The sequence below is a fragment of the Kogia breviceps genome, chromosome 4, assembly GCF_026419965.1.
Source record: "Kogia breviceps isolate mKogBre1 chromosome 4, mKogBre1 haplotype 1, whole genome shotgun sequence".
NCBI classification, from domain to species: Eukaryota; Metazoa; Chordata; class Mammalia; order Artiodactyla; family Physeteridae; genus Kogia; species Kogia breviceps.
This window is the reverse complement of record NC_081313.1, coordinates 68,327,714-68,399,802: the sequence shown is the minus strand read 5'-3', so window position 1 is coordinate 68,399,802 and position 72,089 is coordinate 68,327,714. Positions and strand designations below refer to the sequence as shown.

Genomic DNA, 72,089 nt, shown 5'->3' with positions numbered 1-72,089 from the left:
CCCCACAAAATGATTGTATTCTCTCCAATTCAAACTTTTATTTTGTTATCCACCAAAACAAAACCATTATTACAACTTCACGAATTTCTCTTCACAGCACGCTTCTTGCTAAAGTTTACCTTCTTGTCTTTGCTCAGGGAAGTTTCTTAGTCTGAATAAACTGTGCTCCCATCCCTTCTCCATGCACATACACACCTATTTAATCACATATACTGTTTGAAGCAAGCTGAGTTCTTAATTTTCTATGATATCTTTATTATTTACTGTAATGCCTGAAGAGATTTTATCTCTTAAGTATTATAATCTGTGACATACAGATTTCAATACTATTCTATGTAGAACAAACTGTGCTGCCTTTGTTGTCTTCTCCCTTCCCTCCTTCATGCCTTCCTTCTCTTCCTCCCTATCAAATGTATATAATGAAATGTATATAATAAAATTATATATGAAAATATATGTATTTATGTATACATTTAATTATATACATAATATGCATATTATATTATAAAATAAAACTGCACTTCCTCTCTCCCCCTCCTGCCTGCTTTTCATTCTTCCTCTTTCCCTCAAATATATTTTAAAGTTTTTGATGATAGAATGAAATATGATTATCGATTTTTCTTATATATTCCCTATAAAATAAACAGCATGAAACTGATAGGTCACTACCAAATTCTAATTAAGGAAAATGTGGCATTTATTTTCATCAGAAAATATAAACATTTTTCAGTAATTCTATGGAATATGTGTGCTCTCTGAGTCTGGGACTTAATATTTTTCAAACACAAATCTAAACTACAGTGAGGTATCACCTCACATCAGAATGGCTGTCATCAAAAGTCTACAAATAATAAATGTTGCAGAGGGTGTGGAGAAAGGGGAATCCTCCTCCACTGTTGGTGGGAATGCAAATTGATACAGCCACTATGGAGAAGAGTATGGAGGTTCCTTAAAAAACTAAAAATAGAGTTACCATGTGATCCAGCAATCCCACTCCTGGGCATATATCCAGAAAAGACAAAAACTCTAATTCGAAAAGGTAATGCACCCTAATGTTCATAGCAGCACTATTTACAATAGCCAGGACATGAAAGTAACGTAAAAGTCCATCAACAGATGAATGGATAAAGAAGATGTGGTGTGTGTGTGTGTGTGTGTGTGTGTGTGTGTGTGTGTGTGTGTGTGTGTATAATAATAATTTAAAAACATTGTAAATCAACTATACTTCAATTAAAAAAAAGAAATTTTAGTAATATTCCTTTGATGAAAGAAGAACATTGAAACTTTTCACAGTACAAAATGGTAGATGTAGATCTTTATTAAATATTGAATGAGTGGAAGAAGGAAGGTAGGCATTAAAAGAAGGGAAGGAAAGGAAATTAAAAAATAGACATGATTGAAAGTGAAGCTCAGAGTCAATGCAGTGTAGTAAGTAATAGCCCAGACTCTGGATCTGAATCTCTTGGCTTGAATCCTGATTTGATATGTGACCATGCACAAATACCCTGGCATTCATAATTTCAACATCTCTGTGAATTCAATGGAGAAAATCATAACACTCTTCCTAAGGTGGATTGAAGGATTAAATGAAATAAAAATGTTAACATTTAGCATAGTACCAGCTATATGTCTAATACTTAAGAACTGACCATAGTATCATTATTATCATTATCAATGAGTCAAGTTCAGCTTTCCTTTAATGTTACTTCCTTTTCTTCCAAAACTTTACTGTTTATTTTATTTTTAGGGTGTGGGGGAAAAAAGAGGGATTCTTTCTGTTTCATTACTATGGACTTAAATATATCTTGATGCTATTTATTGAAAACATAATTCTTTGTGCACTTCATGTAGTTCCTCATTGTACTTGTATAATAAAAACAAATTACTTAAAATTTATTACTATTAATAAACATAAACTATCAGTTAAATAGAAAAAAATTGTGGTAGCTGATATCATCAGAGAAAAGATAGTTTTGTATGTAAATGAACATCAGAAATAAATTTTTCTGTGATATAGTGTGATATTAAAACTCATTGCATTTACCCTAAGCTGATTTTTACTTGATGCTGACTATAAAACCAAACATAAGCAAACAAACACAGAAGCAATACTCAGTGACCCAATAGGAGTAAAGAATTCTGCAGGTTCTACCCTCCTTCTGTCTTTGTCCTCAGAGATGGAAGAAGGAATTAAAAGTGCAAGAACCAAAAGTTGTCACGATGGGCTCTTGGCAAGACCTGCCTTTCTGCTTTCATCCTCAGCATGTCAGAGACCTCTCCTGTCTTTTCTCAGCATCATTCATGATTATGGACTCTTTTCACACCAAAAAAATCCCTCCAGATATCCATTTAGAATCCTTACACTGGTTGGGCATTACTGTTTCCCATAATCTGTCCTGAAAAGCCCTGCTGTCTCAGCTGTCGTTTGGAACCTTCTCCCGGATGGGAAGATGGGCATGGAATATATCCTATTTCTGCTACAGTAAAAGAAATATTTTAGACATCTCTAATTGTGGCATATTTCTCTCAAAAAGAAGTGCTATGAAAATTATCTTTATAACATATTTAAAACCTAAACATTTGCATTATATTAGCTGATTTCAGAACCTATGTACTTTTGACAACATTACATTAATGGAAAATTTTACTCCAATTTCTAAACATCAGATTTGCAAACTCTTCCAGCACAATTCATTCATTAATTGAGAATATTTTGCAATGTAATTGATCAGCCTATATATAAAATTAAAGTGTATGAAAAAGTATGAATTTTAATATTGGGGTAATTAGCAAAATGCTTCATGGAAGAATAAATATTCAGGTTTAAAACACTTTGAGGGTGGAAAATGATGTATGTAAGATGACCAGTTTATTTAAAATCATAAATATCATTCAGGCGTGTAATCCTACTTTTTGTAGAAAAATATAATGCTTTTCTCACATCTATTCAAACTGAGTTGAGGTTTCAAGAATATCAGAATACAAGTTTTGGCTTACTCTGTTATTTTATAATATATAAACTTTGAAGTATCTACTAAGATATAACCAGTTATTAATACTCAAAATTGAACATCTTAACCTAACCTCTCTCTGATATGTCTGTAAGATATGTTAGAAGTGAGATTAAAATACATGCATTTCCGGGTGTCCCTGGTGGTGTAGAGGTTGAGAGTCCGCCTGCCGATGCGGGGAACGCGGGTTTGTGCCCCGTTCCGGGAGGATCCCACGTGCCGCGGAGCGGCTGGGCCTGTGAGCCATGGCCGCTGAGCCTGCGCATCCGGAGCCTGTGCTCCGCAACGGGAGAGGCCACAGCAGTGAGAGGCCCGCGTACCGCAAAAAAAAAAAAAAAAAAAAAAGACATGCATTTCCAAAAATGAGAAACAGAGAGTTACCTTTTAAAGCAGTGCTCATTTATTAGATTTTGTCTCATTAAAATGTTTTCTCATTTTATATCTGTGTTATAGATTAGTCCAGCTTTCATGTGGATTTTAATTGTTAAAAAAAATAAATTTCACAGGACATGATTTTGTGATAGAACATTTTAGTTTCTCACTGCTGTCTCAATAGACATGCAAAACAATAGGGATTAGCATCATTCCCTTTGACTGATGGATTCATGGCTTTCAATTTCCCTGAAAAGCAGCTGTAACATTCAGATGAGCTGATCCAGGAAGCTTGTCATTTCAGTGATCCTCTGGAGACTGTTATGGACAGAAGAATCAATTTACAATTAATGAAGCAAATGTATGTTGTGAAGAAGAACCTGATAAGTTCCTTCAGCAACTGTCATGGACAAAGATTTCATATCAAACTGGTTAGCCTGGCCCTCATTCATCTAGGTGAGGTCTATATAAGTGAGATTGTGAGAGAGTATTTGAAATGCTACTGTCTATAAACAACAGAAGAACTCTACAAGCTCCATTCATTTAAACTAGTCTTTACAGAGTGGGAAGTCACCTTAATGTCATATCTCATTACTTTGATTTAGTCCCCGATTTCATTAGAAAAAAATGATGATAGTACATCATTCAAGGCTTTTTTATCCACAGACTTATATTCTCTAGGCAATTTTTCTACCATTTAGCTATTTGAGAAAATATTTGAAAGAGAAAATTAACATACTCCTTCTGTCACTAACTCAAAGGGGTCTTGAATCAAATTGATCCAATGATAATATCAGTACTTGTTTTCTTTCACCACATGCAAAAGTATAACTAGTAAATATAAACTGAAAATTCTTCCAGGATTAAAGTATCATGTATTAATTTATTTATCAAAATGAAGCAGCCAAAAAGGGGAAATTCCTGGCTATTTGACATGAAAGAATGATTTCATATATTAGTGAATGAATGTTTTTACCCTAATAGTATTTATTCTTTTAATGAAGTAATTATGTGATAAAATAATACTTTTTCTTTGGTCTTTATTCTCCAAAAGCACAGCCAAATTAGATGTGGCTGCATTAATAGTTGTGAAGCAAATTCACACTGACAGACAAAAAGTTAATATATTTTATGTGTCCATGTTTATATATACACACACATATATACATGCACACACACACATATATAGTGAAATTTCTACAGTGTCTGAATTTAAAATCATATTTGTTTCTGAAAAGAAAATGGTTCTTACTCTTTTAGAAGTTGTAAAATCCTATATTTTCCTTTTTTTAAAAAAACAAATCCTCTTCATTTTTCCTCTCTGCAAAGTTGTTTGACATTTAGAGCATCATATTTGTGAATTACAATTATTTTCAATTTCGGAAATGTCATTTTACTTCTTGAAATAAACAGAAGTACTTGATTTCTGGATTATTGCTGTGAACTTCTTTATAATTATAATGTGTCTTTAAAAAATATTTATAAAAAATATTTATTTATTTAGTTTGAGCTGGGTCTTAGTTGTGGCACACGGGATCTTCATTGAGGAGTGCAAGATCTTTTAGTTGTGACATGCAAACATCTTAGTTGTGACATGCGGACTCAGTTGTGGCATGCGGACTTTTTTTTTTTTTTTAATTTTTATTTATTTTTGGCCGCATTGTGTCTTCATTGATGCGCTGGCTTTCTCTAGCTGCGGCGAGCCGGGGCCATTCTTCATTCCTGTGCGCGGGCCTCTCATTGCGGTGGCCTCTCCTGCCTCAGAGCACGGACTCTAGGTGCACGGGCTTGGTAGCTGTGGCAAGTAAGCTCAGTAGTTGTGGCTTGTGGGCTCTAGAGCGCAGGCTCAGTAGTTGTGGCGCACGGGCTTAGCCACCCCGAGGCATGTGAGATCTTCCCGGACCAGGGATAGAACCCATGTCCCCTGCATTGGCAGGCGGACTCCCAACCACTGCGCCACCAGGGAAGCCCCGGACCTCTTAGTTGCAGCATGCAGACTCTCAGTCGCTGCATGCTAAATCTTAGTTGTGGCATGCATGCGAGATCTAGTTCCCTGACCAGGGATGGAACCCGGGACCCCTGCATTGGGAGCACGGAGTCTTACCCACTGGACAACGAGGGAAGTCCCCGTGTCCCCTTTTAATTGGAATATTCTGGCATTATGAAGTCTGATATTCAAGAAACAGAGTAGAGTGGTGAGAAAATCTTGAGGGTTTAAATCAGATAAAACTGAGATTGAATTCTGGCTGTAGTTTTTTTTAAGTTGAATTCTCCATTTGGAAATTGCCTAAACTCTCAGCATCACTGTTCTTATCATCAATCTACCTTTAATTTCAAGGATTAAAACAGATGATATTCAAATTACTTAGAATAGTTCCCATCACATAGTAGCTTCCATCTCAAGTATATAACTCCATAAGAAATTAATCTTTAAAAGAAAAACTTTCAAAAGATGCCTAATTTTTCTTTTCTGTCTAATATCTGGTTTCCGTTATTCCCATGAGTGTGTATTTTTGAGTAAATTATGAATACAAATTTTATTTCTTTTTAATTTTCATTTTATTTTTTTCATTTTATTTTTCAGTATTAATTCATGGTAATAATAAAAATTTACCAGGTCTAGGGCTTCCCTGGTGGCGCAGTGGTTGAGAATCAGCCTGCCGATGCAGGGGACACGGGTTCGTGCCCCGGTCCGGGAAGATCCCACACGCCATGGAGTGGCTGGGCCCGTGAACCATGGCCACTGAGCCTGCCCGTCCGGAGTCTGTGCTCCGCAACGGGAGAAGCCACAACAGTGAGAGGCCCGCGTACCACAAAAAAAAAAAAAAAAAAAAAAAAATTTATCAGGTCTAAATATTCTCTGTTCAAATCTATATGATAATCTCTCATAAAGTCTTCTTTTCCATCTTTTATCAATTTTTATCTCCTATGTGCTATTTATTGTCATTCAGACATTACAGACATAGGTTATTCTAAATGAGGTTTAAAACACTCAGTATAACACATCATTTTATTTCTCCTCATTTTCTGAGTCAGAAATTTTTCTTGGCTTTCTAGTTATTCTAACTAGATGTTGAAACCAGTTAACAACTTTTTCTCAAACAAATGCAAATAGTAGGAACATAGTCTGGGTCCAACCAGACAAATAAGCAGATAGTCTCTTTACCTGGTGAATTTGGCAAAATAAACCCAATTCTATACAAGTAAATCCAAGTGTCAAACACACCTATGTTATATTTAGGTAAGTGTGCTAGGCAACTGTAGAAAACATAACAGGGTTTTAATGAGAATGCAATGGAAAAAGCTAAGAGAACAAAAGCTGCTTAAAGTAGACTTTATGTTCACAAACAGAACTTTTCATTTCATATACAGAACAATTTTAACAACCTCTGCATGTGTCTACCACTGCAGTTGTCTTCATAAAACAACATGCTTCTGGTTATCAAAAGGCTTTCAGTTTACTGAAACATTTAGCCCAGGGTTTATGGACATGGTGTCTGAACCAGACTGCCTAGTTACACATCCTGGCTTCACTTACTACTGGGGACCTTGGGCTAATTACTCAACCTCCCTCCAAGCATTAGTTTAAAAAAAAATCATAGTATGAGCATCTGGAATAGAGTAAATGTTCAGCATATATTATCTTTTATTATATTTTTCAGGAATAATATATCCTCTTGCTTATCATGTCAAATATTAGACTAATTTTAAAATTTCCTGTTTATTGTTCTGACAAATAAACATAACATCAACTTGCTTTTAACTTTGGAATTAAATCTTGGTTTAACATTTCTTAATTTTTATTTGCCAAGTGTCAAATATAATTTTGCCCTTTAAAAACTATTCTCTGAATTTTTGTATTTATGTTAAGGACATCTGTTTCAGCTTTTGATGGAATAGTGATTAGTTTTTTTAGCAAGAGTTTATATATAGTTGCCAAAAAATAAATAACGTATACATTAGAAAATTCAATTTTTCTTGTTGAAAAACTGGACTTGCAGTTGTTTTTTTTTTTTTTTTTTTTTTTTTTTTTTTTTTGCGGTATGCGGGCCTCTCACTGCTGTGGCCTCTCCCGTTGCGGAGCACAGGCTCCGGACGCGCAGGCCTAGCGGCCATGGCTCACGGGCTTAGTTGCTCCCCGGCATGTGGGATCTTCCCGGACCAGGGCACGAACCCGTGTCCCCTGCATCGGCAGGCGGATTCTCAACCACTGCGCCACCAGGGAAGCCCTGGACTTGCAGTTTTTAAATTATATTTTTCAATTGCATTTGTATTCAGAATGAAGTACAGAGAGCTTAAAAATTCTGAAATAAGAGGAATATTGTATGCAATTTTTTTTAGCAAATATGTATTTTGCATAGCACATTTTACTGTGAAAGGGACTTTGCCTCACATTTTTTTATTCCTAATTTTAAATTGCTGATAGTATTATGCCAACTTTGCAATGTGTGAATATTTCTACACCATGGCAGGAAATGTTTGTAATGTGTAGCTGTATTCCTGAAAATAATCCTCAGGATAAAGTGAGAGTCACAGACTTACACAGTAGGGTACATCACTAGAACCATGCAATCTAGTAATGTATGTCACACTGGCTATATGCTCTGATAAATTTTTCTTGTGTTGTTAAACATGAAACACACCTTTTCGTGCTTTCAGTGTTTTCCTCTCATGTCTTCTTTATAGTTTCTTTATCCCCTATCCTTCTGTTTTCATTCTCCCATCTTAGGTCTAGGATGGTTCTTCCTTTTTATAGGGAAGTGATTTCATTGGAAAGTTAAAAAGAAGTAATATGGTGACTCCTAAAAGTCTTTTCATATTATATAAATGGCCATATTGTCTATCCCTTGAGTAGTCAAGGATTTCACCTTGAATAGTCTTAGAAGGGTAAGGGAACTCCAAAGTGAAACTCTGTATTTTGTCAAATAAGACACTCTGTTCCCTTAAATGTGATCACGTATTTGGAATTTGCAGTTAATACTACTGTAAAAAGGTATAATGGAAAATTGAATCTGTAAGTTATCTTTACTAGATATAAAATAATGTAAACATACCTTGGTACAGAATAATTATTTAGTCTCATAATGAAACCATCAAAATTAATAAATTAATAAACACTAAAATGTTATTTATTATGTAATTGTATGTAAATATAAAGTATGTGGTGCACTTAGGTTGCCTTCAGCTAGTTGTATTTACATACTAAATGAAATATGGATTTTTAATAATTAAAATAAATACTCATTTATCTTTTAATTATTGCAAATTATCTGTTACCAGGCAAATTCAGTATTACCTGATAAATAACTATCAGTTTCTTTAAATAATGTTATTCTTTAATTTTCTTCAGTAAAAAAAGGATTTTTTCCCCATTATAACTGATTTAGTTACCCTTGAAAACTCTGACTTTTATGTAACGATACTTGGAAATATTTACAATTATCTTTAAAAATATTTTGCTATGTTCAAAGATTTGCATGAATTTAACTATCAAGGTCAGAAATAGCTTCCATCCGAGTTAAAGATTCTATCCCTGAGGACATCAACTAATACGTCAAAGGTCATCAGTTTTATACCTGATTATAATTAAGTACATGTTGACATAGATCTGATTTATTGCTCTACCAGGACTGTCAACTTCAGTGTAGACTATTTGTTTTAATGGGAATGGACTTTTGTTTCTTGCTTATCAGAGGAATTCTGTTAACTTTAAAAGGGTTAGCAGAAGATGATTGGAAAACAAAATCCCAATTAACTCCCAATTATATAATTTTATTTAAATTTTTAATTTTATTATGGTGTGCTATTCTATATAAAAGTAATAGATGATAACAGTACTTTCTAATTATTGATATATAAAAATGTATTTAAATGCATTTCATGATAATTGAGGGGAAAAAGCAGTTCTAATGTCACTTGAAAGTTTAAGATTTGTTTCCTCCTCATGGAGATTATATTGTATCAGTGCTGGGGATGTGGTCTGCAAAGCAGAGAGAAAAGAAATAAAAATAGGTTTTAACTGTAATATTCTTTGTGATATTGAATCAGAGTCTATATTTATTTGCAAAATAACATAGGAAATTGAGTTAATTATAAGTAGATTTAGAAAGGAAAAAATATATATTTTCTGTTACAACTATCTAAATGTTTATTTTTGAATGTGTGTAGGGGGCGGTGCTAAAATCTGCCACTTAAATTTACAAAAGAAATGCCTAAAATTGTTATATGACCTATGTGATACAGTCAAGTTGTTCTATTCACTTTATAAACATCATATATGTGAGCATATGTGTATATTATTGCACTCAAGCATGGGAATAAAAAGAGATTGGAATTTTAACATCTACCATTTTATAGATTATGAATATACAGCATCCCTACTCGCCCTATACTTGTAAATGTATTTTAATATTTTATAAAACACATTTGATATTTTAAAAGCTTCTTTACTAATTTCTTTTATTCTTTCCATATTTTTTATGAACACTTAACAGGAACACTTTATCCCCCTTGAAATGTATTACTTGTTTGAAACAAATAGTGTTATCTGTTCTAATTTACTTTGTATGAATTGCCAGAGCTTCATATCTTGGAAGTTTATATATCCATACTCTACCAATAACTTTAATAATGACTTCCAAGCTTATGTTTGAGACAGATATTATATGCTTGTTTTATGGAATAAGTATAAAGATACAGGGCATACTATTCATAGTGTTTATGAGTACTTCATTTTGATAATACTTAAAGATACAGTGAGTAATATTCATAGTTGTTTATGTTTATCAGTACTACAATCTGACAATATATGATTAATTTCCTAGATTTTCAGGTTCATTTAGTAAAGTGATTACCAGAGGAATAAATATACTTTTAATAATCTCGTGAAGAAAGCATTAAGCTAACAATAAACAACCACTTAGCAACTTGAATTTTGAATAAAATGCATCGATCAAATTTGTGCTTCCAGAATGAGATAGGAACTAGGACAAAGTATGTTAGTTGAAGCTCTCTGACTCCAAAACCTTTTCTCAGTGTGCTAGATAAAGTTTCTGCTCATTTATGGGTACTGTAAAGTTATATCTTCTTCATGAATATTCTAAATTATTCTTAATATACATGTCCATATTTAAATTCTATAGGATATTATAAAATATCTTGTATATTTGTTAGGTTTTATAAGCAGTATAAATAACATTGTTTCAAACACTGGAAATTGATATGTAACTATTTGCTTAGCAAGAATTTTAATTCTACCTAATAAACCTTTAAATAATATCTAAAATTCATTAAATAATTTGTAATACACCTGGTAATGAAATAAAAATTTGAATCATAGTTCAGAACCACATTTAGTTATGATGTGGGCAAGGGAGAAAGAAAACTATATTTATTTCTGTATGGAAAGAAATAGTGATTAAATAGATACACCTGCTATGTTACATAAAATTCAATATCATTCCCTATTACAACATTCTTTAAGCACTTGTTTTGCAGAGGCAGTGTGCTAAATATTGCTGGTAAAACTGTTAATCAAAAAGGACCATCACATTTATTATTTTTTTCTATAAAATCAGAGAAATAAACATCTGAACAAGTAGTAATTCATAATGATAAATTATTTAATACATATGTACAATATGTATAAAGTGCTACAGAAACACAAAATGAGCAATGCATTAATTTTTCAGTGATAGGACAATGGAGACTTTAAGGGAAGTTACAAATTGGAAGACATGTTTCTTTTGGACCTTAAAGAATAAAGGTAATTTTTATGGTGATGAAAACAGTGATGCCAAAAATACTGTCAAGGCTGGTGGATGGAATTCCACAAAAAGAAATGATCATGAGATAAACAGTGTGTTGTGGTGTAAAAAGTTTTCAAGTATGGGAAGGATAAGGTAAAAACTTTTCAGAAGGAGAATCTTTTGACATTGGAAAGGATGTAAGGGAGTGGGAAGGCAGGGAGATAATCTAAGGGGCTATTATTGTAAGAACTACCTCCATAAATAATATATAATGAAACATTTTTAGAAGGTAATCATAGTTCTATATCTACTAATAGGACTGAAGAACATAGTCTAAAATATTTTTTTTTACAAAATATACTAATCTAAAATTAATCTGACATTGTTATTTGTGTTCTAACATAAAATTGTTGACTAATAATTTTTATAGGTATTCCTTCATTGATTATTTCTGGAAAAATTATCTATATAAATTAAGAGTATTTTAAAGTATACTCATAATTCACATGAATAATTTATATAGATAATTGATTTTTATATATAATGTGGTTATGTATTTGATCACTAATGACTTTGCTGCTCAGAATATTAGAACACATTAAGAAAACTCTTCCCCAGATCTTATGGTTCTGCACCATGTTTGGGAATTACAGAATGAAGGATATGTCTTTAAAAGTATCTAAATCCTAATAATTCAAATTCATTGATAAATGCATTTGGTACAGAAAGACATTTTTTTCTTAAAGGTATTAGGTAATAATACCCTTCTACCTGAAGGAAAGGATTGAACTAATATTCATCTAAAAGTACATTTAAATATTTAAGTCTATTTTTCCAATGTTCACCTTTTATATTGTTTCCTGAGAGAGTTATGTATAAAGTTATAGACATCACATTTGGATACATTTTATACACAATTACATATTATGGCATACATTAAGAATTTCACAAAATATTGTGTGACAGTTAATCGTGAAGTGAAGTCAAGAGGAAGGCTGAATGACCTGTTTTAAGTGGCAGAAAATGGCCCAAAATGCCTGATTCATCCTTTTTCCATCCATAGAAAAATTATGTGTGACATAATATAAAGATACATTCATGGTTATGCTATGGAACATAAAAAAGTAAAATTTTAGCCCATAAGAATAGCTGTTGAGTTCCAGAAGTGAAGTCAACAACCTATTTAACTCATTCTACTGGAAAGACAATTACTTTAAGAAAAATAGCTAAAATACACCTGTGATTTCATTTAAGAGAATAACATTAAGCACCATCCCTGGAATTATGCTCCTTATATAAATTATTCTTGTTTACTACAATTTATAATCAATGTCAATTGATAACGCATGTTGTGATAGAAGGTAATCTCAATATATGAGAAATGAGCTCTTATCTCTTGGTATTTGTCTTTGAAGAAACCTCTGAAATTTCAGCTAAGGCCTTCTGTGTACATAAAGGAGTTGTGTTTTGTTTTTCTAGGAAGTGTTCATCTTTCTCATCATTAAGTTTATTTTATTTTATCATAGTCAATGTTAAGTTCTTTATGTAATATCATGATTAATAACTCTTTCCCCAAATTCAGTCTACCATTTTATTGTAATTTATAATACTGGAGTCAGATCAATAAGAACAGACTTATGTAATTTCTTGTTGGAAAATTTTGTTTCATTGCAATTCATCCCTCCTTTGTTAAGCAGAATTAAAGAGCACAAGCCTATGTAATTGTTTATTACTTTATTTCATTTTCTGGTCTGCTGCTATGTTCATTTTAGTGTAAGGTACTTATTCTTCCTTCCTGGTCTTGTATCGGCAGCTGTTAGTTTTTTGTTCTTTTGCCTTTACTTCTCTTCCTCAAGTAGTTTTGCACCAATGTACTTACTACATCCACTTCAATATGTTTTAAGAAACTATACATTCCACATAGTTAGTGCCTTATAAATCTTCGTAGAGTCACTTGAGGCTAGGTTAGATAGGTTATAAAATATACATCATCATAAAGAGAAACAGCAAAAAAGTCTCTAAAAATATTAAATAAAAAGTCTCTAAAAATATTTGAGTTTGGCTCTTAGAATTTTTAGAAGGGAATTTGTGTCAAGAAAGACCAGAAATAACAGTCAGCTGTTTTCTTGGCAGAGATAGTAAAACAACTGAGTTGTGGAGTGAGCAGTTCCCACTAGTGGCCACAGAAGGAGAATTCCGAGGAGTGCACGGTAAGGGTGCTCATAGCCTCAGAAGAATTAATTGTTCCTTTGTCTCCTGGGGATCTGGGATCATCACCAGAGAGACCTTCAGAGTAGGACAACAAGTAACATTAGTGCTGGTACATTTTTATTGTCCTATTCCCTCCCCTCCCTTAATAATTATTCATCTAAATTGTTTGTCCTAGACTACTATTGCATTTTGTATCACAAATTTGTTACCGAAATGCTGTTTTTATATCCTTACACCAAAGTCTCTGCATTGATTCTAAAAGGATGGCCTTCTTGGTGACACTCCAAAACTCACTCTGAGCCAATTAGGTATTTTAACTCTTTATTCCTGTATCTCCAATAACTGAAGAAAGAATTCATCACAATATCTAGATTAGGGCTAAACTTCAGGGCTCTGTACACTAGGATAGGGAATTAACAAGGACAAACAAATATGCTGAAGTACTATGTATAATTTAGGTAAGCTCTCTTGACAATTTGAAACTCAATGATTGCCTCATGCAAAGTGTCAAGACATCACCCCACCAGAGTGGAATAAGGATGAGTGGAGAGAATGAAATCTTTGGGAAACACTGTCACCTCCTTCATGTAACCTTCAACATTTTAGGGAGGCAAGTATCAAAAGTAACTTACTTGTGATCACAGTTTGTTCTTTTTTGAAAAGTTTCTTCCTCTCCTTCCAGCATGAGAAGCCAGGTAATTTATCATCAGTAACTGGCTTACATTGGGTTATGGCACATTTGCTGCTTTCTCGTTGTAAAAGGTGTGGACTCCACACCAGATTCATGGTGTTCTCTCAGAGAACACGCTGCCCATCTCTTCTGTCCTATTTTAGTTATCACCTCCCCCCAACTCTTCAGTGGAAACCCTTTAGTCTCCAGACAAAAAAACAAATAAACTCCCTGGAATTTATTTTGAAGAGATATCATATGAGACTTAGGTGATTTCTTATAACATATTTCCAATGACTTTTGTTATTTACAAAATTACCTATGATACAGTAACATAATACAATTGTAATTATTAATTGGAACAAGAAAATATTGGAATCATATATATATATAAATAAATTTATTTTGATTTTCTTAAAAGTCAAGTTTAGAAAAAAATAACTGTGATATATGGTCATCCTTCTATATTCTAAACGTTTTTAATAAGTACTTATTATGGGTGAAGCAAATAATGGGTGTTGGAAATACAAACATAAGAGAAGAATTCATATTCTTCATATTCTATTGGCAGAAAATAAAAGTAAGTAATAATATGATATGATATGTGTTGTAAAAACTTATGCTAAAATTACAATGGAAGGGCAAAGGTCAGAGCAAACCTAGATTAGAGTCACCAAGAGCATGATTGAGCCTTGGAAAATTAGAATTTCATAAGCTGGAGTATTGAGAAAAAGGGCATTCATGTTAGCGTGAACATAATAACCACAGTAAGACATGAAAGACCATGGTGAGACTGGTAATGATGATTAAGTTGTAAGAGAAGCATGTTATTTAAAAAAATTAAAACTGAAAGTAGAAATGCAGTAATGCATTAAAACTAAATGTATTACAAAACTAATCTTTTTAAAAACACTGTATGGTCACACAAATATATATCCATAAACAAGAATCTTCCCCATGACAAGTGGAAAATTCTATAGAAATGAAATGACAGTGAAGGTGAAGGAAAGTGCTAAGATATAGAAGATGTTTATGAAAAAGAAACAGCAGAACTTTGGGTGTGAAGGGCAGTGAGGAAGGACAAGAGCTTCAAATTGTGTGGCTTTGTCTGGGTGTCATTGATTGAGTTAGAAAATACAAGATGAAAAACGAGTTTAGAGGGAAATCAACTTAAGATTACTGTACACATAACACTTTGAGAAAACTAAGTGATAATCAAAAATTTTTTAAATAGTTACAATTTTTTTGAAAGTCAGACAGAAGATAAGTTAAAGAGTGGGATATTCAAAAAGAAAATATCAGCATCATGTGTGCTATGATTGAGGTCTTGAGAAGAAAAATGTCTTGCTTTGGTACCATCTGAAACCAAAGCCTAAAGGGAAAGCTTGTGGGGAGGAAGTCTATCTGGGAGGTGATTCTAGGAAATACCTGAGTGTAGGCAGGGAAACTGAGGTAGAGAAGGAGAAAAAGTAGGCATTTTTGAAGTCATTGCTGTGGACAGTAGGGTCTGATTCAACAGAGACCCGTTGCAGAATTGATTACCCTTCAGAAGGAAGGCTGAGCATTTCTTCGTAGGCAGCCATCTCCCACTAGATGAGGGTTGGCTCTGAGTATGTTAACCTCCACCCTGATACTTCCTGACTGCGGGCTTGGTAAAAGAATACTGAGGTGGAAAAGCAGAGAGCCACTTGGGAGAGCTTGAGAAAAGACTGACAGAGTGCTTGAAATGAAATACTACAGTTTTTAATAAGCCTATGATTTTCAAGGAAACTATGATAAATATTTGAAAATATCTTATAGTGGATTATTAGAGTATCCCTCCTAATAAGTATGACAAGATTTTCTTTTGAATTATCACATTATTTTTTTTGTAAACTAACTCATTTTCTTTAACTTGTAAAATAATCAATTCTTTCTTCTTCAAATATGGCCTCCCCTAAATTTATTTTTCTCTCCTTTTTTTTTGCAGACTCTTGTAATATAGAAATTGGCCTTTATCTAATAACTGTATATCTTATATTTTATTTTATAAATTTCTTGTTTCTTTTTTATTAAATCTGGGAGGCTTCCTAACAATGCCTGCCTGATTATTAAATCTTTGCTGTATTCACTCTGCAATTCAATTCACTTATTTATTTCATTTTTAATTATTATAGTTTACAAAATCCATGTTTACAAATTATCTCTTCCTTATAACTGCCAGGTCTTGCCTTCTATATCAATAGTCCTCTCTTTTCTCTTTGAAAATATTTATGATGCTTAATTTAAATTCTTGTTCTGATGACTTTATTCATTCTCCTTCTGGATTGTTTTTTTATTTATTATTTTTTTTCTGGCTCTTCTAATTTATGATGTCCTTCTGCATGGTGATTGCACTCCTTGATATTTCATTATCTGTGTGTGGGCTTATATTCCTTTGAAAGAATCATCTGCTTTGTTTAATAATTTTTATTTAGGTTGACAGATAAAAGCCCAGTGTTCCTCCTGATGAGTCAATGTCTATGTGTGTATTGAGGAGAGGGGGAGATATCCTAAAACAAAAAGCCTGGCATTTCATCTGGGCTGAAAAATCTCATTTGGTTCACATAATCAGGCCACTTTGGCCCTGAGGGAATGTCTCTGTATCACTGCTTAAAGCAATGCTATTTCTGTAAAGCTTACTCTCTATGGTTGTAATCACTTACCTCACAGAGTAAAAAGGAAAGGGATAAGTAATGACCAATCAGGGACATACATATTTGACTTCATCTCTTATTTTATTTTTCCCAACCCAGCCTGACTTATTGTCTTATTTTTTTTAGCTGCTGTTGGATTGATTCTGAGCTAGGGCTGCTGTGCTTTGTTTTGTTTTTGCAACCATGGTGTTCCTGGGCCTCCAGGTGGTCTGCCTGGGAAAGTATAAGGAAAGGAAAAGGGTACAGTTAAAAAGCCCCCATGCCCTTTCTCTGGCATCTGCCCCATTTTCACTTGAGACTGCATTTCACCTACCCAAACATCTGATCTAACCACTATGTATCAGTCACCTGAAATATTTCTCACAGGAATTAAGTGGAATTCAGGGATAAATCAGCTTCCTTATTGCTACTCTTGGATCTCCTAGGCCCATACACCTATTTAGAATATATTATGCGAGAGGACAGTACATATGATGTTTTCTCCAATGATTATTGAATTATAGAAAAGTTATCCTCTGGGATCTGATTTATTTAATTTTAGATTTCCACAAAAAGTTGAAATCAATTGACCATAGATTCTAATAACGTTCTGATAGTTCACCAGCCCCCTGGTGAGAAGTACATTTGCTTTGATGACCTATTCTTGGAAACTTATACTTTGCTTATCACAAAATTGCTATGAAGTAAATAATTCCTTGGATGAAACCAATACTACATCCTTTATTGCTCTTATTGTTCAAGAATATGAATGTTGGACTAAATTATTCTAGATTATTTCATATGGAACATTTAACTTTACACTGCATTTTAAATGTACTCTGATACCAGCTATTTCCCCCCATAACTTCTTTATCAGCATTAAAAAATGAGCTAAGAGGGCTTCCCTGGTGGCGCAGTGGTTGAGAATCCGCCTGCCGATGCAGGAGACACGGGTTCGTGCCCTGGTCCGGGAAGATCCCACATGCCGCGGAGCGGGTGGGCCCGTGAGCCATGGCCGCTGAGCCTGCGCGTCCGGAGCCTGTGCTTCGCAACGGGAGAGGCCACAACAGTGAGAGGCCCGCATATCACAAAAAAAAAAAAAAAAAAAAAAATGAGCTAAGATAGAAGCAGTCTACATTTCTCGTTGATGTGCTCAAGAAGCCAAATAGACAGTCTTTTGGTTGTACATCACAAGTGTTTACTGTCCTTCAGAAGATTGGGCTCTTTGGGTTAAGGCAGACGGAAATTAAAGTGAAGGTGACTGGGGCTTCCCTGGTGGCGCAGTGGTTGAGAGTCCGCCTGCCGATGCAGAGGACACAGGTTCGTGTCCCGGTCCGGGAAGATCCCACATGCCACGGAGCGGCTGGGCCCTTGAGCCATGGCCGCTGAGCCTGCGTGTCCGGAACCTGTGCTCTGCAACGGGAGAGGCCACAGTAGTGAGAGACCTGCGTACCGCAAAAAAAAAAAAAAAAAAAAAAAAAAAGGAAGAAAGTGAAGGTGACTGTATTTGAGTTGTCATTTTTCTCTTTTGCTGAATATGTAACAATTACCCTGGAAAACTTAAGGAATAACAAAGAAAAAGGTAAAAGTAAGAAAGGTAAAGTGAGAGAAACACTTTCCTTTTATTTGCTTACCTCTCATCTCTAGTTAATTATTTAGATAAGGTAGGAAGAATGAGTAAAATTTCCTCTCCAGAGAAATACAGCTGAATCTTAGGATTTTAATCAAGTCAGAAGCCCTCCTTTAAATAACCAAGAGAGACACCCAAGAAATTATGTAGCCTCTTTAGTTCACATAATAACCTACTTACTCCTACTCCTCCCATTCTATGTGGATCAGTAAAGAAACAATTGTTACATTTACTATATTATATATAATGAAGCCAATACATTTGAGGGAATATTTCCTTGCTCAATATGAACTTTCTGTAATATTCCTGAAAATTATCTGTTTTTGTGAGAGTGGCTTGCATTTAATGCAATAGGTTTTAAAAATCCACAATCCTATCATTCACAATGGCAGAAACTTCCCCTGGAAACTAGACCACTGAGAATCTTTTTCTCATATTGACTCTGGGACCATGAACCCTTTTCACCTTCTGCTAATTTCAAGATGAATTAGGTCCACCTGGTTATTTCAGGCTTATATATTTTTCCAAATATGCCGTATTTTATATTAAATGAGGATATGATAGTGATCCATGTATCTGTGCTCTGTGGTAATGCCTACTTATCTCTTCTCTGTTAAGAAGTCATAATGAGACAGCTGACCCAGCTCTTTGCTAAGATACCTAGAATTGGGAGGAAAGGACCCTCCACAGACATAAGATTTGTCTCTCATTGATAGGACTAACTTCTCCATGTCTTCTCTTGTCCGAGGCTTATGAGCAGAAAAGCCTTGGTCTGTGTGGTGTATTGTCATTGAAAATTAGAGAGTGCTGCTCTCTGAAGGGTGATGGAGTGATCACAGACATTTCAGTTACATCCATTCAGTTCAGGGAACAAAGAAACACCATGGAAAAACACATAATTATGTTTTTAAATGTCAAGAGTTGTATTAAATGCATGGGAAAAGATTTAATCTTCCTTTCTTTATTTAAAGGACTCTGTCAAAGCAACTGTATTGTTTAATGTGTTCTGAGATTGTATATCCTGAGGCTACTTGGGTTCCAGGAGGTTAATTTTATTTTTATAGATCCTTTTTCAGTTCACGGTGACTCAAAGTGACTCCCCAGTTGCATTCCTGAGACCTTTCCTTTGTCTTTATTTTCAAGTATAAGTCTGCTTTGCATAAAAGGTGTCACATGGTATACAAAATAAATTATACTTTGCTTTAAATTTATTATATAGAAACACCCTTATCTTAAATCTAATAAGGTAGACAAGGGCATGAAGGTATATATTCTTCCTACCATTATCCTGGTAATTTAATTCCTTTCCAAATATAACAGTAGACTTACTTAAAATGCTTACATGAACTTTTTCTATAAAATAAAGATATTCAATACAATTTCTGCCAAAAATTCTTATGTCAAATAAATATATTTTTAGCAGGGAGATATTTAAACATTGGTAAGTCAATAATAGCAATGATATCATCTTGCATTATAATCTTGAAACTTAAACTTTCTAGTTATAATACTCACTCAATGAAATATAATACACATAAGCTAAATAAATCTGTGATCAAGAGCATCTTGAATGTTTGGGCATTCTCTGGGCCTGTCAGTCAGTCTATGATGAGCTGTGAGGGAAAAAGGGCTTAAGATTGACATTTACATTTCTATTCTCACTGTGTCAGAACCCCTTCTCCATGAAACCATTTAAAATGAAATAATATTTACTTTTCTTAAATTCAGGTGCACTCATTTGAATGATTTCGTAGCACCTGAGTTAGAGGGAGACAACAAATGTGTTCACTCAGTTGACAGTAAAGGTTATTAAACAATAAAATTGAACAGTAAAGGTGATAGTGTTCATCTTTTCTCAAAGTAGTCTTTGAAATAGTAATCCCTTGTTGATCACTTCATTTGCAAATATTTTCTCCCATTCTGTAGATTGTCTTTTTGTTTATGGTTTCCTTTACTGTGAAAAGCTTTTAAGTTTAATTAGGTCCCATTTGTTTATTTTTGTTTTTATTTCCATTGCTCTAGGAGATGGATCCAAAAAAGATATTGCTGCGATTTATGTCAGAGTGTTCTGCCTATGTTTTCCTCTAGGAGCTTTATAGTATCTGGTCTTACATTTAGGTATTTAATCCATTTTGAGTTTATTTTTGTGTATGGTGTTAGAGAATGTTCTGATTTCATTCTTTTACATGTAGCTGTCCAATTTTCCCAGAACCACTTACTTGGAGAGACTGTCTTTTCTCTATTGCATATTCGTGCCTCCTTTGTCATAGATTAATTGACCATAGTTGTGTGCTTTTATTTCTGGGCTTTCTATCCTGTTCCACTGATCTATATTTCTGTTTTTGTGCCAGTACCATACTGTTTGATTACTGTAGCTTTGTACTATCAACTGAAGTCAGGGAGCCTGATTCTTCTAGCTTTGTTTTTCTTTGTCAAGATTTCTTTGGCTATTCGGGATCTTTTGTGTTTCTATACAAATTTTAATATTTTTTTTGTTCTGGTTCTGTGAAAAATGCCATTGGTAATTTGATAGGGATTGCATTGAATCTGTAGATTTCCTTGTGTAGTATAGTCGTTTTGACACTACTGATTCTTCCAGTCCAAGAATGTATTTCCATCTGTTTGTGTCATCATTGATTTCTTTCATCTGCATCTTATAGTTTTCAGAGTACAGGTCTTTTGCCTTCTTAACATAACTAAAACACTATTGACTTAGGATAGACCTTAGTTTAAAGCTAGAAATTATTTATAGTTAATTGTAGTAAACAAAAGTAATTTTCTACTAGCTTAAAATTGTCTCATAAACTAGGTTTAAAAAAAGAAGACAATGTACAGCAGTACTTATATAAATGATAAAATTCTCATGAGCATCAGAATCATTGTTAAAGTCAAGTTTCCTACAAGCTAGGTATTTTGAATTTTTTTTCATGATTCTTTTGACTTCAAAATCTAAGAAAATGAAGTTGGATATAAGTACTGGGGAATTTTTAATTATATTAAATTCTTATGGAATAATTTTAAAAATTATTTTTCGTATCCACATCTGTCTCTCCTTCCCTTATTTTGTGTTCTCTTTCCCACTGTTATCATTAAATTAAAAATTTTTCTTCTCTTACCCTCTATTTTTCTCTGCACATTTTTCTGTATATAGTATACTATATGTTTTGTATTGTGTAAGTTCCTAAGGAATTTATAAATCCTAGTCTATATCATCTACTCTGAAAACATATTTCTTATTTGGCTTTCTGGTAACTTCTGAAAATATTTTAGATATGAAACATTCAGCAGTAAACCATTTAAACTGAGATGTGGTAAAATTCCAAGTTAAGCCCTAGATTTCCATTCAAATTGTTCCAGTCTGTGAATAGTCTCCATTCACAGCTGTGACCTTCAGCTGCTGAATGATTTCAGTGAATCCGACACTTTCACAAGGAGATTTTTATCTAGTATACACATTATAGGTTAGATCTCACAGTAAATGAAAGTATTTCCTTGGAAATTGATATCTGCATTATTTCTCTGTCAGTACCTATAGGTTATAGTTTATTTAGGTTGGGTTTTAAGAAGCTAAATATTAAGGTTTATTTTAAAGCATTTTCAAATCAGTTCTCTAAATACTTGTTATATTACAATAAATTACTTCATTTAAATCAGCTCTTTTAAAAGAAATGTTTAGTTATAATACATAAGATTATTCACTTTTGTACTTACTAAACATGTATAATGCTCATAATATAAAAAATGAACTGGCAATGATTTTTAAATGCTCATGGTGATAACAGTCTGAAGTGCCTTCCAGATAAGCTAATGGTCTAGGCTGCCTTTTGGCAAAATGGCCAATGCTTATTTCTATGGTCTGAAGTGAACCCTCAAATTTCATGTGAGACTTGGAACAAGGATTCCTGAAAAAACAGTTGTGTATTGTTTGATCTCTCTCCATATGCAGTCCTCCAACTATCCATTCATTTATTTCTTGCTTAATCTATTATTGCCTAATTTTAAATGTCTTGCCCAATTGCTCTAGCTATGAACTACAGCACAGTGTTGAGTCGTGGTAGCAAGAACAGAAAACCTAGTTATATTCTTGATCTTAGGAGAAAATCTATCAGCCTTTAACCATTAAATATATAAAGTTATCTGTGCTCATTTTATATATGTTCTTTATCAGGATGAGGATGTAGTCTTGTATTTCTAGTTTGCTGAGTATTTCCCCTATGAAGAGGTATAGGACTATGTCACATGCTTTTTATGTTATATTGTGATAACCATGTGACTTTGGAGTTTATATAATAAATACACTCAGGTTCAGTAACCATTGTCTGGATATTTCTAAAGATCCCTCAAATTATCTTCCCAAGATCTAGAAATACAGTCACTGACATCTGAGCCCTTTGGGCTTACTGCTGCCTTCTTTGTTCAGTTTCCACAATAACTCAGACCAAAATGGACAGGTTATTTTTGTATTTTCCCTTTCTGACTAGTGTGATGGTTAATTTATTTGCTAACTTAACTGGACAGAACATGTCCAGATATTTGGTCGATTATTATTCTGGGTGTTTTTATGAGAGAGTTTTTGTATAACATGAACATTTTAATCAGTAGAGTAAAGCAAATAGCCCTCCTTAATGTAAGTGTGCCTTATGCAATCATTTGAAGACTGAATTGAACAGAATGACCAATCCTTCCCCAAGTAAGAGGTAATTCTCCAGAAGAAGTCCAAAGGTATTTGGACTTCATCTGAAATATCAGATCTTCTTGTCTGTTTGGCCTTCTAACTGGAATGTCGGCACTTTCTGGGTCTTCACCTTGCTGGCTGGTTGGACTTGTCAGCCTCAATAATTGTGTAAGCCAATTTCTTACATAAATCTCTTCTAGATGCATGTTTTATTGGTTCTGTTTCTCTGGAGAACCCTGACTAATACAACTAACAAGGACTCCCTTGAATTATACTTTCCTCCTTCCCATATAAGCCTCAAATGTTAATGGACAGCAGAAGATAAGCTTCAGAAATTTCCTAATGATTATAACCATTACACAATACCCCACACATTATAGAAGTTCAGTAGAATAATGTCACCTTATTAGTTGAGATGAATGCAGTGTGCTGACAAATAAAACCTGTGTATCCATAAAATGTTTTGTACTCAGCAGAATTTTATTTTTCATCTTTTGATTCATTGGCATCTAAAAGTCAATCATGTCAATACTAGAATTCATGAATGATAAAAATTGTGTTTGTAAGGGTAATTTTTATATGCAGATTTCTTACAAGTATTCATCCCTGCATTATAAAGTCTTTTATGGAGATATTTAATACACAAACATTCTCTTCAGCAATCTCTAGTAATCACATACAATATATTAAAAGTTACCTAGGCTGCTTACTTCATAATTATATACATTGTTTTATTTGGTAGATTTTCTTATAAGTGTGAGAAATAATTGCTTTATTTGGTAGATTTACTTATGTGTCAGAAACTGTAAAATAATGTAAATATTGTTCTTCAGTGATTTGCTCTTTGAAGTCAAGACTACCTACAGTTAGCTTTCCATTTGTTGATTCAATAAATCATTAGTGAGCAACATGTATGAGACCTACGATATGGCTTGGAGAAATGGTGATGAGAAACACAGGCTCCGTTCTGCTCATATAAGGAGTAAACAAAATAAGTTTTGTTAATTGAAGAATAATTTGTGATTAAATGATGGGTAGAAATAACATATACAAGTAAGTGTAGATTTTTAAAAGTTTTGGAATGAAACTACTTAAAATCAAGATGAGTGAAGAAATGTGAAATTTTAGTCTTTTCAAATTGATACTTTAAATTTAATGCAAAAATGATTTTGAATTATACTTATTAAAAATAAATGAGTACAAACTTAAAAAATTTACATTATTAAAGTTTTCAGTTGAATATATAATACAGTCATCTTTTTATAAGTCAAACATACATATTTTTTAAAAGAGGATTTTATTCCTTATGTATCTATTCTTTCACCCTTTCTAATATAATTGGAAAATTATTTGTTATATTTCCTCTATCATATGTATACAAATGTATCCAAACATATATGTCCATAGATATTTGAACACACCCACACAGACACAAACATATATCAACTCACAATTCTTTGAGTGAGGTCAACCTTCAGGGTATTAATGAGTATTTGAAAGTTCCTAAAAGTTACATTTGTGATTACTGAATCTGCTGAAATGTAACTGACAAAATAAATGTGTTAAAAAATTTTATAAATTTCTGAGGAGGTTTACATTGATTTTTTTCCACTGGAGAAAAATATAGAATCAAATTCAACATGTGAATGTCAGATAATATGTTTGGGCTCAAAATACACCATGAATCAAATATAGTTTGTATATAATGAACATGATACTTTATATGAGTAATATTATTTACTAGATTTGTCTTACTTAGAGACATAGTTTGTTGAAGCAGAAAAAATTAGACACTGCACAACTATAGGCATACCTCGTATTATTGCACTTTGTTTGACTGCGCTTCACAGATACTGTGTTTTTTTACAAATTGAAGGTTTGTGGCGACCCTGAATCAAGCAGTCTGTTGGTGCCATTTTTCCAACAGCACGTGCTCATTTCATGTCTCTGTGTCACATTTTGGTAATTCTCAAAATATTTCAAAGTTTTTCATTATTACTGTATTTACTATGGCAATCTGTGATCAGTGATCTTTGATGTTACTATTGTAATTGTTTTGAGGTGGCATGAACCACAACCTTAAAAGATGGTGAGCTTAATAAGTGTGTGTGTTCTGACTATGTCACCAACCAGCTGTTCCCCTATCTCTCTCCATCTCCTGGGACCTCCCTGTTCCCTGAGACATAACAATATTAAATTAGGTCAATTAATGACCCTACAATGACCTCTCAGTGTTCAAGTGAAAGGAAGAGTCTCATGTATTGCACTTTTAATCAAAAGCTAGAAATGATTAAGCGTAGTGAGGAAGGCGTGTTGAAAAACTGAGATAAGCCATAAGCTGGGCCTCTTGCTCTAGTTAACCACGTTGTGAATGCAAAGGAAAAGTTCTTGAAGGAAATTAAAAGTGCTACTCCAGTGAACCCATGAATGATAAGAAAGTGAAACTTCCTCATTGTTGATATGGAGAAACTTTTAGTGGTCTGGATAGAAGATCAAACCAGCCACAACAGTCCCTTAAATCAAAACCTAATCCACAGAGGTTAAGAAGCTGTAGAAGAAAAGTTTGAACTAGCAGAGGTTGGTTCATGACTTTGAAGGAAAGAAGGCATCTCCATAACTTAAAAGTGCAAGGTGAAGCAACAAGTGCCAATATAGAAGTTGCAGTCAGTTATCCAGAAGCTCTAGGTAAGATAATGAATGAAGGTGACTACACTAAACAACAGATTTATTTTCCCTTTTTGTCTCGCCGTGTGGCATGAGGAATCTTATTTCCCCGACCAGGGATCGAGCCCACTCCCCTTGCAGTGGAAGAGTGGAGTTCTAACCACTGGACAACCCCAGGGAATTCCCAACAGATTTTTAATATAGGCATAACAGCCTTCTATTGGAAGAAGATGGCATCTAGATCTTTCTTGGCTAGAGAGAAGTCATTGCCTGGTTTCAACAGTTCAAAGGACAGGCTGACTCTCTTGTTAGGGGCTAATGCAGCTGGTGACTTGAAGTTGAATCCAGTGCCCATTTACCATTCTGAAAATCCTAGGGCCCCTAAGAATTATGCCTGTGTTCTATATATGGAACAACAAAGCTTGGATGATAGCACATCTGTTTATAACACAGTTTATTGAATATTATAAGCCCAGTATTGAGACCTATTGCTCAGAAAAAAAGATTATTTTCAAAATATCACCACTCGTTGACAATGCACCCAGTCACCCAAGAGCTCTAATGGAGATGTAAAATAAGATAAATGTGGTTTTCATGTTTACTAAAGCATCATCCATTCTGCAGTCCATGGATTAAGGAGTAATTTCGACTTTCCAGTCTTATTATTTAAGAAATATATTTCACAAGGCTAGCTATCATAGATAGTGATTCCTCTGATGGTCCTGGGCAAAGTAAATTGAAAACTTATGGAAAGGATTCACCATTCTAGATGCCATTAAGAACACTTGTGATTCGGTAAAGAGGTTAAAATATCAACATTAACAAAATTTTGGAAGAAGTTGATTTTAACCTTCATGAATGACATCGAGGGGTTCAAGACTTCAGTGGAGAAAGTACCTGCAGATATGAAGTTAACAGATGAGAAGTTGCTTATTATGGGCAAGCAAAGAGAGCAGTTTCTTGAGATGCAGTCTACTCCTGTGAGGATGCTATGAAGATTGTTGAAATGACAGCAAAGAATTTATAATATTACATAAACATCATTTAAAAATAAGTATACCTGTAACTAAAATGCTATCAAACAACATTGCATTCTACAGAGAAATAATTCATAAAAGGAAGAGTCAATCAATGCAGCAAATTTCACTGTTGTCTTATTTTTCAGAAATTGCCACAGCCACCCCAACCTTCAGCAACCACCACCCTGTTGAGTCAGCAGCCATCAACACTGAGGTAAGACCCTCCACTTGCAAAAGGATTACAGTTTGCTGAAAGTTCAGACGATGGTTAGCATTTTTTGGCAGTAAAGTATTTTTAATTAAGGTATGCACATTTTTTAGATGTAATGCTATTGGACACTCAATAGACAACAGTACTGTAAACATAAATTGTATATACACTAGGAAATTTAAAAATTTGTGTGACTAGCTGTATTGCAATATTTGCTTTATTGTAGTGGTCTGGAAGTGAACCCACAATGTCTCCAAGGTATGCCTGCCTTCCATAGCCTGAGATTTAGAAATTCATAGAGAGGAGGAGGAGGAGGAGGGAATGGAGGGTATAAAGGAGGGAGGGAAGGGGAGGAAAAAGAAAGGGAAGGATGGAAGGAAGGCAGGGAGGGAAGGAGGGAGGGAGGAAGGAAGGAGAGAAGGAGATAAACTGACAATCTTTGGATGCTATGCCCCTGATAAGATTCTAGTAGCTCACTATGGTCTTTTTCAATAAAAATAAATCCCTTCAATTACCTATGTGAAACAGCTATATAATTTTTGTACAAAATTTCACACAGATTCCTTTCTCTTCTATATGCTGCTGTCTTTTTACCCCTCATATAGTATATATCCCAGTGTCATCAAATGTAATTTAAAATAAATTCTCGACAGAAAACTCATATTACCTTTCAAAACATCTTGATTTTCCCCTATATTTAGTGGCCTTTAGAATGAAGGCAGCTTAAATTTTGTAATCCTAGGTAACTTTATTTTTATTTTTGTAACTGATGCAATTTAGTATGGTATTTAATATCCATCTTGTTTTTAAATGAAAATTATTCAGTACATAGACTTAACCATGCATCAATTCATTTTAGTAATGTGTACTTTAGTGATATTATTGTGTTAGAAAATGAAGAAGTACTGATAGGAAAAATAAGCCTAACCAAGTATGTTTCCAAACTTTTGAGGTGATACTTAGTTTTAAAATTTTCTAATTGAAAAACAATATAGATGCACTAAAATGTACATTAAAAAAATTATTGTGGTAAGAACACTTAGCATGAGATCTTCCTTCTCAACAAATTTGTAAGCATTCAATACAGTGTTTTGATCTATGGGCACAATGTTGTATAGCAGATCTCAAGAACCTTTTCATCTTGCATAACTGAAATTTCATACCCATATATTAGCAATCCCCCATTTCCCTCTCCCTCAGCCCTGGCAACTATGCTTCTATTCTTTGCTTCTTTGAGTTTGACTATTTTTAGATACCTCATATAAATTTGAGTTATGTAGCATTTTTTCTTCTGTGATTGATTTATTTCATTTAGCATAATGTACTCAAGGCTTATCTATGTTGTTGCCTATTGCAGGATTTCTTTTTTAAGGCTGTGTAATATTCTGTCACATTATACACCAGATTTTAAAAATCCATACATCTGTCAATGGATATTTAGGTTACTTCCAAATTTTGGTTATAGTGAATAATGCTAAAATGCACAAATTTTACGTGTCAGTTCAATAAATGTTTACATTTGCAAACATTTGAGTAACCACCAAACAGATCAAGATTTAGAAAAGTTCCAGCATTCAAAAGCTTATTTTTGCCTCTTCCCAGTCAATTCTTTCTTCCACAAATAATAACCACTGTTCTGACTTATGTTAATATAAATTAGTTTTGCTGTTTATGATCTTCCTGTAAATGTAATCATAAATATATACTCATATTTATTACATCTTTTTCTTACAGTCATTCTATTCATCCATATTTTTGCATGTTGTTATAGACTGACTCCTATTTCTTCTTTGTTAAACAAGGTGGTGATAAATATTTTTGTTTGTACATTTTTGCTACAAATCTGATTTTGAATAGTTTCATATTGGTATAATTTATAGGTCAAATGATATAAAAGGGTTCAAGTATCATGACAAGTATTTTCAGAATGATTTATATCAATTTATAGCCCACGAACAACATATTTTGTGACAAGGTATGTATATTTTTATTCAGAATCCTTAAGGTACTTCCATGGCTTTAGGTTGTACATTACTCGTAAGATATAAACTCACTGAAGTTTGTAACTATGTCTTCCTTTCTTTTTTATTCTCCTATCTCACCTTCTGAAATATTCAGTACTGAGCACACATTGAATATATGTTTTTGAATGTCTGAAGAAATGAATAATGGAATATAGTATGATTTTTAAGGTTGAGTGCCCCTTTGAAAGTGAAATCTGAAATAAGAGTGGATATAACTAAGCTAGACTAAGAAGGATGACTGAACCACAATCATTTAATGGATTCATATTATGTTTTTATCATTTGTGACTCCAGGTTTTTCTCTACAGGCAATATTATCTTGTGTTCAAATTGTTTTATTATTATGAGGAAGTGATTAAAAATTCTGCTGAGCTGTGAAGCAGTTATCTGGGGATAGAAAAAACAAGAGATTAGAAAATTACTGAGGTATTATAAATATTTAATAATACTAAACTGGTCTGTAATTACCTCTATGGGAGTTATAGAATAAAATTACAGCATTTGAATAAACAAAAGACCACACACTACACCAACATGTTCCTTTGAAATATAAGCATTTCCTAAGGACAAATTCAAAGTCACCTTTTTCTCATATGACGTTTCTGTTTGTAATACATTGTTTTCCTCATTGATTTTCTAATTTAACTATGGTTGAATTACCTTGCTCTTAGAACCTAATGAATTATAAGACCATTTGCTATATTGATAAATTTGATTTAACCTCTTTATGTTGATGTTCTTTGGTTTCATTTTTCCTATATTTACAATTATATATTAGGAAGCTAATGTACTATTGTATGATTTTGATAATTTAATTTTTAAGTGATCAAAAGATAAATAATCAAGTATATTATTAGAAAACTTCTCATTCGTAATAGCTCATGGATTTGATAGGTCTAATTTATAGAACACGAGGAATAATAATAGGTGAAAATTTAGAATCAATAACTTACTACATGTCAGTTTGAGCTAATAACTTTATATCAACAGTAATTTTCAAGCTATATGTTGATCATAGTTAACTTTTTACCTTATATTTCATTTGGATGGACTATTTAAATAAATTACATATATACTAGATAGAAATATATCTTGTATGTGACATTAAAATTGGTAATAATTAATTTGGTTTGTACTATCACCGTTTAATTTTTTTGTGTTCTGTTATTTTGTATCAACTGATTAAATTTAGATACTAGCTTAGAGAGCATTTAATCCAATTTCGTGCCTCATATTTATTTACTATATTCCTTTTCACATATTAATTATCCATCAAGTGAATACCTCCTTGCACTATTTATTGGTGATCTTTAGCAACACATGGCATTACAAATCTATAGCACAGAAAGTTAAAGTATAAATATTTAGCTTCTTGGGTATTTGAAAAGCAATGTCTAGATATAGGTCAAATGTAGGATGCTCCCAGTATAATAAATGGACCAAAAATATATTCCAAATTACTCCAAATTCAAAATTTAGCCTTAAGGTTGTCCCAAATATTCAAACGTGGTGAATGAAACAAATGAAATGTTTTACCTTTATACCTAGAGCCAAACAGTTAATAAGGTGAAAGTCTACAGCTAATTAACTTCTTGTATTTTACAAATATTTTTGCTTTGGAGCTTCTGTTCAGGAGTGGGAAAAAAAGTCTAGATAGATGAGAATGTATTTTTAATATATTTTTCTATTTAACTACAAGCAGAAGCACATATTAAAATTAAATTAAGATAGTACCCAGAAGCATATTCCATCAAGGTTCCACTCTCAACTTATAAGGTCTATATGAGTTTGTGTCACTGTATAGAAATTACTGTTTTCCTTCTTACGTCACACTATAAAACAAAAAATTTGATTAAGTTGACAGAAATTTATTTCTTAACTTAAGAAGATAAATATAAGCAAAGATAATTTATCTCTGATCAATAGGGCATTTCTTTCAAATCTGGTAAAACAGATCCTGAATTTTACTTAAATATGTATAATGTATTATATAATGTAGCTGGATATTATATACTTCAGTGCATTCCCTTCTATCACCTGATAATGATGATCAGTAATCATATTCATTGTAAAATGACCTAAAACAATTTCGTTGAACAAAGCCATTAGATTTTTCTGGTTGATAAGATTGACACAAATGTTTAGATGAAGGTAAAGATTACTGCTTTCCACAGTCTTGCTTCCAGATTTACAACAGCAATTTTCTAATTAAATTTTGCAACACATACAGACTGTGTGTGTGTGTGTGTGCATGCATGTGTGCATGCATGTGTGCAGGTACAGTCATAAACTTGCTGCTTGGTAGAACTTCATGAAGTCCCAGGTCTCTGTTATTTCAGGTTTCCTGATTAAAATTTGCATTAAAAAAAAAAAAAATTTGCATTAAGTATCCAAACATTCAACTAAAAAAAAAAAGTAAAACAAGTTGCTTGCCCATTAGATCTTCTTATTGTGTCATGCAAAGATAAAGGGCATATTAATTGTCTATAGAATTCATGTATTTTGAATATCATTAATGTCAACCATATCAATCTTGATGCTGAGTAACAAGCTATTCAGTTTACCAGTGATATTTATTTAGCATTTCCACATTTATAAAACAAAAACCCAGGACATCCAATTAATTTTGACTTTCAAATATATAATTTTAAAAAATACAAATATGTCCTGTGCAATAATTGGGACATACTTATACTAAAAATGTGTTATCTGCTTCAGCTAAAATTTGAACTTATCTGGTTGTCCTGTATTTTATCTGGCAACTCTATACCGATTCCTAACTTTCATTATGACATTTAGCAAAATCCATATTGTGGATCATTTATTCAGGCAGTAAATATTAAGTAAGCATTTATTATGCATTAGTCTCTGTTCCAGGTATTGGAAATATAGCTATCAGTAAAACAGAAAAAAATGATTTATTCATAGAAATTACATTCTACTGAGGAAGACTAATAATTTAAAAAATACTAAATGCATATGTGAAATAGATTAAAGGTGATTCTTCTATGAAGAACAAAAAGCAATAAAATAATTGGAAGCTATGTTGAATTTATTAAAATAGCATATATTGTTATGGGAGACTCTTCATGGGAATGACAGAAAACAACATATAAAAGATATCTGGATCTTGAGTGATGGTTATGAAGTCAATAGATAAATATGGCAGGGAGGTGGAGGATGAGGTAGAAGGAACATTGAAAAAGGAAGTAAAGCATGAAATATAGAAAATATAATGAACATTCACAAAACAGTTTTATTTTCATGGCTAAATTATTTTACAATTTTAAGTATACCACTTGATAAGTATTTTCATTTACAGAGACCCATGTAAAACAGTAAATTAATATGTAAAACATTTCTATTACCACAGACAATTCCCTTGTACCCATTTCCAACTTTCCTACGAAATTTTTTGACTTTTATTGCCATAGACCTTCCACAATAGATCTTTCACCATAGATGCATTCTATCTATTCTTGAATTTGTATATATTTATACATACACATACATACATACACAGTGTGTTCTCTTTTATGTTTGGCTTCTTTTGAAGAACACACTGTAATTAAGATTTATCTATGTTGCTCAGTGCATCAGTGGTTTGGTCATTTTTATTGTTAAGTGATATTCCATGTTATACATTCCACTGTTAATGGACATTTGCATTTGGGTTATATCTAAATCATGATTAAAGATGAACATTCTTGTGTCATTTTTGTTTGCTTGTTTTGTAAACCTATGCATTTACTTCTCTTGGTTATGCAACAAGTAATAAATTTCTATGTCATACTGTATGTGTAAGTATAAAATTATTAGAGCATACCACACAGTTCTCTAAATTTATTGTACAACTTTATAAATTGAAAAGCAATGTGTAAACATTCCATTTGTACTGTATCCATGTCATTTGATTTTATAATTCTTTTTATTTTTAGCCATTCTGATATATAAAAAGTTTATCATTTCTAATTATTTTATTAAAGTATTTCTTTTGTGAAGTGCTTGTTCAGGTATTATGCACATTTTTAATTGTTTTTTTCTTTGTCTTGTTGTATGCCATGGTTTTAAAAATATCTTACTAATATAGTTGTGCTTAGGTCCACCATCCCATAACTGGTTTTCTATTTGCCTCACATTTTCTTCCTTTATTGGTTTTTGTTTGTTTCTCCTTTCATTCTTCTTTTGAGTTAATCAAGTAACCTCTTTTGGCTTTTTAAATTTACTTTTGACTCTAAATTATGAACTCTACAATATGGTGTTATTTGGTGTTTTTAACATTCAATAGCTTTACAGTTGATCCTTCATGTCTGTGGATTCTGCATTCTAGAATTCAAATGACCTCCAATGGAAAATATTCAAAAAAAATTGTCAGAAAGTTCCATAAAGCAAAACTTGAATATTCTGTGAGAAGGCAACTATTTACATAGCATTTACATTGTATTAAAAACTATTCACATTGTATTAGGTAAGTAACCTAAAGATTATTTAAAACATACCAGAGTAAGTGCCTAGGTTATATGCAAATACTATACCATTTTTATATAAGGAATTCAAGCACCATCAGATTTTGGTATCCATGGGGGATCCTGGAACCAACCCCTTGTGGATATCGAGGGACTGTACAATATATTTTCAAATACACTTTAATCCACACTTTTACCCTCTTTGTTATTCTTTTTTAAATAGAGGTGTAAATTTATTCCTCACCTGGCATTATTTTTCTTTAGCCTGAAGAACTCTGTTTAAAATTTCTTGTGGTACAAGTCTGAAATTTTTAAACAAACAGACAAAAACTGTCCGTATCATTATTCAGTCTTTCAGAGTTTTCCTTTACTCTAGGTAGAGAATCCGGGTTATTATTTTATAATGTTGTAGATCAATTATATTTTAAAAGCAAACAAATGAACATACTCAGGAAAATAGGGATCAGGTTTGTGATTGCAAGAGGCAAGAGGTAGGGGAGGGGGAAATTGGAAGGAGGCAAAGGGTATAAACTTCCAGTTATAAGATGAATAAATGCTGGGAATGTAATGTGCAATATGGTCAATATAGTTAACACTGCTGTATGTATGTATGTTGTATGTATGTTGCATGGAAGTTGTTGAGAGAGTAAATCCTAAGAGTTTTCATCACAAGGAAAAATAAATTTTTATATTTTAAAATTTTGTGTCTATATGAGATAGTGCATGCTCACTAAACTTATTGTGATTATCATTTCATGATGTATATAAGTCAAATCCTCATCCGTACACTTTATCTTCATAGTGCTGCATGTAAATTACATCTCAATAAAACTGGAAGAAAGAAAAAATATGTCCTTCCATTATCTTATCATTTTCAGTGTTTCTTATAAAAAGTTGATCATCATATTTATTATTATATCTGATTGTAATGTGTCTTGTTTTGTTTTTAGCGGTTTTTAAGATATCCTTATTATCTTTCGTTCAAAACAGATTTACTCTGAGGTTATGTTTTTGCTTAGGTTTTGCTGCTCTTAGAACTGTGGGTAAATATCATTCATTAATTTCAGAAGGTCCTCAGACATTATGGCTTTAAATACTTTTTTTCTCTGTTCTCTTTTCTTTTCCTGGAAATCCAATCCATGTATATTAGATATTTTCATGTTTCCATATGTCTTTGATTCTCCAGTCTTTTTAAAAAATATATTTGTTCTTCAAAATTTAGTCAATTTCTATTAATCTGCACACAAGTAACTCATCTTGTCTTTTTTGCCTTATATACTAATATGTCAAAATGAATTTTAATATGAAATATTAGATTTTTAATTCTAGAATTTTTAGTTGGTTCATTAATTCCCTACATACTTCAATCACTGTGTTAAGTTTTTCCTTTAACTTCCACCATTCCCTGGGTAATGTGTGTGTCATATTTTACTTTCAGGTTTGTTTTTTTTCTTGAATAGTGTCCATATTTTCATTCTAATTCATAATTCTGAACTAGGTCAGAGCTGTGATGGGACTTTAGTTTCAGTCCTGTACTGAGTTCTTATGTCTCAGGGTGAAATGAGGACACTTACTCCAGCAGGACATGAGCTCTAAGCACCTTAATAGTATGAGATCCCTTTTAATTTTTCTGCTCTGCACCAACGCACAATTAGAAAAACCCCATGATGGAATTTGAGAGCTAGCTTCTTATTAATTGCCAAGGACACAAGCTCTAATAGAAGTTCATTTTTTCCTTGCCCATGCAAAGTTCATTCTTATCTTGCTTCCCCCTCTCCTTCCTGTGGTAAGTTTGCTACTCTGTTTATTAGTTCCTCAGGAATGAAAGAGGCTCTGCTCTGCTCACCTAAAAGGAGTTCAGTCTACTCTTTTAGAATTCACATTTTGTCTTCAGCTCTTTGATGTTTTCTTTTTTTAATGGAAGTGTAGTTGTTTACAGTATTATATTAATTCCAGGTGTACAACATAATGATTAAATATTTTTATAGCTTATACTCCACTTAAAGTTATTATAAAATAATCTCTATATTTCCCTGTACTGTACAATATATTCTTGCAGTTTCTTTATTTTAAAAATAGTAATTTGTATCTCTTAATCCCCCTATCTTGCCCCCTTCCCTCTTCCCACTGGTAATCACTTGTTTGTTCTCTCTATATATGGCTGTTCCTGTTTTGTTACATACATTTGTTTTATTTTTTAGATTCCACATATAAATGATAACAAAGAGTATTTATCTTTCTCTGTCCACATTATTTCACTAACCATAATACCCTCCAGGTCCATCTGTGTTGTGGCAAATGTCAAAATTATAGTCCTTTTTATGGGTGAGTAATATTTCATTATAAAGATATAAAAATACATATAGATGTAGATATAGATATAGACATACATATATACCATCTTTATCCATTCTACTGTTAATGGACACATACATATTGCTTCCATACCTTGGCTGTTGCAAATAATGCTGCTGTGAACATTATGGTGCATATATCTTTTCAAATTAGTGCTTTTGCTTGGTTGAATATATACCTAGCAGTGCAATTGCTGGCTCATATGGTAGTTCTATTTTTAGTTTCTTGAGATACATCTATATAGTTTTCCAGAGTGGCTGCACCAATTTACGATCAGACCAACAGTGTACTAGGGTTCTCTTATCTTCAAATCCTCCCCAACATTTGATATGTGTAGACACTTTGATGTTAGCCATTCTAACAGGTGTGAGCTGTTATCTCATTCTAGTTTGAGTTGGCATTAGTGATGTTAATCAATGATTAAAAATTCTGAGCATCATTTCATGTGCCTGTTGGCCATCTGTATGTCTGCTTTGGAAAAATGCCTATTCAGGTCTTTGGCCTATTTTTTCATCAGGTTGTTTGTTTTTATCTGATATTGAGTTATGAGCTGTTTATATATTTGAATGTTAACCCCTTCTTGGTCATTTTATTTGCAATTTTTTTTCCTATTCAGTAGGCTGTCTTTTTGTTTTGTCGATGGTTCCCTTTGTTTCCTTAAACTTAAAAGCTTTTAAGTTTAATTAGGTCTCATTGTTTATATGGATATCTCAGGAGACAGATTCAAAAAAATATTGCTACAATATATGTCAAAAGAGTGTTTTGCCTAAGTACTCTTCTAGGAATTTTGTGATTTCTGGTCTTACATTTAAGTCCATAATCAATTTTGAGTTTATTTTTGTATATGGTGTGAGGAAATGTTCTAATTTCATTCTTTTACATGTAGCAGTCCAGTCTTCCCAACACCACTTGTTGAAGAGAATTTCTTTTCTCCATTGTATACTCTTAACTCCTATATCATAGACTGACCACAGTGCATGGGTTTATTTTTGGGGGCTCTATTTTGTTCCATTGGTATATGTGTCTATTTTTGTGTCAGTATCATATTGTTTTGATTCCTGTAGCTGTAGCTTTATAGTATAATCTGAAGTAGGGAGCATGATACCTCCAGATTCATTGTTCTCAAAATTCCTTTGGCTCTTGAAAATGAATAATGGAGCTGGAGGAATCAGGCTCCCTGACTTCAGACTATACTGCAAAGCTACAGTAATCAAGAGAGTATGGTACTGGAACAAAAACAGAAATATAGATCAATGGAACAGGATAGAAAGCCCAGAGATAAACCCACACACATATGGTCACTTTATCTTTGATAAAGGAGGCAAGGATATACAGTGGAAAAAAGACAGCTTCTTCAATAAGTAGTGCTGAGAAAACTGGACAGTTACATGTAAAAGTATGAAATTAGAACACTCCCTAACACCATACAAAAAAATAAACTCAAAATGGGTTAAGACCTAAATGTAAGACCAGACACTATCAAACTCTTAGAGGAAAACATAGGCAGAACACTCTATGACATAAATCACAGCAAGATCCTTTTTGACCCACCTCCTAGAGAAATGGAAATAAAAACAAAAATAAACAAATGGGACCTAATGAAACTTAAAAGCTTTTGCACAGTGAAGGATACCATAACCAAGAACAAAAGACAACCCTCAGAATGGGAGAAAATAGTTGCAAATGAAGCAACTGACAAAGGATTAATCTCCAAAATTTACAAGCAACTCATGCAGCTCAATAATAAAAAAACAAACAACCCAATCCAAAAATGGGCAGAAGACCTAAATAGACATTTCTTCAAAGAAGATATACAGATTGCTAACAAACACATGAAAGAATGCTCAACATCATTAATCATTAGAGAAATGCAAATCAAAACTACAATGAGATATCATCTCACACCGGTCAGAATGGCCATCATCAAAATATCTAGAAACAGTAAATGCTAGAGAGGGTAGGGAGAAAAGGGAACACTCTTGCACTGTTGGTGGGAATGTAAATTGATACAGCCACTATGGAGAACAGTATGGAGGTTCCTTAAAAAACTACAAATAGAACTACCATATGACCCAGCAATCCCACTACTGGGCACATGCCCTGAGAAAACCATAATTCAAAAAGAGTCATGTACCAAAATTTTCAGTGCAGCTCTATTTATAATAGCCAGGACATGGAAGCAACCTAAGTGTCCATCAGTAGATGAATGGATAAAGAAGATGTGGCACATATATACAATGGGATATTATGCAGCCATAAAAAAGAACAAAACTGAGTTATTTGTAGTGAGGTTGATGGACCTAGAGACTGTCATACAGAGTGAAGTAAGTCAGAAAGAGGAAAAAAAAATAGCGTATGCTAACATATATATATGGAATCTAAAACCAAAAAAAAGAAAAAGAAAAAAGGAAAAAAATGGTCAGAAGAACCTAGGGGCAAGATGGGAATAAAGATGCACACCTAGTAGAGAATGGACTTGAGGATACGGGGAGGGGGAAGGGTAAGCTGTGACAAAGTGTGAGAGTGGCATGGACATATATACACTACCAACTTAAAATAGATAGCTAGTGGGAAGCAGCCTCATAGCACAGGGAGATCAGCTCCATGGTTTGTGACCACCTAGAGGCGTGGGATAGGGAGGGTGGGAGGGCAGGAGGGAAGAGATATGGGGACATATGTATATGTAAAACTGATTCACTTTTTTATAAAGCAGAAACTAACACACCATTGTAAAGCAATTATACTCCAATAAAGATGTTAGAAAAAAAATAAATCTGAATATTAAAAATAAAAAAAATTATTACCTCTTACTATATTTTACAATGTTGTCTACATCTTTATGAGTTAGGAGTGTACAATATTTCTAATGAATGGACATGTGCTTTTAAAATGAGTTAGCTATTATTACCTTAAATCATCATTCATAAATTATTATTTATTTGTAATATTTTGCAATTCTATAGGAATAACCTAAATTATTTTTGATTCTATGAAATTAAAAGTAAAATAATTGACCCATCAGAGTTTTTACTGAACTTGGAATACACTTAATAATACAATAATATTATCTACATGTTTAGTATTTTAACTTTCTCAGATTACCCAATTTTCTTTCAAATATTTGTGCAAATAAATAGAAGAGTTTAAATTCCCTTCATAGCATCTCTTTTTTAAAAAAGAAATTTTCTTTTTTGGATATCTTTAATCATACAACTGTCTTTGTTGCTTCCTGGGTATAAATTATCTCCCTCTCCCCGAGCCAGCCCTCAGGTAGTCTATAACTAGGAAATCCATTACTGGTCACTCTATCTTCATCATTAAAACTGATGCAGTGTTGACAGGGTAGACCTTAAGGACTACAGATTCTCTTCATTTGTTTTAATTCAGTATCATAGAGATCCTAATTTTGGTAGTTACCACCTAACATGCATAAACTGAGCAAAAGAATGAAATCAGTCTGCAAAAATTTCTTATTCAACAAAAATCATTTTGTATTTCTTTAAAAACTGTGTTTCTATAGTTGTCAACTATATGCCCCCAATAGGGGAGAGCTTCAGGTTATATAACTAAGTGAGCAATTTTTGCATTTTTTTGCAATTTTCAAGATTACCTCTTTTTCAGTGAAGATAGTAGCCATTCTGCAATCTATTATTCTGTTATCAAACCACGATAATATTGCATAAAGAAATCAATTATTTTATTTTGCAGTGATATTTTACAGTTCAGAGAGATTCAATATTCTAAGAAAATATTGTGTAACATTCACAATATGGATGCATAAGTTTACTGAGCAACATTTTGTTTTTGGAATTCTCAGGTATTAATTTTTATTATTTAGAAATACTTAATAGTATTAAAATTTTTAATGAAGAAGAAAAGGATACTATTCTCAGTAAGAATATAAAATAAAGATTTAGAAAAATGCATAAACTTAATAAAGTTTCTTAAGTCAAATAAGCCAAGTATACCTCCAAGTATTTAAAAATGTGTTCTCCCAAGAGAATGAAAAGACAAGCCACAGACTGGGAGATGATGTTTGCAAAAGACATAACTGATAAAGGCAGTTATCCAAAATATATGAAGAACTCTTAAAACTCACATGAGAAAATGAACAACTTGATTTAAAAAGTGGACTAAAGAGCCTAAAAGACGTATATATAAATGACAAGCATAAGAAAAGCTGGTCTACATCATATGTCATCAAGGAGATGCAAATTAAAACAGTGAGATACCACTACTCAGCTAATAGAATGGCTAACACATAGAACACAGCAACATCAAATACTGGCAAGCATGTGCAGCAACAGGAACTATCATTCATGGCTGGTGGAAGAGAGTTTGGCAGTTTCTTACAATACTAAACATATTATTACCATAAAAATCTAGCAATTGTTCTCCTTGGTATTTACCTGGGGAAATTGAAAATATATATCCACACAAAACCCTGCATGTGGTTTATACATTTTACAGTAGCTTTATTCCTACTTGCCCAAATTTGGAAGCAATCAGATGTCCTTCAGTAGGTAAATAGATAAATAAAGAGTGGTACATACAGAAAATGGAATATCATTCAGTGCTAAAAATAAATGAGCACTTCCCTAGTGGAACAGCTGTTAAGAATCTGCCTGCCAATGCAGGGGACATGGGTTCAGCCCCTGGTCTAGGAAGACCCCATATGTCGTGGAGCAACTAAGCCCGTGCACAACAATTACTGAACCTGTGCTCTAGAGCCTATGAGCCACAACTACTGAGCCCACGTATGACAACTACTGAGGCTTGCACACCTAGAGCCCGTGCTCTGCAACAAGAGAAGCCACCGCAATGAGAAGCCCGTGCACCGCAACGAAGAGTAACCCCTGCTCGCCGCAACTAGAGAAAGCCTACACGCAGCAATGAAGACCAAACGCAGCCAAAAATAAATAATAAATAAATAAATAAAACTATATAAAAAAATAAATAAAAGAAACATATCTTTAAAAATAAATAAAATAAAAGTAAATGAGCCACCAAGCCATGTAAATACATAGAGGAATCTTAAATGCAGATTACAAAGTGAAATAAGCCAATATGAAAGGTTGTGAAACTATGTAACGTTCTGCAAAAGGCAAAAATATCAGTGGTTGCCAGGTGTTACTGGGAGAAAGGAATGAATAGGTGAAGCACAGAAGATTTTTAAGGCTGTGAGATTACACTGTATTCTATAATGGTGGATACATGTCACTATATATTTGCCCAAACCCATAAAATGTGCAAGCACCAAGAGTGAATTATAACATAAACTTTGGATTTTGGGTAATGATGATATGTCAATGTAGATTGATCAGTCATAACTGATGAATCACTCTGGTGGGAAATGCTGATAATGGCGGAACCTGTGCATGTTTTATGTGAAATCTCTGTACCTTCCCTTCAATTTTTCTGTTAACTAAAACTGCTCTAAAAAACAAAGTCTATACCAAATGAAAAAAAAATACATCCTCCATCTAGACTATACCAAACATGCAACCTGTATACTTGAATCAGTGACTTGACTAAATCACCTCATTTATATAATTTTATTTTTTTCTGAAAATATTCGTTGTTTGTTGATTAATCAACTAATTGGTCATTAAGTGGGCAAAGCTTTATTACCGTCGTTAACATTAACAAATTAATGTATACATTTCCTACTGAAGTCCTCATTTCAGTGTTGTCCTAACTAAAGTCAGCATAAATCTTTGAACATTGACAAAAATAAAGGAAGGATTAACTTAAAATACTATTTTTTTTGTGCAAATATTTTTTACCTTATTTGATTTCCTATTGCCTTTGTGAAGAACAGTTCTTTACATGTAAAGTGTGTATGCTTATTTTTTATGTTATTTTCTCCAAAACAGACAATATATTTAAAGTCTTAACAGCATTACCTTCACTTTCTCCTCAAATGATTTGTCCTGCTTAGAATTTTATCATTGGTATAATTGGTGAAGATCTAATATACATAGGAAAATGTTTATAACTATTCTCTCTTAGGTTTCAAGTAGACACCACTCATCGGAATTATTGTACTAGGCAGACTATTTTGTAAAGCCTTCAAATATAAAGTGAAAAGTGAATTAATGAGGGCAATATGATAACTGAGATAAACATAATAATAATGAAGCCTCTGCTTAATAAAGGCTGGAAACAAACATAAACTTTGCTGGAAACATTCAAAAGGAGAGGTATGTGATTTATCAGGGAGGGAGAAATGAAAACCAAAAGTGAGAATTCAAAAAATAAAAGAACAGACAGAGTGGTCATATCCTGTAAGGAAAAAAATATATACCAGGCTCTTAGATTATTTTAAATTAAAATGCTACTGCAACTAATCTACACTGGTATCTTCACATTCAATAGTTAAGTCATAAGTGAATAGGATAATAGTTTTCATTCCAAAATAATAGGACATCCTAGGCAGTTTTTATTTGTCCTTTTAATTACTCAGGAATAATTTTAGTTATTTCTAAAGTATATTACATGTTTTAATTTTTTAATATTTAAAAATTTTATTTAAGGTAGATAGTACTCTATCAGATGAAATTCATATTTGGATATTTGTAGAAAATAAATTATATATTATATGTGTCTGCATACACATACATATATGTGTATTGATATACATATACAGATACATTTAGTCACTAATTCAATCTGTAGAATCTTCTTCTCTTTGAAGAATTTATTTTCAAATTTGCATCATGAAGTGCAAAATGCAACACATACAATTGGTGTATCTCAAGCACAAAAGTATTTCATTTTCCTGAAAGTAATTTTCCATTCTTACATTGGTATTTTTAGTAATGGTAAATTGCTTTACTTTGAATTTGAACAGATTTATTTTAATGTATACAAATTATTGGAATTTGTTGTTTTGTAAAGAGTAGGTAATCCATATATTAATTTGCAGTCATATTTAAGCTAGTGTTGTGTTTATGTTTATATTTAGTGTGCTAAAATATATATTCATGTGTAATCTGAAAAATAGTAACTTTCACTGATATTTTCTTGGTATTGCTATGATTTTAGAATTGTAAAGTATTGAAAAACATACTATCAAAGGATATAAAATTAAATACTTATATTTTCTTTATTCTTTTATTATATCTCTATTTTAGCAACAATGCATTTATTTGTACACCAGCTCATCATTTGAGCCAGATGATGTCTCATGTTATCTTCTGAAGAATAATAGGTTGTTATGATGTTGGAAGGTGGATAATGAACTTTCAGACCTTAACACTTCTTGAATTTATTACTAAGTACTAACATGGGAATGGCTGAAGCCTAACCAGGATATTTATTTCTATTTGTCATTTTTAGGAATCCAAATGATTTTTGAAACCTTCAGAAGACAAGTTTGCTATCAAATATTTTGGAAATTCTTTTCAGACTTTTAAAACTTAAGCTCCCTTTTCCCCCAATTATTAAATTCATATATACTCATGGTAAAACACAGAGTAGTATAAATCAGAAAATAAAAAATGAATTCCCATAGTATCACCCACCAAAAGTAACCACAATTAATAACTTACTTTGATGTTATTTACAATAGTCCATAGAACTTCTGTTTATTTAATTACTCCATACTCACTCCATATGAAAACCCTGTGGCCTCTACTGTTCAGAATGTGACCTTTTCTCTCTACTTAACTGCTATCCTAATCTATTAGAGTCTATTTTCAATAGCTAACCAATGTGACACTTCTAAAATGGAAACTAAATCATGTCATTCTGTGCAAAACACTTCAGTATCTCCCTATGTTTCCCAGAGTATATGCAATTTTTTCATATTGTTTGGGGAAGAAAAAAACACATGATTACAAAAATACCTGAAATAATTGTTATATAGAGTCATAAGAAACTTTCATGTGGATAAAGAATCATTAAGTGGTAAATGGTAGAATCCTTCATTCATCAACAAATATTTTATTGTGTGTTTGTATGCCAGGTGCTTAGTGAGATGAAAAATATAAGAAATTTAATGAAAAATTTAATTGTCTCTGTGTTTTATATAATGATATTGCAGTGTGGAAAAGGAGCAGGGAGTCACATCAATAGAGTACGGTTTCCAGGAGTGGACTAATGGACTAAAGGACACTGTGATCTGGGAGAATTTATGTAATTAAAACTTCATATGAGAGAAGGGAATCAAAATACCTAACGCGACTGGGAAAGGAAATATTGTATGTAATGTATTAGTCCTAGAAGGGGAATCCTGATATGGCTCTCACAAAAAGAAAGCTGTGTGGTGATCCCTTCTGAGACGTGACAGTATTCAGCAGTTCAGTAGGAATCAGATGGAGGGATATAGACAGCTTGAGAGGTAAGCAATATGAGTTTGACATTGCTATGTGAGAACAAAAGATAGAAAAAGCATGTTCGTTTTGTGGTTCATATAAATTCAGTAAGAAAGATAGGATTTGGGGTTAATGTTAATTTAATAGAAATTTAGGTTTTAACCAACATATTGGAACTATCTCAGTCCATGAGATTGTATGTCTATCTTGTTTTTGTCATGACAATCATGTATGTATCTTGCTTTTTATGTGAGTGGACAACTATGATATAAGAGAAATGTTGAATTTAAATATCATACTTTAATGTTGAGTTAAACATCCATTAAACTGTGATCTTTACTCATCTTTAAGTCTCTTAAGTCCATTAGTTTATTATTAAATAAACAAATATCTCATGGGAATTTAGTGAAGGGAAGCTCAAATAAGAAAAACAAAGATGAAAATACATATGTGATATGTCAAAAGACAGATCTGGCACAAGTATAAAGCAATTTTTGCTCTTTGGAATACTTATATAGTTTTTGTAAAACAAAATACCTGATATGGATAGCTTCACCTTTATTGGCAAAAACCTTTTCCAGAACATTATACCTACTGATCAGACCTCACTCTCCACAAATAGCCTCAACAGAATTCTCATGCAGGCCTCCCTGTCACAAACATTCAGAACACATCCTCATCTGTGAAAAGTATAGATCATTTAATTCATTGTAGACTCATCATTTTATTTACTGTATTTTGATTGGTTGAATAGTTCTGAAAAAATACAATTTCTTCTGAGAATGGAGACAAAAATTCTTTTTTTATTAAGTTTGGAGAGGCATCTGACAATATGCCAAACCATAGCATAAGACCAGCAAATGTGTGCTGAGGGTACAGTGAGGGTGAGAGTGATGAGGGTAGGGGACAAGGCATCAATGAGTGCCTGCCTCTTTACTAAATAAGTAAATGAAGAGGGACTCAGGACTATAGAATTTAACAGCTTTGTACTGGGAGGCTGGGGTCCATTTGTGGTGGGGGCAAATAAGCTGTGCTGGAAAAAGAGATGGGTCAGAAAAGTTTGAAACTTCTATTTCCCATGATCTATGCATAGCTTTCCCCAGGAGTATATGCTCCCAGAGACCTCATTTAGTGGGAAGAGAAAATTAATGTCAGTATAATCTTATGAAGAAGTGTTGCTAGCAGCATTTTGTTAAAAAGCCCAGTTTCTTTCAAAGTTCACCATGTATATATTGTGCCAGTACCCATGAGGAAACTCTTAATTCCAACATGCATCTCTAGTGCAAATTAATATCTTCATCCTTGCCATTGCCTGTCTATTTCTGGAAGCAAGTTATTCATTGTTCACATCTTTGAGGATTCTCTGTCTAATCATGTACATTTAAGATGTATGAAATCTTTCAATTTTTTCCCTCTTTGCCACAGTGAAGGGTACTGAAAATCCTGACACTAACCACTTAGCCAGAGGCTACACAGCAAGCACCTTCAAGTAAAACTTAGGTGAACGAAGGAACTGACATAACATTTTCATTGCAATTCTGCTGCTGTGACAACTGTACTTCAAAACAGACATGTCATCTCTTATCCTTTGATGGTCTTTTTTTTTTTCAGTTTTATTCCTGCAGGTTGGAATAAAGCTCTTATCTAAGACAAAAAAACAATAGGGCATATTAATAATTCAATGGCCATTGTCAGTCATAGTGAATACCTATTATTGCTCTGCAAGGTGGTGATTAAATCTGAAAAGTTACCAGACTCTCTGTTCCAATCTAAAAGTATAAATCAACAGCTCTATTTTAAAATTTTAGGGGAGGAAATTAAGGTGTCATTATCTCAGGTATAGAAAGTAGATTCATTTAAATCAATCTGATGATTAATATTAATACTTATGATTTCTCTAATGTTGCCAGGAATATTATATAAAAATAGAACATAGAGTAAAAGGAGAAACATTAAAATTAAAATTTAGTAACTTAAAATAATCCTTAATAATATAGGCAATATAGTGATTATAGAAAATAGCATAAATCCTGGAGACAGACTGCCTGTCCTCAAGTACATGTGATAATATTTAACAGCAATGAAATCTTTGGCAGGTAATTTCAACTTTCTATGCCTCAGTTTACTCATCTATTTATTAAGTAATACCAAACTCATAGGGTTTTTTAATAGCTGAGTTAATGCATGTAAAGTGTACATCATACTACCTAACATTTCTAGGGATTCATCATTACAGGCATACTATCATGAAGTTAAAGCAATCAGTCAATCACCATCACTCCCATCATGTATTTTTCTTAATTGGCATAATTCTTATGAACTTTATAAGACAGAAGAAAGTATACTGCTTGATCTGAAAATAATGTTATTGTGGATTAATAAATAAAATTAAAGCCAAATTAGACTCAGGCAGCTTCCATAAAAAATGTGCTAACATTAAAAAACAAATTATCATAAAAAATCTCACTGTAAATGCTGCTTTTAAAAATTAGAATCATTCATAATGAAATGACATTCTAAGTGGATATTAATTAATATTCTTGTTACATATACTGAAGGTAATTACTGGGGGTACGTTAAATGAAATACTGAAATAAAGAAGATGAATTTGACAACTGGAATTCAAAAAGTACAGTCTCCAACCATTTATAATTATGATAATTTTGTATGTCAAAAACTGTAGTTATGGTTCTAATAGTAACTAAGATAGACCCCACTGGATTATACTCTTGCAGACACTCTGGTAATAAGGCTTGGAACTAATACAAAAGCAAATACTTGAATGCATTAGAGAGGAGAAAGAAGCAGATAGACTCTTGTGGGGACTGCATACTCAAAGGAAGAAAGAAGGAAGCTTAATGAAGCAATTTCTAACATTTGTGATTTTAAACTTGGAACTAAAGAGTTGAGTATGTGCCATCAGCAGAGCACCAGAGGAAAAAAATGGTGAACCAGGCATTTTAAGCTAGGTACTGTGGCCAATGAACAGAGTAGAGAATGCTGGAAGGGAAAGAGCCAGAGAGGAAATTACATTCTACTTAGCCATTCCCTGAATCTCCAAACAAGCATATGAAAAACAGACACAAAAAACTCAGCTGAAAAAAAAAAGACCTGAACTAAGACTGGAGTTGCTGCCCAAGAAACAGAGTTTGAAATTAAATCCTAGCCAAGATACTTAATTGACTACTAAAACAAAGGAAACACCTATCAGAGAAGAAAAATGGAATCTAAAATCCCCACAAGTTTACAGTAAGAATGGCCAGAATGCAATTCAAAATTACCAGAGAGATGAAAAACTAAGAAAATGGTACACATTCTTAAGAGAAAAATAAATCAACCAAATCTGACCCAAAGATGAATCTCTTATTGTAAATAGAATGAGGTTAAAGTAGCTATTGTAAATGCCTTCAATAAAGTCAAACTAATACTTTCACAGAATGAAAATGCAAGAATTCTCAGCAGAAAAAAGAAGCTTCAATAGAAAGATAAGCAGGTTTGAGGTGTGATCAGCATGGCAGAGCAGGAATACCCTGAGCTTACCTCCTCACATAGACACACCAAAATTACAACTATTTACACAGCAACTGCTTATGAGAATGACCTTAAGACTGCCAGAGGACTTCCCTGGTAGTCCAGTGGTTAAGATTCCATGCATCCAATGCAGGGGGTGCGGTTCAACCCCTGGTCAGGGAACTAAGATCCCACATGCCATGTTGTGCTGCCAAAAACCAAAACAAAACAAAAACAAAGACTGCAAAAAAATAGTTTACACAACTAAAGATATATAAAGAAGGAAAAAAACGAGATGATTAGGAGGACTAAAGGTACAGTATAGTCAATACCCTGACTTGTTGAAAAGACAAGGTCCTATATAAAACCAATGAACAAGTGGATTTGAAATAAAAAACTCAATACCATTTAAATTAACACACCCCCAAAGTGGAAATGAAATACTTAGTTATAAATCTAACAACTAGTGTGTGACTCTGTGTGTGTGTGTGTGTGTGTGTGTGTGTATGAGAGAGATTTATATGAGGAAAAGTAAAAAAAACTCATGAATGAAATCAAAGAACTGTATAAATGAAGAGTCATTCCAAGTTCATGAATAGGAAAACTCAATATAGTCAAGATGTCATTTCTTCATAATTTGATCTACAGATTCAGAACAATACCAGTCAAAATCTCAGCAATTGGGGCTTCCCTCGTGGCGCAGTGGTTGAGAGTCCGCCTGCCAATGTAGGGGACACGGGTTTGTGCCCCAGTCCGGGAGGATCCCACATGCCGCGGAGCGGCTGGGCCCGTGAACCATGGCTGCTGAGCCTGTGCGTCCAGAGTCTGCACGTCCAGAGCCTGCGCGTATGGAGCCTGTGCTCCACGATGAGAGAGGCCACAACAGTGAGAGGCCCGCGTACTAAAAAAAAAAAAAAAAAAAAAAAAAAAAATCTCGGCAATTTATTTTGTGGATATCAACAAACTGATTCTAAAGCTTATAAGGGGAGACAAAAGACCCATAATGGCCAATAGAGTAATGAAGGAGAAGAATGAAGTTGGAGAACAGTTATGTCAAGACTTACTATAAATCTACAGTTATATAAGTTTACAATGATCAAGACAGTGTGTTATTGATGAGGTAATAGACAAATAGATCAGTGGAAAAGAATCAAGAGCCTAGAAATAGATCCACATAAATTTAGTCAATTGATCATTGATAAAGGAGCAAATTCAACATACTGGAGCAAGAATTGTCTTTTCAACAAGTCATGCTGGAACACTGTATATCCACATGCAAAAAAGTGAGTCTAGACACAGACCCTATACGCATAACAAATATTAACTCAAAATGGATCACACACCTAAATGTAAAATGCAAAGGCAAAAATATCTAGATGACCTCAGATATGGCAATGATGTCTAAGAAAAAACACCAAAGGCATGATCCATGAATTAAATAATTGATAAGCTGGACTTTACTAAAATTAAAAATTCATGAGAGGTGAAGAGTAGAGATGCAGAATATTTGAAATGAATTTAAAACTAAGAGATCAGCAACTTAAAACAATCATGTGTATATATGGACTGCTATATCAAATCCTCATGATAACTGCAAACCAAAAATCTAAAATAGATATACAAACAAAAAAGAAAAAAGAACCCAAGCACAAGACTGAAGTCATCAAATCTCAAGAAAAAAGAACAAAAAAAGAAAGGAAGAAAAAAGACCTACAAAAACAAATCCAAAACAATTAACAAAATGGCAACAGAAACATGCATATTGATAATTACCTTAAATGTAGATGGATTAAATGCTCCAACCAAAATACACAGACTAGCACTGGCTGAATGGATACAAAAACAAGACTCTTGTATATGCTGTCTACAAGAGACCATTTCAAGCCTAGGGACACATACAGACTGAAAGTGAGGGGATGGAAAAAGGAATTCCATGTAAATGGAATTCAAAAGAAATCTAGAGTAGCATTACTCATACCTGACAAAATAGACTTTAAAATAAAGACTGTTACAAGAGACAAAGAAGGATACTACAAAATGATCAAGGGATCAATCCAAGAAGAAAATATAACAATAGTAAATATATGCATCGAACATAGGAGCACCTCAATATAAAAGGCAAATGTTAACATACATAAATGGAGAAATTGACAGTAACAAAATAATAGTGGGGGACTTTACCACCCCACTTACATCAATGGACAGATCATCCAGGCAGAAAATCCATAAGGAAACACAGGCCTTAAATGACACATTAGACCAGATGGTCTTAATTGATATTTAAACATCACTAATTCCTAAATCAGCAGAATATACATTCTTTTCCAATACACTTGGAACATTCTCTGGCATAGATCACATTCTGTGCCACAAAGCAAGCCTTGGTAAATTTAAGAAAATTGAAATCATAACAAACATCTTTTCTGACCACAACACTATGAGATTAGAAATGGACTATAAGAAAAAAACTGCAAAACACAAACACATGGAGGGTAAACAATGTGCTACAATGAATTATTGAAGGAATCAAAGAGGAAATCAATCAATACATAGTTATAAATGAAAATGAAAACACAATGACCCAAAACCTATGGGACACAGCAAAAGCAGTTCTAAGAGGGAAGGTTATAATAATACAATAAGTCCCCTACATATGAACCTTTAGGTTGCAAAACTTTTAAAGATGAGAACATACATTCCATCAACATCAGGCATAAGTGAAATTGCAGCTTGCCCTCCATCTCCTGTGGCTCATGATCCTTCAGCTCTACCATCTCCCACCTCCTACAATCAGTAACTCTTCTTGCCTGTTCATTCAATGCCAGCCCCTGTATGCCAGCTCTTGTACTGTACTACTGTACTTTTGAAGGTACTATACTGTAAGATTTATATATATATATATATATATATATATATATATATATATATATTTTTGGCCATGCTGTGCAGCATGTGGCAACTTAGTTCCCTGACCAGGGATCAAACCCCTTATCCCTGCATTTGGAATGTGGAGTCTTAACCACTGTATCGCCAGGGAATTCCCCAAAATATTTTCTTTATTTTTTGTGTTTGTTTATTTTTTATGCATTATTTGTGTGAAAAGTATTATAAACCTATTACAGTACAGTACTATACAGTCAGTTGTGTTAGTTGGGTACCTAGGCTAAACTTGTTGGACTCACGAACAAATTGGACTAAATGAACATGCTCTTGGAACAGAATTTGTTCATATGTAGGGCACTTACTGTACAAGCTTACCTCAGGAAACAAGAAAAATTAAAAAAACTAACATTACATCTAAAGAGAAAGAACAAACAAACTCCAAAGTTACTAGAAGGAAAGAAATCTTAAAGATCAGAGCAAAAATCAATGAAATAGAGATGAAAAAAAAAAAAAAAAAACTGTAGGAAAGATCATCAAAACTAAAGGCTAGTTCTTTGAAAAGATAAACAAAATAAATAAATATTTAGCCAGACTCATCAGGAAAAAAAAGGAGAGGACCCAAATCAATAGAATTAGAAATGAAAACGGAGAAGTTACTGATACCACAGAAATACAAAGGCCTATAAGAGACTACTACAAGCAACTATATATGCCAATAAAATGGAAAACCTAGAAGAAATGGAAAAATTATTAGAAAGGCACAATCGCTCAAGACTGAACAAGGAAGAAATAGAAAATATGAACAGATGAATTACAAGTACTGAAATCGTATCTGTGATTAAAAAACTCCCAACAAACAAAAGTCCAGGATCAGATGGCTTCACAGGAGAATTCTAACAAACATTTAGAGAAGAGTTAACACCTATCCTTCTGAAACTATTCCAAAAAATTGCAGAGGAAGAAACACTTCCAAACTCATTCTATGAGGCCATCAACAACCTGATACCAAAACCATACAAAAATACCACCAAAAAAAAAAAAAAAAAGAAAGGAAAGAAAATTTACAGGCCAACATCACTGATGAGCATAGATGCAAAAATCTTCAACAGAATACTAACAACCAAATCCAACAGTACATTAAAAGGATCATACACCATGATCAAGTGGGATTTATCCCAGGATTACAAGGATTTTCAATATCTGCAAATCAATCAGTGTGATACACACATTAACAGATTGAAGAATAAAAATCATATGATCATCTCAATAAATGCAGAAAAATATTTTGATAAAATTCAACATCCATTTATGATAAAAACTTTCTAAAAAGTGAGCATAGAGGGAACCTACTTCAATGTAATAAAGGCCATATATGACAGACCCAGAGCTAATATCATACTCAATGGTGAAAAGCTGAAAGCATTTCCTCTAACATCATGAATAAGGCAAGGATGTCCACTCTCACCACTTTTATTTCACATAGTTTTGGAAGTCCTAGCCATAGCAATCTGAAAAGAAAAAGAAATAAAATGAATCCAAATAGGGAAAGAAGAAGTAAAACTGTCACTGTTTGCAGATGACATGATACTATACATAGAAAATCCTAAAGATGTTACCTGAAACTACTAGAGCTCGTTGAATTCAGTAAAGTTGCAGGATACAAAACTAATACACAGAAATCTGTTGCATTTCTATGCACTAACAACAAAAGATCAGAAGGACAAATTAAGGAAATAATTCCATTTGTCATTGCATCAAAAAGAATAAAATACCTAGGAATAAACCTACCTAAGGAAACAAAATACCTGTACTCTGAAAGCTATAAGACACTGATGAAAGAAATAAAAGATGACACAACTGATGGAAAGATATACCATGTTCTTAGATTGGAAAAATCAGTAGTGTCAAAATGATGATACTCCCCAAAGAAATCTATGGATTCAATGAAAATGCTATCAAAATACTAATGACATTTTTCACAGAACTAGAACAAAAAAATTTTAAATTTGTATGGAAATACAAAAGACCCAGAATAGCCAAAGCAATCTTGACACAGAAAAAAGGAGCCAGAGAAATCGGGCTCCCTGACCTCAGACTATACTACAAAGGCACAGTAATCAAAACAGTATGATACTTGCACAAAAACAGAAATACAGGTCAATAGAACAGGATAGAAAGTCCAGAAATACACCCATGCATCTATGGTCAAGTAATCTACCATAAAGTAGGCAAGAATATACAATGGAGAAAAGACAGTCTCTTCAATAAGTGGTGCTGGGAAAACTGGACAGCTACATTAAAAAAATGAAATTAGAACATTATCTAACACCTATAGAAAAATAAATAAAATAAAATGAAAATCCTCAAAATGGATTAAATACCTAAATGTAAGACTGGATACTATAAAACTCCTAGAGGAAAATGTAGGCAGGACACTCTGACATAAATAGCAGCAATATCATTTTGGATTTGTCTCCTAGCATAATTGAAATAAAAACAAAAATAAACTAATAGGGTGTAATTAAACTTAAGTATTTTTACACAGCAAAAGAAACGATAAAAAAAAAAGACAACCCAGAATGGGAGAAAATATTTGCAAAGGAATCAACTGACAAGGGATTAATCTACAAAATATACAAACAGCTTATATGGCTCAATATCAAAAAAAAAAAAAAACCTAATCAAAAAAGATTGATTATAAAGAAGATCTAAATACACATTTCTCTAAAGAAGACAAACAGATGGCCAAAAAGCACATGAAAAGATGCTCAACATTGCTAATTATTAGAGAAATGTAAATCAAAACTACAGTGAAGTATCACCACACACCAGTCAGAATGGCCATCATTAAAAAGTGTACACATAAATGTTGGAGAGGGTGTGAAGAAAAAGGACCACTTCTACACTGTTGGTGGGAATGTAAATTGAGACAGCCAATATGGAGAATAGTACAGAAGTTCTTTAAAAAACTAAAAATAGAGCTACCATATGATCCTGCAATCCCACTCCTGGACATATATCTGGAGCAAACCATAATTCAAAAAGGTGCATTCACCCCAATGTTCATAGCAGCACTATTTACAATAGCCAAGACATGGAAGCAACCAAAGTGTCCATCGACAGATGAATGAAGAAAGAAGATGTGGTATATATTCAGAATTGGATATTCCTCAGTCATAAAAAAGAATGAAATAGTGCCATTAGCAGCAACTTGGGTGGACCTAGAGATTATCATACTAAGCAAAGTAAGTCAGAAAGAGAAAGACAAATGTCATATGATATTGCTTATATGTGGAATCTAAAAAAATTATACAAATGAACTTATTTACGAAACAGAAATAGACTCACAGACATAGAACATAAATTTATCCTTACCTAAGGGGAAATGGGGTGAAAGATAAATTAGGAGTGTGGGATATATATAAAATAGATATATATATAAAATAGATAACCAAAAAGATATACTACATAGCACAGGAAATTATACTCAATATCTTGTAACAACCTATAATGGAAGAGAATGTAAAAAAAGAATATATATATATATTTTATATATATATATATATATATATATATATATATATATACACACACAACTGCATGACTTTGTTGTACTCCTGAAACTAACACAACATTGTAAATCAACTATATTTCAATAAATATTTTATAAATACTAATAGAAAAAAGAAAGTAAAAAAAAAAAAACTTTGCTGTGCAAAAGTCAATGCCAATGAGACTTGGCAATGTCAAGAGAACAAGAAGACAGGCCACTAACTGTGAGAAAATATTTGCAAATCATATCTGATAAAGGACTCTTATCAAAAATATTCAGTAATAGGAAAACAAATATGATTGAGAAATAAGTCAAAAACTTTAACAGCCATCTCATCAAAAAAGATAAACAGATGCCAAATAAGTATAAGAAAAAATGCTCCACATCATGTGTCACCAGGGAAATGTGAATCAAAACAATGAGATACTAGTACAAAACTATTATAATGCCCCAAATTCAAGTACTGATGACACCAAATCCTGGCAAGAAAGTGAGCAACAGAAACTTACTCATTGCTGATGGGATTGCAAAATAGTACAGCCACTTTGGAAGACTATTTGGCAGTTTCATAAAAAACTTAACACATTCTTACCATATGATTCAGCAATCTTACTCCCTGATATTTACTCAAAGGAGTTGAAAACTTACATCTACACAAAAGCCTGCACATGAATATTTATGGTAGCTTTATTCATAGCTTCAAAAACTTGGAAGCACCAAAGATGTCCTTCAGTAAATGAATATATAAATAAACTGTGTATATTCAGAAAATATGGTAATATTCTGGAATGAAAGGAAATGAGCTACCAAGCCATGAAAAGACATGGAAGAACCTTAAATTCATATTACTAAGTAAAAGAAGCCAACCTGGAAAGACTACATACTATATTTTTTCCAATTATATGACATTCTGTAAAAGGCAAAACTATGGAGACTGTAAAATGATCAGTGGTTGTCAGGTGTTGGGGGAAAGAGATGAAAATGTGGAGCACAGAGGATTTTTAGGGCAGTGAAAATACTCTGTATGATACTACAATTATAGTTACCTGTCATTATACATTTATCCAAACCTATAGAACGTACAACACCTATAGAATTGTATGATACTACAATTATAATTACATGTCATTATACATTTATCCAAACCTATAGAATGTACAACACTGAGAGTGAACCTTAGTGTAATCTATGGACTTTGGGTGATGATGATGTGTCAATGTAGATTCATCAGTTCTAACATACATACCATTCTGGTGGGACAGCTGATAATGAGGAAAGCTATACCTTTGTAAGGGCAGAGTGTATGTGGGAAATCTATATATCTTCCCCTCAATTATGCTGTGAAATTTAAACTGTTCTGAAAACAAGTAGTCTTTAAAAAACTTACAGGAAACATAATTAATGTGAAATACAGAATGCCAATATTCATATCTGTGTACAACCAATTACAATTTTAAGAAACACTTTTATGTAAATAGTGTTGTGGGGGAAAAGTGAATAGGGGTCAAAGTAGAGGGATGGATTTCCAGTTTACTTCTGACGCGGTATCACCACAATTTTGTTTCTGTTTTTTGAATTTATTATTAAATGTTTCAATAGGAAAGTTTTCAAAGAATAAAAGGCTAATATCTATGTAAATATCACCCAGTTTAAGACGTGAAACTTGTACATCTCCTTCATTAACCAACATTATCAATTTGATATTTATTTCTATTTATTAGATATGTATTTTTACTAGGCAGTATAAAATATTTTTGTATGTGTTTAAACCATTTTTTATCTGAGAAATTTACTGATATTGATACGTGTGGTCCTAAATCATTCATTTTCATTGTCATATAATACTCTACAATATGAATGTAGCACCACTAAGTTAGTAATTATGAGTAATTATGTAATATATGTTTTTCTATTATAAACCATGTTGGTATAAACATTCTTAATCTTGTCCTTTTGAGACAAGCATTTATGTGATGTTTCTCTACAAGTAAATTTGTTTAATGTAGGATAGGCATATCTTCAAACTACTTGCTCTTCAAAGTGTTTACACTAATTTAATTACTATCATTATGTATAAGAGTTATTGTTTAACATTCTTCAGGTAAATGCAAATCAAAATCGCAATGAAGTATTGTCTCACAACTGTCAGAATGGTTATCATCAAGAAGACCACAAATAACAAATATTGGCAAGGATGTGAAGAAAAGGTAACCCTCATACACTCTTGGTGGGAAAGTAAGTTGGTGCAGGTACTGTGGAAAACGGTATGGAAGTTTCTCAAAAAACTGAAAATAGAACTACCATATGACCCAGCAATTCCACTCCTGGGTATATATCCAAAACAAAACAAAACCCAAAAAAACAATAATTCTAAAAGATACATGCACTCCAATGTTCATGGCAGCATTATTTACAATTGTCAAGATATGGAAGCAACCTAAGTGTGTGTGTGTGTGTGTGTGTGTGTGTGTGTGTGTGTGTGTATAGGCAAGCTGTTTTAGATAAGTATGAATTACTTACACAAGTGAAATCAACTTTTGAAAAGAAGATGCAAAGGCAGCATGAACTTAGCGAGAGCTGTGGTATGAGTGCCCTACAGGCAAGAATGAAAGTAGCTGCACATGAAGCTGAGGAAGAATCTGATAATATTGCAGAAGATTTCTTGGAGGGAAAAACTGATGTAGATGATTTTCTCAGTAGCTTCATGGAAAAGAGAACAATTTGCCATTGTAGAAGGTCCAAGGAAGAGAAACTTCAACAAGTGATAGCAATGCACAGCCAATTTCATGCTTCACTATAGATTTTCCTGAAAACATGAACTGTCAGGAGAAGAATGGGACACAAAACTAAGCACATTTATATTTATGATTTGCAAATTGGCATTTCATTACAGTGGCTGAATACATAGATATACTATATAGATTGTATACAGAAATGAGACTGATTTTTGTACAGATTAGAATCATTGCTATGATTTTTGCTTTGAGAAATTTTTCTGCACTCTTTGCACTAAAAATGTTGATTTATTGTTGATAAATCCTATCATATTTAGTTCCACGATTGTTCCTCTCTTACTATTGATTAAATACCTATGCATGTAGTTTTAGCTGGTTTCAATATTTTATGAAATTACTCCATTTAAATTTGTAATTTTAATTTGAAGCTGCCACATTGCTTTATCAAGAAGGGTTTAGATTTTTTCCTCTCAAGCTTTTTTGAAAAATTACCATTTTAACTGTAGAAAAACTCTTATTCTTCCTGTTTCTTTCTAGATGATAAAACTTTCAAAAATAATTTGTTTTTAAATAGTAACAGCATATATATATATAATATATATATATACACATATACATACAATGGAATACTACTCAGCCATAAAAAACACAAAATTTTGCCATTTGCAGCAACGTGGATGGATGTGGAGGGCATTATGCTAAGTGAAATAAGTCAGACAGAGAAGGCAAATATTGTATGATATCACATACATGTCAAATCTAAAAAATACTGAATGTAACAAAAAAAGAAGCTGACTCAGATATAGAGAACAAATTAGTGGTTACCAGTGGAGGGGGGACAATATAATGGTAGGGGAGTGGGAGGTACAAACTACTGGGTATAAGATAGGCTACAAGGGGTAATGTACTATGCAGGGAATAGAGCCAATATATTATGATAACTAACGAGTGTAACCTTTAAAAAATTGTATAAAAATTTTAAAAATAAATTTTAAAAAGTTATTTTTAACATTCTTTCTCTTTTTAAAAAATTTTCCCAAGATTAAATGATTATTTAAAAAGCGTGCCACACTGTATAGAAATCAACATTCTCTCCCATAATTCTGTGCATCTGGGACTATAGAAATGTCACTGTCCCTGCCCACATCTTCAAATTAACATTCTCAGGTCACAACAATAAGTCTTCCCAAAGGGGACCTTCCGGAAAAAAAAGCTATTTCCTCGGCTCATATTTCCCTCTTTTTGTAGCATGCACCAGCAATCTATCCAAGAAGAATATACTGGGGAGTAGGGAGGGCATCCACCAGCAAGCCCACAGTTGTTGACAGCCATAAGATTAGAGACAAGCACAAAAGGTTACATCAACATACTGGCAAAAAATCCTGTGACAGCTTGGGAATAACTTCATTTCATTCATGGTGGAAACCCCACTCTCCAGTGCATAAGTATTGACGAGGTAGGCCAGTGAGTTACAGAGCCACAAAGAAATGATGTCATCTAGGAGGCGAGGAATAAGACCCGCAAAAAATCCTAGGATGCCCTCTTCCCGATAGATAGTTGCTATGGAGTCACAAAGTCCACAGTACTTGGATTCTCTGCCAATGAATTGTACCATAGATCTCAGAGTGATCACATGAAAGGGATGTGTGATAAGAGCAGCAGCAGAACGAGCCATCATCTCTCGAGTATCCTTGATAATTCGGTCAAAGGAAGATGAAGCTTCTTTCTGTACATTTCCAGATCCTGACTCCTCAGCCTTGTCACACTCCTGGTAATGCTGTAAAACTTTACCATGAACCACAGTTCCAAGGACCCCTGAACACAGTCTTGGAGTTAAGCCTGTGAACAACCCACGCTTCCCATCGATGCTCGCAATGTACTGAGCATAACAAAAGAGACCTGGAAGCTGACAAACTTGCCGCCCAAAAATATTTCGTCCTATTGTTGGAGGAAGAGGCTCATATCCCACCTGGATGAGCACCTTCACGTACATGAGCGGCTGGGACAGGATGGTGAGACCGGAGCCCAGGAGCACCTGACTGGCCGCCTCCGCCATGATGGCACCCACGGACAGACAGACAGACGGAGCCACCAAGCTACCACGCTGATCCGGGATCACGTGCCAGGGCCGCCGGCTTCACTGGCCCGCCCGCGGCACGGGAGCACGCACGCACCGGCGCGCGTCTCCCCGCACAGTCTGCGCCCCGAGAATTGGCAAGGGCTTGCGAGCGGGCGCAGAGGTCGGGGCCTAACATTCTTATTAATACAATGTAATGTCAGATTTTATAGTTTTTCAGATAAAATGGATGAAATGTCTCATTAATGTTTTACTTTGTAATTTAAATTACTAGGTAGGTTAACATTTTAAAATATATAGTCAGCTCTCCATATCCGTGGATGTGAAACACATGGATAAGGAGGACCAACTGTTGTAATTCACCATTTTATACAAGGGACTTGGGCATCTCTCAGTTTTGGTATCCATGGGGGCTCCTGGAGCCAATCCCCAAGGATAACTAGGGAAGTGTGTATATATTTATTTATCATTTTGTTATCCTGTTGTGTAATGTTTTTGTTTATATCTATTCCACTTTTTTCTTTGCCATTTTAAAAAGATTTGTAAGATTTTCTGATGTTTTTTGGATGGTATTCTTTATTGCATACACATACTTCAAATATTTTTCTGTGTTTATAGCTTGTATTTCCTGATTTACTTAATTAATCTACAAATGAGAATTTTTTAATGCAGCTGAATTAATCTTTCCCCTTATTTCTTGTTTAAGAACTCCCTCTCTATCTTGACGTTTAATATATCTTTAAGGCAGTCAAGAGAGCACAATGAGACACACAGTCACACCTTTTCCTTATCCCTTGATAGGCAATAATAATTAATGCATGTTGGGCTTGGATGTAATCACTAAGCTCAACACACGGCTTTCATTGATTTTCCAATAAGGCTTAAAGCTATGAAAAAGAAACATTATTTTTCCCAGTGGTTAATTTAATGTTCTCCCCTACTGAACCAAATTACTTATTTGCTAGCACAGTCTTTACTTATCACCTTTTCATGGTTCCATCTACTGCTAATGCAATCACAGATCGTAACAATGAACAGTTGTTTCATGGTATTTCTAGTTATTGTTTTTGCCTAGGAACAATTTTTTTTTTTTAATTTCAAAAATTTTTTTTGTTTTTTAATAAAGCCACCTCTTATAATGCCATTTTTAAGAGTTAAGCCTGAAATTGTGACAAATTCATAGAAACTTACAGTACATATTTATATACTTTTTAATCAATATTAAATGTTTTCAGATGTCTTATAACTCAAAATGCAAATATGCATTTGTCATTTGCTGTTATGCCTATAATATTGACCCACATTTCTGAAACTTCACTGTACAAATTGTTTCTTTTTGTTGTTTCTTATGTTATTCTCAACTATTGAGTACCTTAAGTAACATATATTCTTTCTTTTTATTTTTTTTAACATCTTTATTGGAGTACAATTGCTCCACAATGGTGTGTCAGTTTCCGCTCTACAACAAAGTGAATCAGCCATACACATACACATGCTCCCACATCTCCTCCCTCCTGCGCCTCCCTCCCTCCCACCCTCCCCATCCCACCCCTCTGGGTGGTCACAAGCACCAATCTGACTCCCCCCGTGCCACGCAGCTGCCTCCCACCAATACACTACTTAATAATGAAGTGATCACTGAAGAAATCAAAGAGGAAATCAAAAAATACCTAGAAACAAATGACAATGGAGACATGATGACCCAAAACCTATGGGATGCAGCAAAAGCAGTTCTAAGAGGGAAGTTTATAGCAATACAATCCTACCTTAAGAAACAGGAAACATCTCGAATAAACAACCTAACCTTGCACCTAAAGCAAATAGAGAAAGAAGAACAAAAAAACCCCAAAGTTAGCAGAAGGAAAGAAATCATAAAGATTAGATTGGAAATAAATGAAAAAGAAATGAAGGAAATGATAGCAAAGATCAATAAAACTAAATTCTGTTTCTTTGAGAAGATAAGTAACATATATTCTTGTCCTTCATTGTTCTGCATTAGTTTTGTTGATCGATCTTTATTAGCATGGCATTCTAACATGATGTTCAAATCTAGACCTAGAAAAATCTACCTTAATGATTTCACTGAACAAATTTATAAATTATTTGTGGAATTTTCCTTAACATTAAGTAAAAAATATTTTATCTATAAGAGAGGAGATTCTTGAAAAAGTTCACAGAAGTACAGATCCACACCCTCTTAATTTCCTTTATATTTAACTTCTTGTTAAGATTATGTACCTTAATATTGATGAAAACAGGGAAATCTTTCCTTATATAAAGGCAGTTCAATAAAACACCTAAAGGACTATCAGTGTAAATCCAGATGAAATTAAGGTTCATTCTTTAAATAATGATATAATAATTCATTCAAATAACTGATTAATGCATATCAGACAAAATTCTGTCCATTCAGACCCATCCCTTTGTGATTAGTGCTAAATATGATTGCATTTACTTGATTCAAATATTGCATTGAAATATTGTGTTTTTTGAAAGAACTGTGTAAGACTTAAAACATCTCACAGATGGATTTAATGTTTAGCATAGCATAGAAATACTTGGGTCATGTGACATATATGTATACAACAGTAGGTGTACACCCTACTATAGATTCAGGGTTATACAGAAAAAAGAAAAAGAGTAACATGTAAGATTATTTTTTAGCCTTAAAAGACACTGATGTTGAATCTGGACATTTTTTTCCAGAGAATATAGCAAAGAAATACAGTGTTTTTTTCTGCCCTTTTCTCCCTTATTTGTCATTCACTCAACATTTATTGAACAGCAAAGGTTAAAGGTTAAAATAAATATGCTAATATTCATGAGAGACATTAGTATCCATTTGGAAGGAATCATACTGAATCAACCAAATAAATGTCATCATTGATGGAGTGTTAATTTGTCATTCAAAGGGTGGAACAGAATGTATTAACACAATTTACTTTGTGTCATTACCTATGCTATTGTTGACTGCAAGACTTAAGAAAACAGAACTTTATTATGATTCTTGGATTATAGGCTAAGTCACCTGATGGCGGATGATATGATATTAATGAGGCAGAGTAACTATAACAGAATTCCGTGGTTCAATCCATTTCTTAAAAGTGTGTGTGTGTGTGTGTGTGTGTGTGTGTGTGTGTGTGTGTGTGTGTGTAATTAGAAATGTTAAGCAAGACATTGAAAATATGAGCCTCAAATTCAACGGACACTCTGGGCTGGATATATACATTAGGAGGTCCATTTGCATATGCATAATAGTTAAAGCCACTTGAAATTATATAGGAGAAAATAGAAGTAGCAGACTTGGTAGCCCTCCAGTATTTTATAGTTGGATAGAGGATAAAGACACAGCAAAAAACCTGAATGAGTGCTTCCAGCGCTATTGTAGATGCCAGTAGAGGAGAGTATTTCCAAAAGGAAAAATTATTTAGATGTTAATTAAATTGAGAACAGAGAAGTGATCATGCATTTTTGAAACAGTAAATTTTGGAAGACATTGGCTGATACAGTTTTATTGGAATAGTGTGAATGTAAGTCAGACTTTTGTAAGGGTGAAGATAACAAGGACAACAACATAAATGGGGGAAAATAGAGGAAAATGGTATGTTTAAGATAGAAAAACAACAAGGTATTTGTTTACACATAGATATGAAAACATGAAGAGGAGGGATTGGTACAAACCAATGAAAACCTATTATGTAGAAATAATTTAAGTATAGCACACATACAGAAAAGTGGACATAGCATAACCATGCAGATATATCACTGCATTTTTACCAGCTGAGCAGAACTCTGTGACTAACATTTAGATCAATAAAAGAACATGACAAGCATGCCAAAAGACACTTTCATTTTCCCATTTCCTTATCCCTTTTACCCAGGTTAACCAAATATTCTGATGTACAGTGGCATATTTTAATTTTTTGTTATGCTATATAGTATTCCATCATTTGAATATACCATGACTTATATATCCATTTAACTCTTGATATGATTTTGTTTGTAACCAGTTTGTGGTTATTATGAATAGTATAGTCATATAACAAAAATATATAATTTCTAAAATTAAAAACAGTTTAAAATAATTTACAACCAAAATTATGAAATACAGTCAAATATAGAAAAATATTTGCAAAACTTCCCAGAAAACTCCTAAAACATTGTTCAGAAAATTTGTAGGCTGAAAGTCTCAATATTATTAAGATACCATTTCTTCCCCAAATTGACCTATATGTCCAATGCAATACTAATCAAATCTCAGCATTCTTTTTTCTAAAGAAATTCACAAGCTTATTTAAACATTTATTTTTACTACAAATTTTGCTTGGTTATTTTCTTTTAGGAGATGAGAAAGAAGAGCACTATTGATTAGTTTGTGAATTACAAATACTGTGATAAAGGAGAAAAAATACTCTTAGGTTTTATAGGAAGACCGGGCTACAAGGGTATTTCAATTCCTCATTTTAGTTAGGACTTGATCCTCCTTCAGTTTGGATGTTTCTATGTTTTAAGTTATAGTTTGCCCCTAAAGTAAGTCTTAGATATTAATGAGTCAGTGATAATTATATTCCACTTCTGATGCAATAATCTTGAAGGAAATGAAACAATGCAAATCATTCAATTCAAAAACAATAAGAAGACAGAACACTTGTCATGTGCTGGCACTGTTGTAATTAGTGAAGTCCTTCCAATTCTATAAAACACACTGAAATTCAAAATGATGTCTTTGACCTTCCCTGGTGTAAGAACTTAGATGGTTAACAACTACAGCAAATTTACAACCAATGAGTAGACTAACAGAACTTTTGTCATCAGTTACATATATTCCAAAGGAGAATGCCCTTATGTCCCATGAATACACATATTATGCCAAGAGTGGGATGATTGAGGGATGTTATCCTTGGTGCTGCTTCTTCCTTTGTCCTTAATTGTCCAATACTTCTACTAAATTTTCCTATTGTGTATGTTGTTGAATACTGAGTTCGGCTGGGCCATGTAAGTAGTTTAGAGGAAATTAGGATATGGCATTCTTTCCATGATAACAATTCCTATGACTTAACAGAAGTCATATAAAACATTCAGTAATTAATGTAGTATAGATAATGTATGTTGCAAACCGAATTGGAGAGATTCGAGAGTAAAATAGGTAACTAAAGCTAACATAACATAAAGATAACATTTAAAATTTGGATAAAATGATTAAGTCTAAACTAAGCATACTATTGGCTTAATTTTACAATATTTATTTGATCTTTGTTAGAAATATTTGAATTTACTGAATTTGTAATACACAGTGGATCAGCAAAAAACACATGTGCCATTCTTTTATAACTATATATAAGAGGTTTATATTTCATTGAATTTGTTTCATTACAAATCATTAGTTGTCACGTTATTCCCACAATAATAATGTTGACATGGTTCCTGATTTTTTTAAATGCTTAATAAAGTTTTAGCATTAGGCACTTTGAAGTTATGAAAGATACTTATCTATAAATAAACACAAGGGAAACTAAATTTCCCTTTTGGAATATTAACAAAAAGATTGGAAGAAACAGGGGTATTTTATCATTGTCATCACCAAGAAAAGGATTAATTGCTGTCATGTTCTCTCTGTACTACCTTGTGGGGTACAAATTATATTTTTCTAGCCTCAAGACCTTAATCAAAAACAACAAGACTTGAGCTGGTATTAATCTGCAGTTGCCAGTGGCAGCCCTTCCATGGCAAAAGACTGCAAAGTCAGCAATGTGAATTTCTGCAAAGAAGGGAACATACTTATCAGGAGACTACACCTGGCAAAGCGAAAATGTGAGGACAGTGTGCAAATCAAGACTGTGCTCAGAGAAAAGGGACACTGAAGGCCATTTCCTTTTTGTGTTTAAAAGTGAATCATAAGAGCCATATATTAACCACACATACACAGAACCCTCTGAGACTACATTTAACCAGAAAAGTTCCTGGAAACTTCCTTGAAGTTCTATTAAACCTAAAAATATAATTAAAAATAGTACTATGAATACTGGACTTTTCAAATATTTTTTATTTTCTTAGATGTGAGTGGAAATATAATGATTTACTGGATGAAACCCTAAGTTTAATGTTTAGCTAGTGTGCATTACCTCCCCTTTAATAGTCATGAATCTCTTCTTAGAAGCTTTCTTTATCCAAGCCCATTCTTTCTCTTGTTCAGTTTCACAAAACCTTCACCATTCCCCTGAATCTGGAATCTATAAAGCTCCATCTTTCTGCATTCATAGCTGGGATATCACATATATATTTTTTTCTCTGCTTACTGTGTGTCTGGACCTCATAGTTGTACTGAGACTGCCGGACAGAACAATATCTCAGGATCACTGTAATCCCATGGAGCCATGCTCACTGTTGTAACCACATATTTTAGTTTGTTTTTTTAAATTGAAGTACAGTTGATTTACAATGTTGTTGTTAGTTTCAGGTGTATAGCAAGGTGAATCAGTTATACATATACATATATCCACTGTGTTTTATATTATTTTCCCATATAGGCCATTACAGAGTACTGTGTAGAGTTCCCTGTGATCTACAGTAGGTCCTTATTAGTTATCTATTTTATATATACTATTGTATATATGTGCAATTTAGTTTCTTCCTTTGTTTTTTCTAAAATATATCTAAGTCCAATCCTGATCACAATCTTTATTATTTCTGCACATGGGAGAATCTTTTTTCTTTTGATACGCTATGGCAATTTTATTTCCTCTCATTAACTCATGTGGTTTTTTTCAACAATATGCTTTGTAATAACAAATAGTCTTACATAATTTTTTCATAAATCATTTGAGAACAGATTTTCTCTACTGTTCTCCATGAAAATGATTTTCAATGTTATTATGACATTAGATCATCACTTATTAGTAAACTTTTTCTATATAAAATTAACCCTTAATGGTTCACTTATACTAGTCTTGATATTTCCACATGTATTTAAGAAGTATTCCCAGAATTTAATTTTCTCTAACATATATCTCCTATAAAGCACTACTTAATTTTAGCTCCTCTTTGTGCATTTTGATTGATATTCATGGTAAAAGAGATCTAAATCTGTATAAACCTCATTTTAAGAAAGTATATAATTTGAGAGAATTCTTTTAAAAAAGGCTATCCAGTAACCATATTTATGTCTTTTAAAAATTTTTAAAGGAAGTACAAACTTGATTTATTAGATTGAATAGGCCAAACAGGTAAATTTAATATTTTGCTAAATCAATTAATAATATTTTGCACAATTTCAGACTTCTTCAAATACCCCACATTTTAAAAGATTCTCCTATCTGAAACTTCCTCTAGTTTTTCTAAACACCATGTGGTATAGTGATTGTTCCCATTATTGTCTTAATTTTTCTTATACCTTTTGAGGTACTTTCATACAGAAATCATGGTGTTTCCTTTCTTTATTGCTCTATTTGATTTTCCCTTCTAGGAACATTTTCTATGCTTCTGTTTATTCAGGTTATCTTTCACAATCTCTCAAAATGCTAACTTTTTTTGTTAATATGATCATTACACTTTTCATGGTAAATGCATTTCAAATGATTTTATAGTTTATTATTACAAATGGATGTTTTATTTCAAAACACCTGACTGGATGTGTGTGTGTGTGTGTGTGTGTGTGTGTGTGTGTGTGTGTGTGTGAGAGAGAGAGAGACAGACAGACAGACAGACAGACAAACAGACAGACAGAGACAGAGAGCCAGGGAGAGAGAGAGGGAGAGAGAGAGAGTTTTCTAATTCTTGTATCTCTAGTTTTTTAATTTATTTTTCCTAGTCTTCTTAATTTAAAAAAAATTTTATTGTTGTTTCCTAATCACTCAATTGTTTGTTGAACAATTTTCTTCAAATATTTCTTAACCTCCATTTGTTCCTTTATTGCCTCTGGAAATATTTTCTTTAAAATTTGTGATCTCTTAAGCCTATCTTCCAGATTCTCATTTTTCATTTCTTAATATTTTTCTTAAATAGATCTCTGTGTCCAAGCATTGGGATTAAGTTGGAATCTGAATTGCTCTCAACTTTACCATTTATATGCTGTGGTATCTTTGTAAAATCACTATAATTTAGGGAATGTATTCCTTCTTTAAAAAAAATCAAATATCAATACACACACAGAGGCTGTGAGAGTTAAAAGAGAAATATAAACAGGGGTTTGTAAGTTATCAATGAATTTGAAGTATTGTTTAACCAATACTGCAAAACTGTGAACATCAACACTAAATAGCTCTAAGTTTATCTAGTATCAAAGGCCTAATAATGAAATCTATGAAGTATTACCTCAATATAATTTATATGCCATATTGGGATTGAAATTCATGATAGCAATCAATGTGGAAAAAATTATTATACCCACTTTTATTCCAAAGTTGTGATTTACCTTTCGCAAGTTTTGCAGTGAATAGTTTTATCTTTTTCTTCTAAATTATGAGAGGTTTTGTACACAAATTTACTCTATGAAGAATCAGTAGCTTGAAGATTACATGATTGAAAGATTATTTTTATTTTTAATAATAGTATATGAATATTGAATATATTTTTCAAAAATATATATGTATATAGATTAGTTCCTCAGGCTAAGGTTAGGATATTTCCTACTGAAGGATGTTGAGAAGTAGGGGGTTGGCTCGCATTTTTAAACAGCAGAAACCACTGTTATCTGGTCTTTCCAGGAGGGTTAAATGTTACACACTCTTCAGTCCATCTCCCTCTCACCACAGGAATTCCTGTATTCTGTAGAATTTATATTTGAAATCCAACAGAAAGTCCAAAATATTTATAGAAAAATGTAGAATCATGAGCAAACAAAATAAATTATATCACTGATAGGAAGTCTTAAACAGTCTTGCCATGACATATATTTCTTACATAGCCTGATATGTTGGGCAAACTGAAGGGCCAAAAATAGATAATGTATGGGTTAGATCTAAGTTATGTCAAACAAGGTAATAAGGAAAGTGACTGAATCACATTGAGAAATCCTGGCTGGAGGGTGGATAAGGTAAAAATAGAATTTGAGTAAAATGTGGAACACACTGATTGATGCTATAAAGATGAGATAAAGAATCAAGCCACTGCTTCATATTCATGGTCAGGGAGCTTTGTAATTTGTTTTGCTCCTTACCTTTTTGGCTCCCTCTAAATCTATGTTTCTGGAAGGTTAGCAGATGAGGGTGACTGTGTGCCATTGTAGAGGAACTAAAGCATTTTGAAAATGATGTTAACAAAGTGGACTTTACACTGGGGTTCACAATTAAAGAAGGTATGATCCTGTTTATAGGGAAATGAGCCATAGAAACATCACAGAAGCAGTGGCTTTTCGGAGATATATCTTGTCTGTATACCTTAGAACCTCACATGGCTTAATTTGAAAAGAAAACTGGGTAAGCTGCATGGCAGCTCCTGCTGGGCTGGGCTTCTGGCTTGGTACGATCACCCATTCTTCCCCATTGACTAAAATTCAACCACTTCTCTAGAACCAGTTAAAGTTCTAACTGTTTAAGATTTTTTTCTTAAATACTTTAACATATATTGATCATTTTCTTCAGGACACTTAAAGCAGCTATTATTCTATTACCAGAACTAATTTATTTCTGATTGAGTTATATGACATATACTGATGACTTACATTCTTGGCATTCATAAATAACATGAATTTACCATGAGTTTACCAGTTCACTTAAGCATCAAGAATGCTATACCCAAATTTTTTCACTAGCAGTATAAAGCTCCAGAAACCAGACTCTAACTTGCTCCTATAGATCTACACAAAATAATCTTTGTTGAATGAATAAATTTATTAATTACTATTAAATATAAGCACATGTAAATACACACACCTTGCATTTACCACTTTGATTGTTGAATAAAAGAATTTGTCTCTTTGAATTATTAAGCAATACTCTAAGCCTCTATTTCTGGTAGTAATTTTTATACCTTGCTTTGATTTTTTTTATTTAAGAATTTTTAAAATTTTTATTTAATATGTTTTCTAATAATGTTTGATTTGTATAGTTTGTTAAGTATATTTAATTAATCGTTCTACTCCTGAAGAACATTTTAAAATAAATATTCTTTACAATAGAAATTAATCAGACTCTTAATAAAGTAAACAATTAAACTGTGTTCTATACTCTCCATAATAGAAAAGCTATAATATTTGGAGGGAAGAAGAGAAATTATTCACATAATAGTACAGACCCACATGATGGGTAATGATTTACATTTTTCATAATGATTACTTCAATGATTTTCTATTACGATATGACACGTTCTGTTACAGAAACAGGAAATAATGTTTTGTTATAAACCATAAATGAAATTTTCAAAATTTAAACTCAGTAATCCTTGCACTCAGAAATGCAAATCATAGTTTTGTAAGTTTTCTGAAGTTCAATCATTGTTAACTGATAATGCTATGTTAATAAAAATATGATTTAGAATGTAACCTTAAGTATAGTTATGATGGGCATAGTCTCGCTGTGTAAAGCCAACCATTTATCTTATATTGGGTTTTAGGGAAGAGTTTGGGGGGGGGTTGTATTGATTAGAGAGGCTGAAGCAGGTTTAGGAAAGCCTTAGAATCATGTTTTGTGTTGGTTACAGAGACAAGAGTAGGTTGTCAGCAGTCTTTATGCTGTGTCCACTGGAGTGAGTCTAATGCTTAATACCTATCTTTCAAAGTGTAAGGTTGTCACTGATTGGCTGCCCTTAGAAGTATGCTCACTGAATTGTTGATTGATTAGAGAAGTTTAAAACCAGTTTTAAAGGTTATTTGTTAAGATGGGTGTAAATTAGTTTTTGTCTAAACATGTGGGGGATTTTTTTTTTTTTTTTTAATATTCTCAATCTCTGTTTTGGTCCCCCTTTAACCTAATCACCAGGAGAGAGCAATAAGGTTTATCCAGGTCTTCACCACGATTGTCCATTCTTCTTGAAGATGAAGTGTTCTTTCAACAAGTTTCAGTTCATGGGTTGATTGACATGATTCTACTATCCTGCTTTTGTCTTTGATTCATTTGTTGAATCATCTATAAGGACAGTGGTTACATAGTGGCATTTAACCTTCTAGAAAAAAAGAGACATGTGTCAAACAAGTTTAACTAAAATAAGACTGCCAGAAACTCTGGAACTATAACTCAATATTTCTTAAATTCAAACAACAAAACTTGAACAGGAAAACAAGTACTGATTACTCCAAAATTCTATGATAAGCAGATTACTTTTATTTAGAGCTTAGATAGATCATTACACCTCACATATAGTGTTAACCCATATTCAGCATAAAGTGCTAGCAGTGATGCCAGCTTTCATTTGGTTGGTCAAAACAAAATCCAAGGATATTTAATTATCAAAAAATAAGGAGTTTAAGCTAGTTCTTTATGTCCCCAGGGCAAGGTCCCATTTATTATGTCAGCCAAAATGAAGGATATATTTTTGAGGGCTCTATAAAGTTATTCAGTTCCTACAGATGGGACCACTGTCCTCAAGTTTCTCTTTCTACATGTTAGTAACTATATTCCAAAGAAGGCTTGTATCCCTTTGGAATTTCTGTAAGAGAAGAGCTAACTGAAAATGTTGGGGAAGAATACCTAACAGTGGTCAAATTAATATGTCTGTGTAACAATTAGCCTTAGCTATACTTTGAAAATGAAGACGCTATTTCTCATATATGACAAACACACACACACACACACACACTCAGAAAATCCAGGAGGTACATAAAAATCTAACTAATTTTAGTGGATCTATGGGATATTTTCTCTATATACTGTCACAATAAATATCAGTGTATGCTACATCCTCCAAAATATCTGTGTTCTCCTTTTCCAGGGCAGGATACGTTTTTTGATGTTTTCATTTTCTACAAGGAGTATCATTATTTGGAAGAGTAATAGAATACCAGTTCTACTATTCTTTCACTTTTCTGTAGTAGCAATAGCTATGAGAGCCGAATTATAGAGCTAGTATTTTAATCGTCCCTCATAAATTTGAACAAGTTATTAGTGGTAATAAGAATGGAAAGAATAAGTCATAAATTTATGACTTTAAATGAGGAAAAGTATTATGAAAAGCATAACTAACAGTGTTTAATGAAGACTTTGGTAATCAGTGATTCCAAGCATTTAGAATAATCATGTTCTGACTAGTTTGGGAAGAAATAGCCTTATGTATGTTCATGCAGCTATATGCCTGTTTTGAGAATCTGGTAGTCCTGGACAATAAATATCTAACAGAATCCTGACTTCTGTAGCAAATTTCTGTCCCTCTTACAGAGGTTTAAAAAAATTCTTAGTCATAGGCTTAAACTTGATTCTACACGTGGGTTTAAATTTGTTTTTTGAATTTTATTTTATTTATTTTTTATATAGCAGGTTCTTATTAGCTATCTATTTTATACATATTAGTGTATACCTGTCAATCCCAATCTCCCAATGCATCCCACCCCCACCCCCCCACCACTTTCCCCCCTTGGTATCCATACATTTGTTCTCTATTTCTGCCCTGCAAACAGGTTCATCTGTACCATTTTCTAGGTTCCACATATATGTGTTAATATACGATATTTGTTTTTCTCTTTCTGACTTACTTCAATCTGTATGACAGTCTCTAGATCCATCCACGTCTCTACAAATGACCCAATTTTGTTCCTTTTAATGGCTGAGTAATATTCCATTGTATATAGGTACCATGACTTCTTTATCCATTAGTCTGTTCAGTGGGCATTTAGGTTGCTTCCATGTCCTGGTTATTGTAAATAGTGCTGCAATGAACATTGGGGCGCATGTGTCTTTTGGAATTATGGTTTTCTCTGGGTATATGCCCAGTAGTGGGATTGCTGGGTCATATGGTAGTTCTGTTTTTAGTTTTTTAAGAAACCTCCATACTGTTCTCCATAGTGGCTGTATCAATTTACATTCCCACTAATAGTGCAAGAGGGTTGCCTTTTCTCCACACCCTCTCCAGCATTTGTTGTTTGTAGATTTTCTGATGATACCCATTCTAACTGGTGTGAACTGATACCTCATTGTATTTTTGATTAGCATTTCTCTAATAATTAGTGATGTTGAGCAGCTTTTCATGTGCCTCTTGGCCATCTGTATGTCTTCTTTGGAGAAATGTCTATTTAGGTCGTCTTCCCATTTTTTGATTGGGTTGTTTGTTTTTTTAATATTGAGCTGCATGAGCTGTTTATATATTTTGGAGATTAATCCTTTGTCCATTGATTTGTTTACAAATATTTTCTCTCTTTCTGAGGGTTGTCTTTTTGTCT

General features: G+C 33.1%; 1 protein-coding gene across 1 annotated transcript; it reads right to left on the bottom strand.

Annotated features, from left to right (window-relative positions):
* Positions 1-57,751: 57,751 nt before the first annotated feature.
* On the bottom strand, positions 57,752-58,876 carry LOC131754729 (mitochondrial carrier homolog 2-like). The gene is given in 2 exon segments (XM_059060689.2): positions 57,752-58,111; positions 58,113-58,876. Coding segments are annotated over 2 exon segments (906 nt in total). The 5' UTR covers positions 58,766-58,876; the 3' UTR covers positions 57,752-57,858.
* Between the last annotated feature and the right edge of the window lie 13,213 nt (positions 58,877-72,089).